This window comes from Equus quagga, chromosome 11 (genome assembly GCF_021613505.1).
Source record: "Equus quagga isolate Etosha38 chromosome 11, UCLA_HA_Equagga_1.0, whole genome shotgun sequence".
In the NCBI taxonomy this organism is placed as follows: domain Eukaryota; kingdom Metazoa; phylum Chordata; class Mammalia; order Perissodactyla; family Equidae; genus Equus; species Equus quagga.
Window position 1 is genome coordinate 70021057 of NC_060277.1, and position 72089 is coordinate 70093145.

Here is a 72089-nt window from a genome sequence, read left to right on the forward strand (position 1 = left end):
CTAACATCAGGAAAGAAAGAGATTAAACATGCAGAGGAGATCCTGGCTTTATTAGATTCTATTGTGATGTTGGAAGAAGAAGTCATGGTATATTGCCCAGACCACCAAAGGACTAAGAGTTATATAGCTAAAGGAAATAATTTGGCCAATCAGGCTGCAAAACAAGCAGCCAGAACCAAAAATCCAAATCCTAAGGCCCTAGCACTCATTCCGAGTGTGGATCTGTCCCTGTTTAAGCCTCAGTATTCATGAATGGATCTAGACAGAGCAGAAGAATAGGATGGAGATTTCATGATGACTCTCATGACTTGGGTGGTGATCAGCGCCAAACAATCAAAGAAGTCTGGATTTATAATGAACAGAGACTAGGGCTTATACTCAAGCATTTAATGGAAAGAATTATCACTCATTTACATCAAGCAACCTGTTAAGGGAGAGATGCAACCTACCACTGGCTACAAAAGTTTATTGTTGATCCACCAATGCAAAGGACTGTCTGAAAGGTAGTGCAAAAAAATACGCATTTCTAGTCAGGATTCCCCTCATCTGTCCCATCTATAATTCGAAGCAGATCATGCCCTTCATGAACAACAGGAAACAGAAGGACAGAATCATACGAACACTGTGTGGCTATGGAGGCCTAAGGCCAAATTTTCCACCCAAGAATATTCTTGTAAACCTTTAACTGATCTTAAGTTACTTTTCAGGAAAAAAAAGACAAGATGGATGATAAAACCAAGGGGACTCTCGGATCTCCAGGTAAACGAGAAGCCATGCCTGGATAGGTTGAGAGGTCAGGAGCAGATCACAGCTGAAGGAGACAGCTTGCCTGAGAAGTTATGGGCCTGGCCTGACCGACACAACTGAATTTTACCTTGTTCTTATACACACTAGTCTGCACTACCTAACTCATCTTCCTTACCTGCTTAATTTAACCCCAGAGAATATGATTCACAAATGTTGGCTTCCTCTTTGATAGAATTCCATAATGATTCATTTCCTGACTGATGAAAGCCCTCTCATTAATACTTCAATGCCTGAGTCCTTTGGTATACTGTCCCTTCGTTCTTCTCTCTATAATTGTCCTGACTTTCTTCTTCCTACAAGTCAATTGCCTCCTCCCAGAAGGACTAAAGCGTTTTCTCTGTTGATTCAAGTATGGATTATAAAATGTTTTCTATTTTTCCTTGTTATGTTCTTTTGTTAGCCCCAGCCTTGCAGGATTGGAAAGATAAATCTTTAATAAGAATTTCAGGGGCTGGCCCCGTGGATGAGTGGTTAAGTTTGCGCACTCCACTTCAGCAGCCCGGGGATTGCCGATTCAGATCCTGAGTGTAGACCTCATCAAGCCATGCTGTGGTGGCATTCCACGTGAAAGAACTAGAATGACCTACGACTAGGATATACAACTACGTACTGGGGCTTTTAGGAGGAAAAAAAAAAAGAATTTCACAGGGTCTTTCAAATCCAGGAAACTTGACTGACTGTTGGATTTGCCACCCAAAGCCCTACTCAGTACATGATCATGGTGACCTTATGGTAATAATGCTAGTAATGAATTTCTCCAGCATACCCAATTTCACTGTGACTTATGATAAAAAAAAAAAACCTTTAGAAGTAACCTAAAGGATCAGGTTAATCAACACAGAATCTCCTGTCTCCTGTTTGTTTATTACACCCTGCACAAAGCAGCCCATAATGATTTCCGGAGGGGAATGGAAGGACAAAAGGACCTATAACCACAAGAACTAGACATTTGCTGATGCACGGACTAGACATACCTGTTTACTCTATGACATTTACTATTCACTTCCTGTTTCCTTCCTTCTAGTCAAAGAAAGGTACGCTAGAACATTTTCAAGCTATATGTCCACCCAATTATGTCAAGATGTTAGTAAAAGAGATCAAGTGTTCCTTCAAGGATCACCCAATTCTCTACCAATGTCCACATTAAATTATTTTTCCTGGATGCTGCCCTGCACTGCCTCTGGCTTGACCAACTTTTGGATGAGATCCCCAAAAATGAAAGCCTAAATTTTAACAACGTGTCCAGTATCCTATGTGCTCCCTCAGGGTACATCTTTGTGAGTCCAACTGGCAGTCCTGGGCCTATAAATGCCTTGATAGCTGGCGGATAGGAGGTACTTGTCTGTTAGGATATTTAACCACTCCTTTCTCTGTTCATACTTCAAGCAAAGCCAAGCATTGGACTAGTTCTTTAAAACTCTCTACTAGAACTAAAAGATGTATATTGGATGGAGATTCAATCCAGGGAGTACCAGACAAATATTTACCTGGTTGTCAGAGAGCGATCTGCTGGATATTTCTTTGGATGAATCTATTACCTTGGTGGGGAGTTGCTGTCATGAACACATGATTAGGAATCTTTCTCCTACCTTAGGAATGATAGCCAGTGAAACACTCCAAGCCTTGGCTGCTCAACAAAAGGCATTAGATTCCTTGGTTAAAACAGTATTAGATAACTGAATTGCTCTAGATTACATACTAGCTGAACAAGGAGGTGTTTGTGCTCTAGCTAACTCCTCTTCTTGTGTCTATATTAACACCTCTTCAGAGGTTGAAACTCATGTAGAAAAACAGGCAACTTGGCTCCAACTATTGTCATCATAAGACTCTGGATTCAATCTCTTAGGATATATCTTCTCATGGATCCCTTTGGGAATAAGGTCTATATTTGAAGGGTTGCTTAAACTAGGTATCATTGTTTTGTGCTTGCTAGGATTTGCATTCCTTCTTGTCAAGTTCCCTCTTTTTTATGGATAGATAATATTCCTTTGTGTGTGTGTCTGTGTGTATATATGCCACATTTTCTTTATCTAATAATTCATTGAAGGAGACTTAGGTTGTTTCCATATCTTGGCTATTGAGAATAAAGCTTCAGTGAACTCGGGAGTGCAGATATCTCTTCAAGATAGTGATTTCATTTCCTTCAGATATATTCCCAAAAGTAAAATTGCTGGATCATACAGTAGTTCTATTTTTAATTTTTTGAGGAACTTCCATACTGTTTTCCATAGTGGCTGCACCAATTTATATTCCCACCACACTGCACGAAAGTTTCCTTTTATCCACATCTTCACCAACACTTGTTATGTCTTGTCTTTTGGATAATAGCCATCCTAACTGGTGGAGGTGATATCTCATTGGGGTTTTGATTTGTATTTCCCTGATGCTTAGTGATGTTGAGTACCTTTTCATGTACCTGCTGGCTATTTGGATGTCTTCTTTGGAAAAATGTCTATTCACATCCTTTGCTCATATTTTAAAGTGGATTATTCACTTTTTTTGTATTGTGTTATATGAGTTCTTTGTATATTTTGGATATTAACCCCTTTTTGGATATATGCTTTGCAAATATTTTCTCCCATTCCACAGACTGCTTTTTCAATTTATTGATTGCTTCCTTTGCTGTGAGGACACTTTTTAGTTTGATGTAGCTCCCTTGGCTGAGGTCGACATTGGCAAAGACTTCAGGGTTCTTTGGCGGCCGAAGTGGTAGAGGCCCTGCAGGTCGCATTGGCAGCTAGATGTATTGAAGTCCTTGGTGTGAAGGCATTCTCTTGTTCTCCTGTTTTGCCCTTTGGGGGAAACTTTAGCTAAGGGGATCCCTCTTGGCACCATGTCTGTTGCACTACACTCAGAGTGTCTTCAGATAGGGTCCTGGGATCAAGTGCACTTGCTGTGGTAGTGGTGCTGGTGTCTGAGGAACAGGCATGTGCTGATCTTTGGGGGAACTAGAGCCTGGTTTTCTGGGGCTCACTACAGTGACTTGGGCTCTGAATGGGAGAGGAAATACAGCAGTGGCTTGGGCCCAGGTGGCAGGGTGCAGTAGCAGCAGGCCCTGGAGACGGCAGGTCAAATCCTGACTCTGACCCAGGGGACAGGGAGTCCAGCAGCAGCATCTTGGCCCTTGTGATGGTGGATCAAAGCTCTGACTCAGGACTCAGGGGCTGGGGCAGAGGGCTCTGGCAGCACTCCCTGGTGATGGCAGGTCAAAGTTTCTACTTAAGACCCTGGATGCAGTCACAGAGCCATGCAGCTTCGCTTGGTGTGTCAAAAGCTGTGACTTGAGCCCAGGGGTTGGGGTGCAGAGCAGCAGCACCTCCCATTCTATAGATCAGAAGCTGCTGTGGTACTCTCAGAGTTGGCACAGTAGTGACTGGGGCTCCTGGAGGTGGGTCTCACTGCAGCAACACCTCCAGCCCCAGGGAGGAGACACAGAAGCAGGGAATCCTGGCTGCTCCATCAGCTGGGTTCAGCACTATTGAAGGCTGTGGGGGTCCTTGGTAGCACAGTCTGCAAATGTGCACAGTGTTGATGAGGCTTGCTGGGGTCCTCCTGTTCTCCTTTTCCCATGGGGTAAAATCCCTCAAGGAGATCCCTTTTGGCAGTGAGCTGCTCTGGATGACGGATGGGGTGATGCAGGTAAAATGCCCCCTACACATTTCTATGTGGCTGTCCTTGGTTTTTGAGCTCCACAGGTTTTATGCTGCTTCTTTGTTATAGTCCAGAGCTTTCCCAGAGCTATCTCCACTACTGTTTAGTTGTTTATTTACTATTTTTGTTGATTTTGGGAGGAGATGAGCATTGGGACCTCGTATCTGCCATCTTGCTGATGTCATGGCCTCCTGGGAATTGTTTTTTTAAAATATTTAATGGCTTTTTCTTCCTACTAAACTATTAACTTTTTATATATTTTTAGAAACTATATATTATGTGTATAATCCTTTGGCCACATATTTTGCAAATAATTCCAGTTTCCTAATTTCCCATTTTTTTCATCTTCGTTTTTGATGTCTTCCAACAATTGGAAGTTCAATATTTTTATGTTTTCAAATGTATCCTTTTTACTAAACTCATGGGCCATACTCTTTGTGTTATTGTTTCCCCATGATCTCTGAACAACTCCTAGAGCTCCAACTAAATGTAGCTTTCATCTATCTTTATTAATTTATTCTTAATCTTTCTTACAGTCTTCATTTTCCATCTTTTTAAATATCTGTGTGCTACATATGGATAAGTTCTTCTGGTCTATATTATTGTCCAGTAATTTTCTCTTTTGCTCTGTCTAGTTTGCTGCCAAAACTGTTTATTGAGTTTTTAAAGCTGTTATATTTTTTACTTCCGGAAGTTCAACTTATTTTCTTTTAGAGTCTTATACCAAGTCACTTTTCATAGTTTTTGTTCTACATATATTTTCAAATTTTTTTTACGACTTTAAACAGAGGAAGCATAGCTGTTTGTGTTTGTGTATCTCAGAATTGAAAGTCTTTATGGGTCTGTTTCATTGTCTCTCTTTTCTACTGGTTCTTAATCATGATGCTTTGTTTTATTGTGTGCCTGCTGTTTTGGGTTGGATTATGTCCTCCCAAAAAGATATGTTGACGTCCTAACCCCCAGTACTTCAGAATGAGACCTTATTTGGAAATAGGGTCATTGCAGATGTAATTAGTTCTGTTAGGATGAGGTCATACTGCAGTAGAGTAAACTAATCCAATATGACCAGTGCCGTTGTAAGAAGAGAGCTGTGTGAAGACACAGACGCACAGGGAGAATGCCATGTGATGAAGAAGGCAGAGATTGGGATTATTCAGTTATAAGCCAAGGAATGCCAAAGATTATTGGTAAACCACCAGAGGCTAGGAAGGGGGTGGGAAGGATTCCCTACAGATTTCAAAGGAAACATGGCCCTTCCAACACCTCGATTTCAGATTTCTAGCCTCCAGAACCATGAGACAATAAATTTCTGTTTTTTTAAGCTGCCCAGTTTGTATCACTTTGTTAGGGCAGCCCTCGGACATTAATACATCTGAGTTTCTTTGCCTGTGTGCTAGTCAGACTATGTTCTAGTGAAAAGTTATTTCTATGAATAATTTAACATCTAGGATGAAGGTATCTTTTTCTGAAGATCATTTACTTCTTTCAAAGATAATTTGTTTCTGCCTCTGATGACATATGGTGGCTGTCTTAGTCTGTTTGGACCACTAGAATATCAGAGACTGGGTGCTCATAAACGAGAAATTTATTTCTCTCAGTTCTGGAGGCTGGGAAGTCCAAGATCAAGGGGCCAGTAGATTCAGTGGGTGATGAGGGACCGCTTCCTGCTTCATTTCATAGATGGCCATCTTCTCACTGTGTCCTCACATGGCAGAAGGGGTGATGGAGCTCTCTGGAGTCCCTTTTATAAGGGCACTAATCCCATTCATGAAGGCTCCACCCCCATGACTTAATCACCTACCAAACCCCCCACCTCTTAATACCATCTCTTTGGGGGATAGGTTTTCAACATATTTATTTTGAGGAGACACAAACATTCAGTCCATAACAGGGGCACTACCTGTCCAACGCAACTTGAAACTGGGTTTTAAGGCTCACTGGTATTGATCTCTCTATTCTTACATTGGTGTAATACAAGAGTAGTTGTTTTTCTCTTTTAACCTAGAACTATTTAGGAAAGTATAGTAATTTCCTGGGTGTTATTGATGTTTAAGCTTCTGCCTTCATTTATAAATTTTTATGTATAGTCCTTTCATGGTTTTATGTTTACAAGAATGTTATTGAATGATGAAAAGCCTTAACACTCATATATTACATCTTTCAGCTAGCGATGCCAGTGTAACACTGGAGAGTCAGCTCCCAGAAGACCACCAAGTCAAGGTTATAATTCTTCTAAGTGAGAGTAAGTAGCAGATGTAACGGGAGAGCAAGAGAGTTACACTGGAGGTAGCAGCTGGAAGTAGATCTCAGGGCTAGGGACAGGGCTACTGGGGAGAGGCTGCTATTATGAGAGTTGGATGCCTTAAGCTCATCCCTGGAGCATAGTCCATGGTGCGTTTGAAGCAATATTTATCACAAACAACAGAATCTAAAAGTATACTGCTTGGGGGAGATAGGTTAATTGGAAGGGGGTGGGAGAGTAAATCACGTAGCATAATTGTTGAGATCACGTACCTTGGAATCAGACAAATGCAAGTTTGAACCCCAACTCCTCAAAGTCTTAACTATGTGGCCTGAGACAAATTACTGAATCACTATGAACTTCAATTTATTTATCCGTAAAATTGGAAGAATAAAGGTGTCTGCCTCACAGAATTGTTGTAAGACTCGAGTGGGATTTAGTGCATGTAAAGCTCACAGTATAGTGTAACATACATAACAAGCACATGATAAATGTTATCAATTATTATAATGTTAATAACAACACTGGTGGTCTCCTACTAGGAACTTTATGTGTGTTACTTCATTTAATCCTCCCAGCAATCACAAGAAGGGATATTACTCTCCTTCCACAGATGAGGAACCTGGGGTCCACAGGGGTTCAGTAGTTGCTAGTAACTGGAAGAGCAGGTCTGTCCATCTACTAGGTCCAGCAAGCTTCCCAAAGAGAGTATGCTATCACACGGGCTGGGGTGAGTAATTAACTGAGGAGGATATGAGTCTGAAGGTTGACTACCAGCCTTTCCAACTTCCTCTCTCTCATCATCTCTGTCACTAGACTCTCATCTTCTAAGGACCTGGCCCAGAAAATCATGTTAGGGGGCAACTTCCCAGGGCCCCCTGGTTGCTCCTAGCACAGCACGGGGCTTCTGCTCCTTTCTCAGGATCATTATGGGACTCCAAGGACACAGTCTCTGTGGCCCTCACTAACAAGGCTCGGGGTAGGAACGTACTTTGTTCCTGAGGATTCATTAAGAATTTGAAGTTGGAAAGCGTTTCTCTAGCTTTTGCCTCCCTTCTAGGGTTTGTTTTTTCTGCAGCCTCAGATGCAGGGCAGGTTTCTTCCTCATCCACAATCCCTTGGGACCAGACGTCTGAGAGAGCAAAACCCTCAGTCTGGGGACCCAGATTCAGTCCTGGCTCCATCTCTAGTTCCCTGGATGACTTTGGGAAAGCAAATGGCTCCCCTATGTCCTGTTAAATGAAGTTGTTATGATAACTGCCTTAATTAGCCCCAAAGATTAATATGAGAGATGGAGATAAAATGTTTGGAAAAATTCTAACTCACCACAGAGGCATGAGGCACCACTGCAGTATTTATAGGGCTTGTATTATTTACCTGTCCTTGTCTCTACCTCCTCCCTGTTCTAGGGCTAATTTCAAGGTCCCAAGAGGATAACACCACGGTGGAGAAGTCTCAGGACAGAGATGGTCCCAGCCTCTCTTTCTCTCATTTCCGCATATATAGCCCCTTACTTCTCCCCTGGAGTAGCTGACCGAGCCTGTGAAATCTCACCCGTCTACATCCCTTTCCACAAAACCTCGCAGGCCTCTGTGCCATAACAAGGTGAGTTCTTTCATGGCCCTCTCTCTGCTCCCCTGTCACAGGAAAGGGACTTCAGCTGTTACTGAGTAAGTCAAACCTCTGGTTTTACAGATGCAGCAACTGAGGTCTCAAAGGCAGAAATACGAGACTTGCTCAGGATGACACATCAAATAAGTGGAAGAGCTGAGGCTATAACCCAGAGACTGAGGTTCCTCTTCCAGGCCCTTTTACCAATTCCTTCTTTTTTTAGTTGAAGCTTGTTTTTTGATTCTGTTAGAGTGAATGAGATGAGATTCAGCATTCAACTTCCCCACCCAGAATCCAATCCTTACAGGCAGCCTGACCAGATCCCTAAAACCAACTCTAGTGCCTGAAGGACCTATTGGAATTCACAAACAGGGAGTGGTCACAGCATAGGGAGGGAAACCTGGCTGGCACTTCCAGTGCTAGGTTGAGTAAAAGCGGCGAGAGGGGGCCACCTTGTCTCATTCCTCATCTTAGAGGAAAAGCTTTCAGCTTTTTACTCTTGAATATGATGTTAGCCATGGGCTTGTCATGTATAGGCTTTATTATATTGAGAGACATTCCTACTATCCCCACATGTTGAGAGTTATTTTCATGAAAGGATGTTAAATTTTGTCTAATGTTTTTTGTGTGTCTATTGAGACACTCATATGAATTTTATACTTAATTTTGTTAATATGTGGCATTTTCACTTCCTTCCATTGTTCTGTCATGCTCCTCTTGAGCCAGTACCAAGTGCTCACATCGTTGTTATACTATGTTTGAAAGCTGGGAGACCTAGTCCATCCGCACAACTGACCATAATCTTCCTACATGCGCTTCTTGCTGGTTTTTCTATATAAGCTTGAGAACCAGCTTGTCTTTTAAAAATGTATCCTATTGGCATTATTTTTGGTTGGAAATTGACATAATTTATTGATTTTTTAGGGATAATCATATCTTAATGATTCTGAATCTCCAGTCCGAGAACACTACATATTTTTCCATCAGTTCAAATCTTACTTTGGATCCTTCAACTTTTAAAATTTTTTAATGAAATTATTTTACATTCCTTGTTAAGTTTAATCCCTGGGAAGTGAATCATCTTTGTTATTATTGTAAGCATGGGATTTTCTTCCATTATACTTCTAATTTATTTTAAAAATTTTGATTTTTATGTAAGTAAGCTATTAACATCTGTACAATAATTTTTAATCCAGCCACCTGAACTTCTATCATTTATAATAGTTTTTCTCCCCGATTCTTGGTTTTCCAGAGATACAGTCATATTATCTACAATCATATTATCACAAGTAATTATGATATATGTCTTCCTTTCCAATTTTTATATCTCAATTTCTTTTTATTGTATAATTACCTTGGCCAATATTTCCTGAACTGTGTAAAATCACAGGTGATTAGGCTGTATTCCTTGTAGTTAATGGGAATGCTTCTTGTATTTACCATCAGGAATTGAAGTAGCTCCAGGATTCATGTTAAGTGAACCTCCGTTCTTCCTATTTTTAAATAATATTTAAAATCAATAATAAGTATTTTTGGATAAAATATCCAAATATCCATTGGATAAAATATTATCTCTTGCCTTTTCAAATTTATAGAGAGAATAATGTTTTTTTCTTAATCTATTAATATAATTTAATATACTAGCATTTTTAATAATTTTAAGCCATATTTGCATTCTTGGAATAAACTCAGTTGGTGATGAAAAGTTTTTGTTTTATGTTTCTGGCTGCTGTGTCTTAACATATCATTCAGGATTTCGCATGAATATCAAAAAACGAAATTGGTCATATTTTTCTTTCTTTTTTTTGGGTACACTTCTTGTTTTGGGTGCACTTTGTTGATTTTGGGCATCAATGTTATGCTCCCTTTATAAACTTTGGGAAGCTTTCCTTCTTCACTATTCTGGTACAGTTTAAATAATGTTAGAGAAATCCGTTCCTTAAATGTTTGGCAGGTGGTGGATGTTGGTGGTGGGGGTAATGGAATGGAATAGCTCTAGCTTTTTAACAACTTTCTCTATGGTTTCTATAGTGATTAACCTGTTTCAATTTTTCATCTCTTATGGAGTAAGTTTTCATAAATTACACTTTTATCAAAGCTTACCCATTTTGTCCAATTTTTTTTCTTTTCTTTTTTTTTTTTATTGAGTTATTGATAGGTTACAATCTTGTGAAATTTCAATTGTACATTAATGTTTGTCAGTCATGTTGTAGGTGCACCACTTCACCCTTTGTGCCCACCCCCCACCCCACCTTTCTCCTGGTATCCACTAAACTGTTCTTGGTCCATAGTTTTAAATTCCTCATATGAGTGGAGTCATACACAGATTGTCTTTCTCTTGCTGGCTTATTTCACTTAACATAATTCTCTCAAGGTCCATCCATGTTATTGCAAATGGAATGATTTTGTTCTGTTTTGCAGCTGAGTAGTATTCCATTGTATATATGTACCACATCTTCTTTATCCATTCGTCTGTTGATGGGCACTTAGGTTGCTTCCACGTCTTGGCTATTGTAAACAGTGCTGCAATGAACACTGGGGTGCACAGGACTTTTGGGATTGCTGACTTCAGGCTCTTTGGATAAATACCCAGTAGTGGGATGGCTGGATCGTATGGTAGTTCTATTTTTAGTTTTTTGAGGAATCTCCATACTGTTTTCCATAGTGGCTGCACCAGTTTGCATTCCCACATGCAGTGTATGAGGGTTCCTTTTTCTCCACAACCTCTCCAACATTTGTTGCTAGTAGTTTTAGATATTCTTGTCATTCTAACAGGTGTAAGGTGATATCTTAGTGTAGTTTTGATTTGCATTTCCCTGATGATCAGCGATGATGAGCATCTTTTCATGTGCCTATTGGCCATCAGTATATCTTCTTTGGAGAAATGTCTGTTCATGTCTCCAGCCCATTTTTTGATTGGGTTGTTTGATGTTTTGTGGTTGAGTTGTGAGAGTTCTTTATATATTAAGGATATTAAGCCTTTGTCAGATATATGACTTGCAAATATTTTTCCCCAGTTAGTGGGTTGTTTTTTTGTTTCAATCCTGTTTTCATTTGCCTTGAAGAAGCTCTTTAATCTGATGAAGTCCCATTTGTTTATTCTTTCCATTGTTTCCCTGTCCAATTTTTCAATACAATTTTTGCATGGGGGGAAGTGACCTTTTAAGTAGATTTTCATCTTTTTTTTTTTTTTAAAGATTTTATTATTTCTTTTTTCTCCCCAAAGCCCCCCGGTACATAGTTGTATATTCTTCGTTGTGGGTTCTTCTAGTTGTGGTATGTGGGACGCTGCCTCAGCATGGTCTGATGAGCAGCGCCATGTCCGCGCCCAGGATTCGAACCAACGAAACACTGGGCCACCTGCAGCGGAGCGCGCAAACTTAACCACTCGGCCACGGGGCCAGCCCCCTAGATTTTCATCTTTTAATGTAATCAATTATTTTTCCCTGAGTTATGATTTTGTAGAGTTGTGTTTTCTTCCTTTTTCTTGACTGTGTTAATTTTAAATTTGTTAATCTCCTTTCCCCTTCACCCCACCCAAAAGAGATCGCTTTGAACTTGTTTATTAGCTCTGTTTTTCTCTTTTCTAATCAAGGTTTGTTTTTATCATTTCTTATCATTTTCTTTTATCATTTTCTTATGGTTCTTTTTCTAATTTCTTGATTTGATTATTTAATCAATTTTCTTTTCTTTTTGTTTTTAATATGTTTATTTAAGGCTGTGAACTTTCTTCTGAACACTCATTTAGTGGTAATCCAGATGTTTTAATGTGTATTGATTTCATGATCTTCTTTTTCCCCTCCCCTAGAGATTCTTTAGTTTTCGTTTTGATTTCTCCTTTGGTCCATCTGTTTCTTAAGGATCTTTTCAAATGTTGGGATTTATTTTTTAAAATCATTTTTCTTTAAATTGGATTGTGATCGAATATTATTGCCTGTATTAATTATTCTTTTGGAATTTGCTGTATTTCTGGCTTACATGTGCTCTTTTTGGGAGGTGAACATTTGATGGGCACTAGGGAAAGGTGTGCGTATCAGTCCGTTCTACCTCTTGAATAATTACATTGACGTCTTTTATCGCTTTGCCTTAGTCCGTCAATTTAACTCTATCGTGGACTGAAAGTCACTAAAATCCACTAACTATTGTTGTGTTTCTTTCTATTTCTCCTTGAAACCCTGCAGTTTTCACTTTATGTACCAAGGCCAGGTATTTGGAGCATTCATTTTCATAACTGTTATATCTTCTGACATCTTTATAATTACAAAGTGCTCTTATTTAATCTCATTTTTAATGCCTTTTTTGAATTCAGTTGGGTCTGATATTAAGATCATGATCCATGCTTTATTTTGTTTACTTTTGACTGGTATTTGACCCTTTCAAGCTTTCTGATGAACTTTGCTTGGGCTGCATTTTGGAATTAGCACAGAGTTGGATTTTTTAGATCCAGTCTATAATTCTTGTCTTTTTCTATGTGAGTTTAGCTCATCCAACTTTATCATTCTAAGTATGTTTGGTCCTAATTCTGTTCTATTATTTCATGTTGTACTCTTGCTTTTTGCTTTCATTGTTTTAAAATTTTTTTCACTGTAAGGTCTATGTTTGTTTTACTTTATTTGGTATGTGTGTTTACTCCAACAATTTGGAAGGCTGCTTCTAGGGTTCCCTTTATAACTACAATTTTATATGTGGTTCCAAAACTCTATGTTTTTAGACATTGTCTATTAATTTCCTAGTATAAGCAGTGATTAAATTGGTATATTTCTTTTTCTTCCTCCTTTTCTCTTCCTTCTATACCATGTGATTTATTTGATTTTATTATCTTAATCTTTTTCTTTCTAATGGTTTTTATAGTTATACCTCTGCTACACAATTTATCAGGTTTAAATGACATTTAAAAAATCAATAAATGGAAAATGTATTATTTAGCACAAGTGTGGAGATAAGGGGTGGTTAATTTAGCACCTCAGGAAAATCATCAGGGAGCCCTGGGTCTTTATGTTTTTCTGCTTACCATCCCCAACGTTCTTTTTTCTTTTTCAAATAGACTTTAGAGAAATTTTAGGTTCACAGAAAAATTGAGCAGAAGGTACAGAGATTTCCCATATAACTCTGCCCCCACATATGCATAGCCTCCTGCATTATCAACATTCCCCACCAGAGGGGTGAACTTGTTATAACTGATAAATCTACACTAACACATTTTTAGTATCCAAAGTCCGTAGTCTACATTAGGGTTCACTCTTGGTGTTGTACATGCTATGGGTTTGGACAAATTTATTATGACATGTATCCACTATTATGGTATCATACAGAGTAGTTTCATTGTCCTAAAATTCCTCTATTGAATGATATATTTTAACACTCAGCTGTGGAATATGAGGAAATCAGCACATCTATACTTCCTCCCACTTCCTCTCTCCCTTTCTGTTAATTATAACCATTCTACTTTTTCAGATTTTAAAAACATTTACATTTCATTCTATACCTATAATTTCCACAAATGTTTTAGTCTTGGTCCTACAGTTAAATACTAAAGCTAACCAGCTGTTCATATCCTGTGGTTTTCCCATTTTGTCTTTATTGGCTGAGTCTGTTTTAAAGAAAAGAAAATTCTGTTACAAAATTCTGAAGTCTGCTTTTTTCCAAGTGGCTAGTATTAACAATATTCCTTGAATTCTTGCCATGTAAAATTAACCTTATACTTGAATGATAGTCCAGATAGTTATAGCATTTTTGGATTACACTTTCTTTTCTTGCAAACATTGCAGGCACTTTTCCATCATATTCCAGTTTTGAATGTTGCTTTGAAGAAGTGAGAGACCAGTTTAATTTCTTTCTTTTAAAATTGACATTTTTTTGCCTGGCTACATATTCTTTTTTTTTTAAGCCATAGATATCCAGTAATATTACAGTGGTGTGTAATATTGCTGGCTGTATATGATTTTTCCTGGGACAAAGTGGGCCCTTTCAATCTGTAGATTCAAATGCTCTCTTCTTTCTGGATTTTTTTAAGTTAAAATTTACCGTCAAATAATTGTTCTTTCTCATTATTTCAGTCTCCTTCTTTGGCAACTCCAATTGTACATATGTTGGATCTCCTTTTTTCTGTCTCTATGTCTATCATTTTCCCTCTTTTTCCATTTCATTTTATCCTTTTAAAGTACTATTCCTGCCTCTGTCTGAATTTTTTTTCCATTGTGCTGTTTCTAGTTTTGTTTTTCTTTTTTGTCATAACTTTACATTTCTTCAACATTTTTTCGTATCTTCTTCCAGCTCATATTTTATGTCCTTCTTGCCATCTCTTACCTTAGCTCTTATATTTTTACTTTGTCCTCTTATTTTATACAGGAAAATGCTTCCTTAAGTTTTTTCAGATTATATTGAAAGGTTGATCACAATTTGCATCTGTTCCATGGCAACCTTCTTAGGTGGAGTGAATTTTATCTATTTATTTTTCTTGTTTCTTTCCTTCCTTTTGTTTATGGAATCCTTGTATAGATCCTGTGCTTGTTTGTTTTTGAATCTTTGAATGAAGTAAGTTTTTGCAAATAGCCATTTGCAGGAGACTTGTATCAGAAGAGGCTAAGGTCATGTTCCAGGCTAGCAGGAACTTACCTTATCATTCAAGGTTAGGGGTGAGCTATTTAGCTTTTCCTTATCTGTAATCAATGTAGATAGGTAACTGTAGAACTGTTGTGGGTTATTTTATTTATCTCTCACCTCCAGCTTCATGCTTTGTCTATAACCTACAAATATAATTTGCCTGTGAGATTCTTTGTTTAGTTCTTCCCTGCTTCTTGAATCCAACGCAGGATCACAGAAGGTAATGATGCCATACTACATACTCTACTCCAATTATTGCAAAAAAGGCTTTTGATTTTGTCCCTTAGTGAGTACCGCTTTCTCTGGAGAATTGTGCTTGTCTAGCTTTTTCTACAGTCATCGATTTTCTCTGCCACTCTCCTATTTGAGCTCCACTAATCTTGAAGCCTTCTCATCTAGTTTGTGGCTTAGACTTGTGCATATTTACTAGTTTCTTTGAAGATAGAATCTGTATTTTTATTCTTGTTCTGCTTCTTTTGGGAAGGGATAAATTTTGAGAAGAGAAATTTCCAAATTTACCCTGCCATGTTCAAACCAGAAGTACATTGTCTACTTATTTACATTTCCCAAGGGTTTTGTCATTCATAATCTCTGCAAACAGATTCTTCCAGCTAGGAGTGAGAGGGAGGTCCAGAGTGGTGATGTCACCTGCCCATGCACCTGAGAATGAAATAAAGCTATTGAGGAAAATGTAGTGGTAGAGTTAACAAGTGTGATATGGCCTGGGGAGTGGGAATGCCCTTACTGGAAGAAGGGGAACTTAGCAGAGGGCTCATCATATAGAAGGAAGTCTATTTCTTCTTTTTGAATAAATATATTGAGAGGAATGATTCTTTATCTCCTTGGATGTTTCCTTGCAGGAACGAATGCAGCCAGAATCTGTGATCAATGGAACAGGCATTACTGAGTTCATCCTACTGGGCTTGGTGGAGACACCAGAGCTTTGGCCAGTTGTCTTTATACTCTTCCTCTTTGCCTACATGGTCACAGTCGGGAGCAACCTCAGCATCCTGGCAGCCATCTTGGTGGAGTCCAAACTCCACACCCCCATGTACTTCTTCCTGGGGAACCTATCAGTGCTGGATGTTGGGTGCATCACCGTCACTGTTCCCTCAATGTTGGGTCGTCTCTTGTCCCACAAGCGTACAATTCCCTATGAAGCCTGCCTCACACAGCTCTTCTTCTTCCATCTCCTGGTTGGGGTGGACTGCTTCCTGTTGACAGCCATGGCCTATGACCGATTCCTGGCCATCTGCCAGCCCCTCACCTACAGCACCCGCATGAGCCAGACGGTCCAGAGGATGATGGTGGCTGTATCCTGGGCTTGTGCCTTCACCAATGCACTGACTCACACTGTAGCCGTATCCACACTCAACTTCTGTGGTCCCAGTGTGATCAATCACTTCTACTATGACCTTCCACAGCTCTTCCAGCTCTCTTGCTCCAGCACTCAACTCAACGAGCTGCTGCTCTTTGCTGTTGGTTTCATAATGGCAGGTACCCCCCGGCTCTTGTTGTCACCTCGTATGCTCATGTGGCAGCTGCAGTTCTACGAATCCGTTCAGTAGAGGGCAGGAAGAAAGCCTTCTCCACATGTGGCTCCCATCTCACTGTGGTTGCCATATTCTATGGTTCAGGTATCTTTAACTACATGCGACTAGGTTCAGCCAAGCTTTCAGACAAAGATAAAGCTTTTGGAATTTTTAACACTGTCATCAACCCCATGCTGAATCCAATCATCTACAGCCTTAGGAACCCTGATGTGCAGGGTGCCCTATGGCGGGTGCTCAGGGGCAGGTGGTCACTGGCTTGACAAGGTCTCCAGTGTCACTTTCTCCTTTTCTTTTTTTGGACTAAAGGAGAAATCCTCTGGGGCCAGAGCTAGGACAGATGGTCTGGAATTGCTTCTATCTCCCTGAGTATGAGTTTTTGTAGGGGGTAGTAGTTATTGTTTACCAAAGAAGCCCTGCCCAGTTATAGGCAATGGATGTGTAGATTCTGCTAGGCCAACCACCTTGACAAGTTATACTTCAGTCACTGTGTGCTCCCTATTCTGGGAAGAAGTGAAAGAAGCCTTGAATGCTTAAAGGTTCATGTCCCACAGGAAGTAACTCTTTGGTTGGTTATAGTCTGGGTTCCCAAAAATATCCCAGCAAACTCTATCCTGCTCGTCCTAGGTTGTCATATGATTCCCTCAACTTCAGGTATGGTTGGTCTGTTTATAAACATAGGCCTAAAGAACAGGATTATTTTATTTTTGCCATTAGCCTTCTACAAACTAAGAAAAGCAGCTCATTTCTTTCCTATCACACAAAGATCCCATTGGATCTGGAGGGGACAGAGGGGAAGCTGTATGGTCATATATTCTCTAGTCACTCGAGAGCATGATCCCTGTGTGCAGCTCATAGACCTGTTTTTAATTTTAAAACCATACGTGTTAACACATATGGTATATCTTATGTGACAAAAATGAATTTTCCTCACCCATCCTTCCTCATATGTTTCAAATCTTTTGAAAAGATAAGCATTTATAATTTGTGTATTATTCAAACATTAAAACAAAACCCCGAATACTCAGTATGAAATTCTCCTCTTAATTCTCAATCTCAGTCCCCAAACCTGCTAGCTAAGACAATCCATATCTGCCAATACAAGTCATACGGTAATGCCTCATGCTAAATTTCCTTTATTGGTAGGAGAGTGTGTCTCTAACCTAGAACATTATCTCATCTTGTTTTCTGCTTACCAGCCTTTGGTCCAGTCATGATTTAGCTCATCTTCCTTCTAGGTTCCATTTTAGGATGAATTGCCCATTCCTGGCTTCCTACTGTTCCACTGGTGTCCCCAAATAATTTCCCTTAAATTTCCCTTTGTCCTGCATGTGTGCCTTGGCTTCTCCATGATATTTTGTCGGGGTGAAGGATTCACAGGATAGGGTAAGATAGAGATGAAGAGAAAGGACTTGAAAGAGGGAAGCAAAACAAGACTGGAGGTGGACAGTTTGTGGAAAAAATGAAGATGAGGAATAGGGAGAAACAGGATAGAATTGCAATCAAAACAGGCTGAGAAGGAAGGATAGAGGTATTGGAGATGGCCATGAGTAAAGAGATAGAGTAGGCGATGAGAAAGAATGGAGGAAGTGGACAGTACACCTTGAGACTGTTAAAAACATCAGAGGGCGGAAGTGGGGTAATAAAATTAGTGGACCAGAGATGAGAGATGTGGGTTTCCTATTCTACATGGTGCAGCCATAACCAGTTCTGGCAGCCCTAATGCCACGGTGGTAGTCCATCATCTCTAAAATATTATTTTAAGTTTTGCTAAAAGTGCTAAAGAATGTACAGCTGACACATTGTCTGTTTCCGTAAACAGAAGGTGCTCCTAGAATGTCAGGGAAATGGTTTACCAGATGGGGAAAGAGGAGAAAAGGAGCGCTGGGTATTTTATCCACCTACATCTCTAAGATGTCATCGAATTTGTGACTAACCACCCAACATTCTAGCTTACTGCCTACCTGTTGGATCCTGTCTGCCATTACTGTCAAAACACAGGGAGAAGATGGCTCTTTCTGATCCCTTTGTAGACACCAGACAAACCTCAGAATCATAGGGTTTCTTTAACGACTCGATTCCTCTTTCTTTGGAATTTGTCTCTTCTTTTTCAGACCAGACTGAAAATTTCTTTGCTACTTAAAAATGTTGTCATGTATGTAGTATATCATGTTCTAAAATTTCAAACAATACAGAATGTCATCTTTGCCCTTTTATACCATTCCCACGATAATCCTATTTTTAAAAAGTAACTAGCAGTAATTGTTGGTATTTAGCTTTTCAGACAAATGAACACAGACACATCTATGTTCAAAGCAACGTATCATTTTGTAATCTGCTTTTTCCCTCTCCACATTACATGGTATAATTCTTTGCATGTCAACCAACAAACCTATCTTATCCATTTTAAACGCTGAATAATATTCCATTTTATGTATAAACTACAATTTATTTAACCAAAGCTGTATTTACCTGTATCAAGTTATTGCCTTTTTTATTGCAATTGCTAATAATACTGGGATTAATATTCTTATTCATATATCTTTCCATATTTCTGAAATTATTTTCACCGGTTAAATTCATAATGGTAATTTGTGTGTGTGTGTGTGTGTGTGTCTATGCACCCATAGTAAGGAAATGCAGAGTTAAAAGCAGGTAAATATTCTGCCCTTCTATTTGCCAAAAAATGTGTACTATTTTACAGCTTGATTAGCAGGTTATGTGGATGCTTGTTACCTCACTTGTTGACTTCACTGGGTGTTATAAATAGAACTTTTTATCTTTGATAATTAGATTAAATATTGCATTATTTTTAAATTTGAAGTACTTTGTATAACTGTGGTTGGATATATACTTTTACATATTTATTTACTATTTGTATTTATTCTTTCAAAATCGCCTGTTCATGTTTTGCCTCTTAAGGGGTAGTCTATCTTTATCTTAATGGCTGCTGGAAACTGCATGTCTTTGGATAGTATCTATTTGCCATGTATGCTGCAAATATATTTTTTATTTTCCCATTCATCTTTAACCTTGTTTAGGGTCTCTCTTGCCCAAATTAAGTTTGACATTTTTATAAGGTTTGCCTACTCTGTTTTATGTCGTGCTTTTAAAAAATGATGTTTCTGTCTAAATGCTCTATAAATATTTGTCAGTGATGTTTTTCTAGTACTTTTGCATTTCTTTTTAAGTCAAATAGTTAATATATAAAGAATTTATTTTTGTGTATGTAACTTTTTCCCTAGTTGATAAAAATTGCCCCAACACCATAAAATGTAAGTTTGATTATATATATAGTGTATGTGACATTGTATACATAATGTTATAGTGGTCAGCAAGATGGCAGAAGAGGAGCTCCTCCACTCATATTTTCCCTCAGCAACAATAATTTGGACAGAAAGTGCCTTTGTGGGAACTTTGTGATCTAGGTAGGAGATTGTGAGACCCTAGTGGAGCCCGAGACCAAGGAGGGCTGTTTGGAGAAGGCAGGCCTGTGCCCAAGTGGTAGACTTGCTGACACTAGTCATGGCTACAGACCTGGAAACAGCCATGTTCCACCATGGACTTAGCTGCAGCCATGTTTTGCCTTGGTTCTGTCACCAGCAATATCTGCCGAGGGAGATGGCATCTCCCAGCAGGAGTCATACCTGCCCATGCCCCAGTTAACAGATCTGTTAACCTTGACCCTGACTGTGGGTGCTGATATGGCCTGTGACCAGCTTCAACCCCTCTTAGCTCAAGTCCTGCCTGCCTAGGGACAAGGAAGGAGGCATGCCCATCCTTGACCCCGAAACAGGCCCTCCAATCTCAGTCCAACTGCAGACACTGAAACAGCCCTATAACTTGGCTCCAGCACCTTGAAGTCATGAGCCAGGGACACACCTGCTTGTCCAAAGACTGCCAGAAGACGCATTCTTCTGTGCCTCCAGAGGTAGACCCACTTACCTCCGTCTAACTGCCAATCTTGAAGTGGCCCTTAAACCTGGCTCCTACGTGATGAAGCCATGGGCTAGGAACAATTCTGTCCACCTAGGGACCTGGAGGCAGACATGCTTCCAGAGGTAGGCCTGCCAAACTTGTCTGACTGTGGATCTTGAAAAGATCTTATAACCGATATCCAGCTTCATTAAGACATCTCAGCAGTTTCTTGGGACCAGCTCTAGGCATGTTTGCCAGGATGTTAAATCCTGACTTGTGAAAAGAGCTCCCATGTCAATTAACTCTCCCTATTCAGACTTCCATTCTACTCGACTCCTTTGGTCCTCATGATCCACGCCTACATTTCTCCTCTATGAACTGAAGGAGCTTCCAGTTCCTGCCAAGATATATTGGCCAGTGTATTAGTTTCCTATTGCTGCTGTAACAATTTACCACAAACTTAGTGACTGAAATAACAGAAATTTATTCTCTCATGGTTTTAGAGGCCAAAAGTCCAAAATGAGTCCTCCAGGGCTAACTTCAAGATGTCAGCAGGGAAAGCTCTTTGTGGAGGCTCCAAGGAGGATCCATTCCTTGTCTCCTCCAGCTTCTAGTGGCTGCTGGCATTCCCTGGCTTGTGGCCACATCTCTCAAATCTTTGCTTCCATAGTCACATTGCTCTCTTCTCTTCTGTAACGAAAAATCCCTCAATCTCTTATGAAAACTCTTGTGATTACGTTTAGGGCCCCGTTGGATAATCCAGGATAGTCTCAGTGAAGACCCCTGACAATCACATCTACAAAGTCTTTTTTTACCACATAAAGTTGATTTCAGGGATTAGGATCCTGGTATCTTTGGGGGTCGTCATTCAGTGCACCATAGCCAGGTATAGGAATTCTTCTCAGTGAGAAAAGTATTTCCTCTTGGATCATAGATGGGATTTCCTTTCTCAGAATCTGCTGAGACCTAACTCTAGTTATTCTGGAGGCACTCAGGAGAAGAGGGGGAAATTCTTGAGGAAAACAAGAACCATCTTATGAGGCATCTGCTTCCTATGAGGTTTTTGCATGGTCTTCAGCTAAAAGGAGATGGATCTCCTCAAGCAAGGGGGTAGTGTTGCTTTTCCAGCTAAATGGTTTCGGGAGAGACTGGGGTTCAAAATTCTCATGGTCAGCCTCTCAAACATCCCCATCCCAGGACTCAAGGTCTTACTCCTTCCGTCCAGTGCCCTGGATTTAGCATAGGGGAACCAACTAAGCTACACATGCAGCCTCCCTTGTAGTTCGGCCACCCTCACAATTAGGTCCTAGGCCTGATTTTCAGCACCGCCTGCCTTGTAGCTGCAGAAGATTAATGTCTCATAAAATGTTGCCTTGGAAATTTTCTGGCTTTCACAACATACCCTGAATTTATAGTTGGCTAACCTGGGTTCAGCATTTTGTTTCTTCAAGGCTTCCAAGAAAGTTAACAAAAGCCATCCTTTAGTCTTGAAACTCCACAATTCTTATAATTACCATGATTCTCACAATATTAATGTGCTAGACCTCACGTATAACCCAGTATTTCTCCTTCTCCCCGCACCTCCTCCCAATCTACCACAAGTGAGTCTTAGTAATTATTCTGGGGGTTATCACCAACCCTACTTACCCCATCAGTTGTAAGTGGTCCAGTATCAGAATTTCATCTGGAAGATATGTTTCCTAGGGCCATTCCCAGCACTAGCTGTCTTAGTTGGGTTCCTGTCAAAGGAGAGCCTGAGACAGGTTGTGTGTAGGAGGTTTAATTTGGAAGTCATCTCAGGGAGTAAGAGGTAATTTATTCATGAGGTGGTCCCAGGGAGCAAGACCAAAGTTATGAAGAGAGTGAGACAAAGAAGGAAGAAGTATCCCTGGGGAGGGGTCATTACCAAATTCCCCACTATGGAAAGCAGAGACTTGATTATGCGAGGGCATATAGAATGACTCCCAGAATTGTCTGAAGAGATGGTGGGGCATTTATCCATTGGTTTCTATCTCCTGCTGTCAAGTTACCCTCAGCACTCTGAGCTCCACATGTGCTCAGACCTAATGAGCCCCACGTTGGTCACGACCTCAGAGGATCCCAAGGAAGTGGCTACACCATCAGCTTTCAATGAACAAAATCCTGCAGGGAATTGTCTAATCCAGTCATGACTGAAATCAGTAGAAAGGTTGAGCAAGATGTGAGTCAGAACATCGGCCATGTCTGCTACCATCTACTTCATAGGATTCTTGCAAGGACTGATGGGGATTCCAGGCTTGTAAAGGTCTTAGTACATTACCATGTATGTAACAAGCACGCCTAAATGTTATCAGCTGATATGTTGTACATTGTTGAAACTCTACTAGCAGCTTAGTGAATCTTACTTCATCAATAATCCCCACAGCAATGCTCTGTGGTAGAGGATATATTCATTTCACAGATGGGACACTGAGGCCCAAAAGGGTGCAGCAGTTTGCCCAAAGTCAAACGACTAATAGAAGACAGAAGATCAGGTCTGTCTACAGTGCTTTTCCTACTAGGCTTATTGGTGGGAAGAGAGAGAATAGTCTTTCCTGGGGACGGGGTGTTGGATGTGCAATCATTGGTGGGTGTAAGAGTCAGAGGAGTGCACTCCTCAACCTTCCCACATCTTCTGTTTATTAACCTGTGACCTTCACCAGGGCTTTCATCTTCTAAGGGTCTGGCCTTGACAATCATATTGATAGGCAGCTTCCCAGGAGTCCTTCTGGCTCAATAAAGTCTTCTACCACCACTACAAGAATCATTATAGAAACCCCAAGACACAGTCCCAGTGGTCCCACTAACAAGGCCCTGAGGGGGAAAGCACCGCATTCCTGAGGACTCATTAGGAAACTGGGTTTGAAGAAAGCTTCTCCCTCTTGCCTCTCTTCTGGTGCCTCCTCCTCATCCCCAGGTCCAAGGCAAGTCTGGAAATTAGCTTGTTTCTGCTCAAAGCCCCTGCTTAGGGCTAACATCTGGGAAAGAAAACTGCTCCTTTAGGAAACCTATATCTAGTCTCAATTACATCCCTGGCTTCCTTGGTGACTTTGAGGATATGGAGAAGTCCATAGACCTCAGGGACCCCACCATTCAGTGGAATTTATATCACTACTTGCTATAAAACCAGGGCTAGAGGTAAAGCCTTTCTTTAGAAAGTCTAAATACCAGAAAATGTAAGACATTGTTGCCATATTAATGGAGAGCTCAAGTTGTTTCCAAAAAACTTGTCTCTCTCTCTATCTGACTCCTGTTATGTGGGTGGACCAATTTCTGGGTTCCCAGGGTATAACACTGTAATGAAGATAGCTCTATGATAGAGAAGATATCAGCTTGTTTTTCCTCTAACAGCCCGTTACTTGCTTTATGGGTGGATAACTGGGTCTGCATAACTCCTCATCTCCTTTCCTGAAGAAACCTCACTGGCTTCTATGTCCTTGCCAAGGTGAGTATGCTCAGGGGTCCTTCCTCTGCTCTTACAAGACAGAGACAGGGCTCTGTTGCCATCAGCTCAAACCTGACTTTACACATGGTGCAGCTGATGCCCCTGAAGAGGGAAGATGTTTTAGGGGAAGATCTTGGGTGATAACCCAGAAGTCCTGGCTCTTTTTCTGGGCCCTTTTACCCATGCCCCTCTTTCCTGGAGGAAGTGCACTCTCTGTTACTCTTAGAAGAGGGTATGAAGGGAATTGCTGAGTCCAGTTCACTGCCTAGGACTCACTTCATCAGGCATCCTAGAACTTTCACTCCAGTCAGAGGTCTTGTTGACCCTTTTCATCACTGGAAGCATGCAGGGATGGGATGGAGTTCCAGAGTAGGGGGCTGTCATAGCTCAGCAGGAGAACTCTACACTCAGTAGGACTGTATTGCAGGAGGACTCCTCATGATGGATGTGATGTCCATCAGACACTGGATGTCTCTGGATGATTGGAAGTCATCCCAGAATCCTAGTGATTTTCAGCAACCTGCAACTCTGGCCATGTGAGGGTTGACAGTAGTCGTTGTGTTGTTGTTCTGTCCCTGGCTCTAACTCACTTGTCTGGAAGGTGTACTCCTCCTAAGGGCCTTGTTCTTTTGACTGGTTTACATGAAAATAAATAGGTCAGTGTGTGGGTTGATACATTACCTGCTAGTCCCATCAAAACCAAGGAAAGAAGTAGCCCCTGCCGCAACCTTGCACTCCGCACTTGGCCTGCCTCCTCCCCTAAGTCATACTACTCCATAAAGGTCTGGCCCAACTCCAATATGTCCAGAGAGTCTTCCATGACAACTCTAGCTCATCCTGAAGCTCCCTTTCTCTCAACTCCTGTGAACATTTTCCCATTCATTTGTTTATTTAAGAAATATTGAGTACCTTCTATGTGTGACGTATTATGGTAAGTGTTGCTGTGGAAAACTGAATCAAACATGTATCGTGTCCTCAAGTCACTTACAGAGAAGTAGGGGAGATATGCTGTATAGAGAAATGACTTAGCTAGAAGGTGAACAGTAATAAGTTCCATGAAATTATGCATGGTGGGAATGTAGGAGAGAGAGACAGAGATCTTTTTGAGATGGGCAAGTTTCTAGGAAGGATTCCTTCATCAGCCAGGATTTGAGTCAAGTCTTGAAATACTTGGACATGTGGCATTGGAGCAAAGCCATTGCAGTTAGAGAAAACAGCATGAGCAAAGAGGTAGAAAGTCCCAGGATCACAATCTAATGCTTGTGTCAAAAGGGAAAATGGAGAGTAGCTAATTGTTCTTTAATATAATATATGTAAAGAGCATTATCGACCCATTGATTTGTCAATTTGCAAAGAATTTATCTATTATCAATTTCATCAGTGATGATCAGGCCTAAGCATGACCCCACTAACCCCCATTCACCAATCATGTGATCTTAGCATTTTAAGGATATCTTACAGTTACCACATCCAACTTTTCATCCATGTGAGCTCAAGTCCTCAATGCTCATCCCCTTTTCTTAGAGTTACCGAACTCCAATTGCTCTGATTCTAGTGTGTTCTACACAAGGGAATAACAGTACTCTTAGTGAAGCTCTAGCTCAGCTTATTCCATGGGCAACAGAGAGACATTGATACTTTTTGCTCAGGAACCTATTACAAGATTTGAAAGACTTATCTCAATCTTGTCCTCCACATATGTACCTGCTTCTTTTGAGGACTTCTTCTTAGAGCTATTGGTCAATCTACTGCTCATGAGCCAAGGACAAGTAGAAAGTGACTGCGCAATGCAGGAAACTAACTGCATCTTGCAGCAACCAGCCTAAAGGTATACTTACAATGTTGATTTCAGAGGCAGGTAGTAGATACTATAAAGAAAATAAACAATTTTCAATTAATCTGTTACTCAAAGTGTAGGGTAAGGGCTTAATTAACAGGAACACTAGCTACTTATTGACCAAGGGATTTTGAATTTATACTTCAGAGTATGTCCCTCACCTTGGAGAAATTTACTTGGCTGGACTGTCTGATACCCACAATCATGATTATCTTTTCTCTGATTCTTGCTATAACTTTGCTTAATCTTCAATACTTCTAGAGGCCTTGAAATCTAGGTTATGTTTTCAAAACCTTTTTAGTTTCACTGGAAATATCATTAATTTTTCTATTTTTAAATCTGCTTATTGGTTTGAGCTGATCCCTCAGAGTAAAATGGAGAAATTCCATCTGAATCTCACCACATTCAAGAGAAAGTCTGCCTTTATCTTAATTTATTTCCCAAGCATTCTGACCCTTTAAACTAAGAGAGGATGAGAGTAATGAGGTGGTGGTAGCAGTGGACACCTCATCTGAAAGCAGAGTAGTGACACTGAGGTGATTGAGGAGGTCAGTGAGTGATGTGTGGCTTGGGGAGTGGGGAAATCATCACCTGGACAGCTGGGAACTTCCCTGGGGCTTTGAACATAGGTAGTTTACAACAATTATATTGACTAAATAAATTGAGTGGACTGATACCTCCACTCTTGTGACATTTCCTTACAGGGACTCATGGATCTGGAAGCTAGGAGAAACAGGACAGCTGTTACTGAGTTCATTCTATTGGGCCTAGTGGAAACAGAAAAGTTGCAGTCCGTGGTCTTTGTACTCTTCCTCATTGCCTACCTGGTCACAGTTGGGGGCAACCTCAGTATCCTGGCAGCCATCTTGGTGGAGCCCAAACTTCATACCCCTATGTACTTCTTCCTGGGGAACCTGTCAGCTCTGGATGTTGGATGTATCACTGTCACTGTTCCTGCAATGTTAAGTCGTCTCTTGTCCCACAAGCGTAGAATTTCCTATGAAGCCTGCCTCACACAGCTCTTCTTCTTTCACCTCCTTGCTGGGATGGATTGCTTCCTATTGACAGCCATGGCCTACGACCGATTCCTGGCCATTTGTCAACCCCTCACCTATAGCACCCACATGAGCCAGGCGGTCCAGTTGATATTGGTGGCTGTGTCCTGGGCTTTTGCCTTCACCAATGCACTGACCCACACTATTGCCCTAACTACCCTCAACTTCTGTGGTCCCAATGAGGTCAATCACTTCTATTGTGACCTCCCACAGCTCTTCCAGCTCTCCTGCTCAAGCACCCAACTCAATGAGCTGTTGCTCTTTGCTGTGGGTTTCATAATGGCAGGTGCACCTGTGGTTCTCATCATCACTTCCTACATTCACGTGGCAGCAGCAGTTCTACAGATCCATTCAGTGGAGGGCAAGAAGAAGGCCTTCTCCACATGTGGCTCCCACCTCACTGTGGTTTGCCTCTTCTTTGGGACTGGTATCTTTAACTACATGCGTCTGGGTTCAGAGGAGTCTTCAGACAAGGATAAAGGGGTTGGTGTTTTCAACACAGTTATCAACCCCATGCTGAACCCACTTATCTACAGTCTTAGAAACCCTGATGTTCAGAATGCCCTGTGGAGGGTACTTGTGGGTAAGCGCTCACTGACCTGAGAAGTGATAGGGTGCCTCCTTTTCTGATTTGAGGAAAATTTCCCGTGAAGGCAGTAACTATTCTCCTGTTGCCTGAAGAGTTGTGTGATGTGCTTGTCCCATAAGGAAACCCTCCATAATTCATTCAATTATTCATACAATAAATATTTATTAAATTGCCTCATGATCCAGACATGCTTCTAGGGCACAGGTGAAAAAAGAGACAAAAGTCTCTGCACATGTCAACTCACACTCTAATGGAGGGACAAAAAAAAATGAAATAAATAGCATCCTGTATGGAATATCACATAGTGATAAGAGCTACAAAGACAAACAAGTAAGACAGGGAGATACAAAGTCAGGGTCTGCCGGTGAAGTTGCCACATTGTTTTGATCATGCTCACTTTCCAGGTAGATTTGAAGCCTTGGAAGCCCAGGAGTTCTGGGAAGCAATGTCCTACAGGGAAGTGCTAGTTGGGTAATCACAGCCTACGTTACTGAGAATATCACTGTGAAATTTTCTTCTGGTGTGGACTTGAGATTCTCTCTAGATCAGAACGCAGAAAGCTGTTTCAAACCACTGACTCAATCCCAAGGATTATTCTATTTTACTGTTTGCCTTTCACCTCCAAGAAAATCAGTTCCTTTTCTTCACTACCACACAAGGATCCCATAGGATGTTTAGGGGACAGGTAGGGTCTAGAGAGGGAAAGAGCCCACTAAATAAAACCTACTTTAGTGCATACATGACATATCCTCAGGTCAAAAAAGGAAAGTTCCACCTCCATCCCCTGCATGTCTTTCTTTCCTGTTGAATAAGTTACCTTGCTCATATTTATGATCAAGCCTTTGAAAGAATAAATATTTATATTCCAACCGGGTCCTTAGCATTTTCAATGTAGAATGTCCAATATAACCTTCTCCTCCAAAGTCTTACTTTTCTCTCCCAAACCTCCTAGTTCAGAAAATATCCATAAATGAAGTCCTTGGGAGTGATGCCTCTTTATAAATTCATTTTATTAGTACATCAGAACAACTCTGTCCCAGAGAATTTCCACGTCTTGATGTTTATCCAGGCTTCAGCACATCCATTGCCAATTTGTATCTTTTTTCCAGCCTCCCTTGGAAGGCTACTAACCTTGTCCAGGCAATTCTACTGTCCCTCTCCTGTATCATTCCTGAAACTGTCCCATGGCTACACCTGGAGCCTGGCTTCTCTGTGATGTCTTCTTGAAGCCAAGGAACTTGAGGGAAGGGCTGAGATGAAGACAGAAGGAAAAGATATGAGAGTGGGAGATGGGTCAGGATTGGGAGTGGAGGAATGAAGAAATAATACGAGGACTTAGGGATGGATGGGATCAGAGGTGAGCAAGAGAGGTGAGAAGGAAAGGCAGAAATTAGGGAAAGGACACAAGAGAATGGGAGAGGAGAAAGGATGAGAGAATTAGGAGTATCAAACTAGATGGCTCAGGAATGCTGATGGGGTCGATGAGAAAAAGAGGAGTGAGTGAGGAGTGAGTGAGAGGTGAAAAAGAAGGATGAGGAGTGAGGAGGAAAAGAAGAATGAATATTTCTTCTTTTCATTCTCCATCAAGAATAAATATGAATGGGAGATGAGAATAAAATTCGTACTATAGAATCACTTCCTATTAGTCTGTGGCCATATAATAACTAACACCTCTGATGTTACAGTTGGGCCCCAGCCTTATTAGAAGGAAAAAAAGTTTAAGCTTTGCTGAAGGCATAATAAGGGAAAGTAGTCTGTATACTCCTCTTTTCCTTCCTCTGGCTAGGACAGGATCCTAGAAGGACAGAGAGTAGAACTGACAGGTGGGGGAGAGGGACAGAAGATGCACCTGCTAACGATTATCCATAATGCCACTGGTCCATCAAAGTCATCAGCCTCCCTGCCTTTGGGGGCAGCGCTTGTCAATACAGTCTAAAGAACAAAGAAGTATGTCTCTTTCCTGATACTCTTGGGTTTCCAGACACTTCCAGGTTAAAGAGAATAAGCTTCCCTTAAAGGGCAAAATTCTTGTGAATGAAAATCAGGAACATAGATTGCAACTACTGCTCTGTGACCTTAGAAATTTCCTTTCTATGTTTGGGCTTATTTTGAACTATACCATAAGGAACTGGGACAAGATCATCTCTCCACAGTTGTTCACTTTTAATGACCTTTGATTACAATAGTCTGGATGAACTTTTTCCTAGGGCTGAGCAAAAAACATTTTGAGAGCATCACCACCACCATTTCAACCACTCCATTTACCCCATGAGTGTTTAACACTGTCCCAATTAATCTTATCTGCTACCCCAGGAGATCCCCAGACCTTGGCCTTTCCTCCTCCTAAGCATTCATACCAAACCCTTAAGGATTTTTTCCTTGGAAATCGTTCCTGTGTCCTGTTTATCCTCCCAGACCGAAGGGCTTCTTTAACAAGTAGGCAAGCTGTATTCCCTTTGGGATTTCTGTCCTCAAATTTAAATACCTTTATTTTAAAATTATTTAGAAGTGTTATATCTGATAGCAGAAATATTCAAACAACGTTATTTTGTCAAGCAGAAAATAAAAATGCAAATGTCCCTTCACAGCACCAAAAATACCATTATTGAGAGTTACCCTCTCTTAAGGATTTTATACATATTTTTCCAGAGATTTGACACATATATGATATGCATATTTTACATCACTAGAACTATTACTGTTCTGTTTTATTTTTTATTTTTCTATGCATTATGCAATATAATCTTTTATATCAAAGGCTAAAATCATACTTTGTTTTAATGTTTGTACAGTATATCATTGTACACATAAACAATAATTTATTTAATCAACCTTCTATTTAAATAATTTGGCTTCTTTTCAATTGTTTTGCAATAACAAACAATGCTCAGATGAATATCTTTACAGAAGAATCTTTCCAGATTTCTGTAATTATTTACCTAGGGTCTATTCCTAAGAATAACTTTATCAAATTAAAGGAAATAAAAATATAAATTTTGATATAGATGTTCACACACGCATATATATTGTCCTCTTACTTTCCACAGCTTTGGCACAAACTTGTATATCCAGTAGGTTGTGGTAGTGGCTATTAACCTACATCCCTGCTATCAAGTGTTATTATAAATAAAGGTCTTTAATTTTTACCATCTGAAGATTGAGAAAGGGCAATATTTTTATTTCAATTTTTATTTTACTTAACACTGCAATTAGATATCCTTTCACATATTTATTGGCCAATTGTATTTTTCCTTTTGGAATTGCATTTTGACAATTTTCGCTCTCTTTTCCATTAGACTGTTTGTTTGTTAGGAACTCAATTGTTGTGGATATCAGCTTTCTTTCATGTAGGTTGCAAATACTTTCTCTAACTTGCCACTTGTCTTTTAATTTGATGCGTGTTTTGCCAAATAGACATGTGCCATTTTTAGGTGGTCAGATCTGTTTGCCCCTTCTTATAATGCTTTTTGACTTTGTGTCTTACTTTGAGTAGAAAAGACTTTTCCATCTGTATCAGGAAAGACAGGCCAGGCCATGTTGCGCTAACAAACAGCCCCTAAAATCTCAGTGTTTTACAACAGCAAAGGTTAATTTCATATTCACATGGCCTCAATTACTTAAGAGCTGGATCTAAGAAGAGCTGTGTTTTATATTGTTCATCTTTCTTCTTATTTTGAGGACAAGAGGAATGACTTCCAAGCTCTTTACATGTCAGAGTGGAAACCAGGAGTCTACATTTTATTTTATTTGACAATTGCTTGTGGTGAACATTTATAGTCTTTATGACTCTCTTTCCCCCTTTCTAACAGCTGCCAATTTCCATTTGGCATCGTGGCGGTTCTGCCTCCATGGCTCCAGAGTGGAGTTGTCAGCATATCTAACTGGCCTGGCCACAGTGATGGTTCTATGTGGGTGTGTGACCTGTTGCTTTAATGAGATTCTTTATACTAGCATTTCCCAGCTGAGTTTCCATGACAGAATTAAGCCATACACAAAATGATTTGAATGACTATTTTCACACCCATCTATGCCTTAGGTGACAGGTGTGCTGACTTTGGTCCTGCTTTGGACCCTGAAGCAGTCCACAGCCAGGCTCCAGCCCCTCTTAGTCACCAGTCCTGCCCACAGAGCGGCCAAACAGGAGACACACTTGTCTGAACCCTGAGGCAGGCCCTCTGACCTCAGTCTGACAGCAGATCCAGAGACCCTATAACTCAGCTCCAGACTCTCTCAGCTACAGGCTGAATTAGTTGTATTATACACACACACACACACACACACACACACACACACATATATATGATCTCATTTATAGATGAAATCTAAAAAGTCAAACTTACAGAACCAGAGAGTAGAATGATGGTTTCCAGGGGCTGAGGGGTGAGGGAAATGGGGAATGTTGGTCAAAGGGTACAAACTTTCAGTCATAAGAGGAATGAGTTCTGGGGATCTAATGCAGCAGGGTGACTATAGCTAATAATAATGTATTGCATACTTGAGAAATAAAAGCTCTGGACACAAAAAGGTAGGAATAGAGAGAGAGATAGAGGGAGAGAGAGAGAGAGATCATAGTCTTTTAATACCTAATCTCAGAAGCTATGCCCATCACTTTTACTATATTCTCTTTTGGGGATGTATAATCAACATATAACACTATATTAGTTTCAAGTGTACAATGTAATGATTTGATATTTATGTTTGTTGTGAAATGATCATCAAAAAAGTCTGTAACCATCATAGACCAATTTGTACTAGCTCTATTGTATCCATCCATCCATGAAATTGTAAGTATTGATAACAAAATATCAAAATTGTTTTGCACAGACAATGAGCAAAAACTGCATGTCTTGTAGCTGGAGTATGTGCAGAAGATGGAAACCTTGTCCTCAGATGACCTTGAGCTGCCTAGGAACCAAACGTTCCCTAACTATGGAACTCTGTGGTGAGAAAGCAGTGCAGGGAAGTGCATAAGAAGCAAGGAGTCCCTTGATTTTTAGCACACTGGACTTGGGAGACCCTTACATTCCCACCATCCAATCAACTTCCTCCAAGCTAGTGTTTTGCATAACTGCTCCCACTCCCAACCCCTTAAAAGTCTGTCCTGCTTCAGCCTGGGGAGACAGATTTGAGCTTTGCCTCCTGTCTCCTTGCTGGTTGGCCATGCAATAAAGCTCTTTCTTTTCTCAAAAGCTAAGGCCATAATATTGGCTTGTATGCATGTCAGGCAGTGGGCCATTGCTCAGTAACAACTTCTGCTAAACAAAAAGAGACCACGGTTGTGTAACTACATACTGGAGGCTCCACAGCGCCCAGTGGAGTGGTGGCCCTTATCGCTGACCCTAAGCAGCTACCTAGACTACTTTGTCTAGAGGCCTGGCTGGTTGGATTCCTGTTTCCCACTGCAGTGCTCCAGGCTCTCCAGTGCTTTCTTCACTTCTTTGAAAAGAAATTGCTTCTGGACCAAGATGTCTCTGGGTGAGTAACCTTAAGAAAGCTATTGTCTCTCTGGTTTGATCCTCTGGAAATACAAGCTTCACCTGCACTCTGGGGAATGCTGGTGGACTGAGTCCCAAATGTTGAGCCTGAACCCAGGATAATTAGAAACAGGATAAAGGGTTCACTCATGAGGTAGTCCTGATAATCCAGCTACTCCTGGAACCTCAGTTGGAATTATAACTTTATGAATCTGGTTCACGTCATATGTAGAGTTGTACTGTGTGTTAAGGTTTTGTGTGGTGGTGTTAATTTAAACTGAATTGACTCTTTGGGGACTGAGTTTCTTGACTGTAACAAACTCCCTTATCAAATTAACTTTATGAGGGTCTTCTGACTCCAAAGAAAAGAGACACTGTTCCCTCTGATCCTTTGGGACATTCCCAGGTGAGTAGGGATTTTACAGAGGTGTGGGGACATCTGCCTGTGACATGCAATGGCCTCACAAGGATCCCCCTCCCCCCAAAGAATATACTTTACTGAACCTCTTCAGAGGTTGAATTTCATATGGAAAAAATCAGACAAAAGGCAGCTTGGCTCCAACAAATGTCCTTACAAGAATCTGGATTCAATCTCTTAGGAATATCTTCTTTCAGATCTCACGAGGAATAAGGTCTGTATTTGAGGAATTGTTTAAACTAGGTATCATTGTTTTGTGCTTGCTAGGATTTGTATTCCTTCCTGTCAAGCTCTGCATTTGGTAGGTGTCTCATATCCTTAAACACATACCCCTAAAGCATACAATGACCATTCAACATAAAGGCCCAGTTCCCGGGACCCCTGAATATTTGCAATTCAGTGTGAAACAATTTCATTCCTCAAACCCAGATCTGTACGTCTAACCAGCAGGAAGTAAATAGAGCAGTGTCACCCCTAATCCCTCAAGAATGAGGAATGGACAAAGAAAAGGGGGGACTAAAACAGTCTTGGTACCCATTGACCCATTTGCCTCTCTAAAACATTTTGTAAGCTATTTTTTTTTTTCAGAGAAGAGCCAGGGAGCATGACAGGGCAATGTCACATGCACAGAACTGCCACTGGTTTGCTCCTCTGCGTCTCTCCTGGAGCCATGCATGTTCCCGTAGGAGCCCAGTGCAGAGAGCATGCGCAGAAGATGGAATCACAGAGCATGAGCAGAAGATGGAAACTTGTCCTCAGATGACCTTGAACTGTGCCAGAACCAAAAGTTCCCTAACTGAGGAACTCAATGTGATGTGAAAGCAGCATGGAAAACCCAATGAGAAGTCCCTTGATTTGTAGCACACTAGACTTGAGATATTTACACTCCCAGCATCCAATCAGATTCTGCCAAGCTAGCATTTTTTGTGACCACTCCCACTCCCAACTCCTTAAAATTCTGTCCCGATTCAGCTCAGGGAGACAGGTTTAAGCCCTGCCTACTGTTTCCCTGCTGGCCAACCCTGCAGTAAAGCTCTTTCTTCTCTCAAAATCTGGTGCCATGGTATTAGCTTCTATGTGCATTGGGCAGCGAGCCCTTGCTTGGTAACATTTCTCTCTCCCTGCCATGTGAGGACACAGAGGGAAGGTCACCTTCTACAAGCCAGAAAGAGAGTTCTCACCAGACCCTGACCATGCTGGCATCCTGATCTCAGCCTTCCAGCATCCATAACTGTAAGAAAATAAATTTCTGTTGCTTAAATCACTCAGTCTGTAGCATTTTATTATGGAGGCCTGAGCCTACTAACACAAACTGTGAGTATTTCCTCATTGGGAATTGTGTTTTTTTCTCCAAGTTCATTGTGGAATAATTGACCAATATAATTGCATATATTTAAGTGTGCAATGCGATGACTTGATATACATTGTGGAATGATTGTCAAGATCAAGATAATTAGCACATCCACCACCTCACAAAGTTAACTTTTTTTGGTGTGCAGTGAGAACCCTTAGGATATACTCTTAGCAAATTTCAAGTGTACAATACCATATTACTAACTTTAGTCATCAGGATGCACATTAGATTCTCAGATTCTAATCACCTTATAACTGAAAGTTTATACCCTATGACCTACATTTCTCTATTAATCCCTCCCCCCAGTTCCTGGCAACTGCCATTCTATTCTGTTTCTATGAAATAGGCCTTTTGTTTTTGGATTCCACATACAAGTGTTACCATACAGAATTTGTCTTTGTCTGGCTTATTTCACTGAGCATAATGCCATCAAATTCCATTCATGTTGTCACAAGCGGTAGGTATTCCTTCTATATGGATGAATAATATTCCTTTGTGTGTGTGTGTGTGTATATATATATATACATTTTCTTTATCCAACGATTCACTGAAAGACACTTAGGTTGTTTCCCTATCTTGGCTATGGTGAATAAGTCTGGAGTGAACATGGGAGTGCAGATGTCTCTTCAAGATAGTGATTTCATTTCCTTCAGATATAGTCTCAAAAGTGGAATTGCTGGATCATATGGTAGTTCTATTTTTGACTTTTTATGGAACCTCCATACTGTTCTCCATAGTGGCTGCACCAATTTACTTTCCCACCAAGATTGCACAAAAGTTTTCTTTTCTCTACTTCTTCACCAACACTTCCTATTTCTTGCCTTTTTGACAATAGCCATCCTAACAGGTGTGAGGTGATAGCTCATGGTTTTCATTTGCATTTCCCTGATGATTAGTGACGTTGAGCACCTTTTCATGTACCTGTTGGTCATTTGAATGTCTTCTTTAGAAAAATGTCTGTTCAGATCCTTTGCCCATTTTTTAAAGTGGATTATTTGCTGTTTTGTATTGTGTTGTACAAGTTCTTTATATATTTTGGAATTTAACCCCTTATTAGATATATGCTTTGCAAATATTTTCTCCTATTCCATAGGTTGCTTTTTAGTTTATTGATTGTTTCCTTTGCTCAGCAGACACCTTTTAGTTTGAAGTAGCTCCCTTGGCTGAGATTGACATTGGCATAGATTTCAGGGGGTTTTGGTGGCCAAAACTGTGGAGGCCCTGCAGGTGGCAGTGACAGCTAGAGTTATTAGGGTCCTTGATGTGAAGGCTGCTGGCATTCTCCTTCTCTCCTATTTTTCCCTTGGGGGAAAGCTCTAGCCAAGGGGATCCCTCTTGGCACCAGGTCTGGTGTGCTGCAGTCAGAGTGACAGCAGAGCTGGGGTTCTGGGATCAGGTGCACTTGCTGTGGTGATGGCGCTGTTGTCTGAGGTGCAAGCATGTGCAGATCTCCTGTGGATCTGGAGTCTGGTTTTCTGGGCTCACTGAAGTGACTCAGGCTCTGAGGAGAAGGGGAAATGCAGCAGCAATTTGGGCCCGGCTGGCAGGATGCAGCAGAAGCAAGCCCTGGAGATGGCAGGTCAAAGTCCCAACTCGTGCCCCAGGGGGCATGGATCGGAACAGCATCAGTGTGGCCCTGGTGATGGTGGCTCAAAGCCTAACTCAGGACCAAGGTGGTGGGACAGAGAGCTGCAGCAGTGCAGCCTAGTGATGGTGGGTCCATGGAAAGACTGAGGATCGAAGAGCCAGGCACAGAACAACAGCAGCAGCATGGCCTCTGTGATGGAATGTCAAAGCCCTGACTCAGGACCCAGGGGCTAGTGCACACAGGGCAGTGGCAGTGCTCCCTGGTGATGGCAGGTCAAAGCTTCTACTTAGGACTCAGGATGCAGTCACAGAGCAGTGCAGCTTGGCTTGGTGAGGGTGGGTCAAAGCTGTGACTTTGGCTCAGGGGGCAGGGTTTAGAGCAGCAGCAGCTCCCTTCCTGTAGATGAGAAGGTGCTGTGGCTTTCTCAGACAGCAGGCACAGTAGTGACTGGGGCCCCTGGAGGCAGGTCTCACTGCAGCAACAGCTCCAGCCAGGGGGAGGAGATGCATTGGCAGGGAATCCTGGCTGCTCCATCAGATGAGTGCAGCATTGGTGAAGACTGTGGGGGCCCTTGGTAGCAAAGTCTGCAAATGTTCACAGGGGTGATGAGGCTTGCTGGGGTTCTCCCACTCTCCTTTTCCCATGGGGTAAAATCCTCAAGGAGATCCCTTTTGGCACTGAGCTGCTCTGGATGAGGCATGGGGCGATGAAGGTAAAACGTTCCCTACATTTTCCATGTGGTCATTTTCGGTTTTCGAGCTCCACAGGATTTCTGCTGCTTCTTTGTTGTAGTCCTGAGCTTTCCTGGAGCTACTTCCATCAGTTTGTAGTTATTTACTTATCGTTTTTATTGTTTTTTGGGGGAGATGAGCATTGAGACCTCTTATCCTTGACATCTTGCTAATGTCATGGCCTCCTGAAATTGTTTTTTGAAGTCCTTTGCTTCTTTTTCCACTTGATTATTAATTTTTTATTGAATTATAAAAACTCTGTATGTCTTGTGGATGTGATCCTTTGGCCATATATTTTGCAAATAATTCCACACAGTTTCCCAATTTGCCAATTTTCTTTCATCTTTGTTTTTGATGTCTTCCAACAATTGAAAGTTCAATTTTGTTAGGTTTTCAAATATATCCTTTTTAATAAACTCATGGGCAATACTCTTTGTTATTGTTTTCCCATGATCTCTGAACAACTTCTAGAGCTCCAATTAAATATGATCTTAATCTACCTTTATCAATTTATGTTCAATATTTCCAACAATCTTCATTTTCCATCTTTTAAAAAATCTCTGTGCTACATTCTGGATAAGTTCTTCTAGTCTACATTCTTATCATGTAATTTTCTCCTCTGCTCTGCCCATTCTGCTGCCAAAACTAGTTGACTTTTTAAAGTTATTGTACATTTTATTTATGGAAATTCAATAGATTTTTTTAGAATCTTATTCCAAGTGTCTTTTCATAGTTTTTGTTCTAAAGTTCTAAAGTCTTTATGGGTCTGTTTTATTGTCTCTCTTTTCTACTAGTTTTTTTTTAAAGTTAATTTTTATTGAGTTTATGATAGTTTACAATCTTGTGAAATTTCAGTTGTACATTAGTGTTTGTCAGTCGTGTTGTAGGTGCACTCCTTCACCCTTTGTGCCCACTCACCATCCCCCTTTTCCCCTGGTAGCCATAATCTGTTCTCTTTGTCCACATGTTTAAATTCCTCATATAAGTGGTGTCATACAGAGATTGTCCTTCTCTATCTGGCTTATTTCACTTAACGTAATTCCCTCAAGATCCATCCATGTTGTTGTGAATGGGATGATGTTATTTTTTTTATGGCTGAGTAGTATTCCATTGTATATATATATATACCATATCTTCTTCACCCAATCATCAATTCACACACTCAACAACAAAAAATCAAACAACCTGATCAAAAAATGGGCAGGAGACATGAACAGACATTTCTCCCAAGAAGATATTTGGATGGTCAATAGGCACATGAAAAGATATTTGTCATCACTGATCATCAGGGAAATGCAAATCAAAACTACACTAAGATATCACCTTACACCCATTAGAATGGCAAAAACAACCAAAACAAAAAGTAACAAATGTTGGAGAGGTTGTGGAAAAAAAGGATCCCTCTACTAGTTTTTAATCATGATGCTTTATTTCTTTGTGTGCCTGCTGTAATGGGCTGAATTGTGTCCTCCAAAAAAGATATGCTGACATCCTAACCCCCAATACTTCAAAAAGTGACCTCATGAGGAAATAGGGTCATTGTAGATGTAATTAGTTAAGTTAGGATGAGGTCATACGGCAGTAGAGTAGGCTTCTAATCCAATATGACCAGTGTCCTTGTAAGAACACAGTCGTATGAAGACACAGACACACAGGGAAATTCCACATGATGAAGAAGGCAGAGATTGGAATTATGGGGTTTTAACGGAGAAATAGACAACAGTACAATAATATTAAGGAATTCTAATACACCACTTTCAACAATGGACAGATCATCCAGACAGACAATCACCAAAGAAACTTTGGACTTGAACTATACTTTAGACCAAGTAGACATAATAGAAATATACAGACCATTCCATCCAGCAGCAGCAGAATACACGTTATTCTCAATTGCACATGGAAAATTCTCCAGGACAGATTGTATGATTGGTCACAAGACAAGTCTTAGTAAATTTAAAATGATTGAAATCACACAAAATGTGTTTTCTGAACACAATGATATGAAACTAGAAATGAATAACAAAAGAAAAGCTGGAAAATTCACAAATATGTGGAAGGTAAATAACACACTTCTGAACAACTGAAGAATCAAATAAGGAATCCAAAGGGAAATCAAAAAAGTATTTGAAACAAACAAAAATGGAAACACAACATATCAGAATCTATGGGATGCTGCCAAAGCCATTCAACATGAGAAGTTTGTAGCAATAAACACCTACATTAAGAAAAAAATAAAGATATCAAGTAGTAACATAACTTGACACCTCATGAAACTAAAAAAGGAAAACAAATTAAGCTCAAAGTTAGCAAACGGAAGGAAATAACAAAGAGCAGAGCAGAAATAGACAAAATAGAAGAAAAAAAAAACAACAACAAAAGAAAAGGCCAATGAAAGTAAGAGCCAGTTTTTTGAAAAGACAAACGATAAAACAATAAAGATGGGGAGAAAAGGAAAAAGAAACAAATGAAAATCATTTTAATAGTATACCTATTTAACCCAATATTCCAAATTACTATTTCAACATGCAGTAAGTATTTTAAAACAATATTCAAATATTTTATAATATTTAAAACCCAGATTGTAATTTGCACTTACAATACATTTCAGTTAGTCTAGTCCATTTTAAGAGTTCTATAGCCACATGTGGCTAGAGGTTAAATATTTGGGGTAGCTCTGGGTTCAGATCCTGACACTGATTGAACAGTCATAAAAGCCCCTATATTTGGATTTTACTGACTCATGGGCAGTGACCAATGGCCTAACCATATGATCAGGTAGTAGGATGATAGAAACCTGGCTTACTAAAGGGATGCCCATATGGGGCACGGCCCTATGGAAATCACTACGGGAATTTGAGGGGTGCTTTAAAATAGAACACATTGATGCCCATCAGAAGAACTCCTTTCCAGGTTTCAAAGGTGGTTGGAATTATAAGCAGATATCCCCATGTCCATGTCCTCACTTTAGAGGGCCACCTGGATCCATGAAATGAGTGGACATGGGGTATTGCAGCAATGCAGAAATGGGCTGAATCTGGAAGTACTCCTCTTGCACCCAGTGAAGCACAAAATCCCAGTAAGAACTATTCTCTCTGCCAGCGTAAGAGACAGAGATGGAAGATGGCTATGTGGCAGATTCTCTGTGGGGAAGGCCCTGATCCTGGCTGACAAGTGAGACTGATGCTGGTAGTGCTGGGGAGCTACAAATGGGTCTTAACAGGAATAGACACTGACTCTAGACTAGGCATTGCTTACCTGATGGTAGATGCAAATGCTGAGTGCTATAAAAGAACTGGAAGAGAAGCTATTGTACCATTTTGAATGGCTGACAATTGTTTCTTCAGACCAAGGAACACACTTTTCAGCCTATAACGTCCCACAATGGGCAGAGAGATAGCTTCCTCAGAGTAGTAGTTTGAGAGAGAATTGGAATGGGCAACTAAAATATTGGTTATCTAGAATGGTGGGAGATAGGGGCTGGCCCCGTGGCCGAGTGGTTAAATTTGCGTTCTCCGCTTCTGCGGCCCAGGGTTTCACCAGTTCGGATCCAGGGCGCGAACATGTCACTGCTCACTAGGCCATGTTGAGGCAGCATCCCACATACCACAACTAGAAGGACCCACAACTAAAATATACAACTATGTACTTGGGGGATTTTGGGAGAAAAAGTAGAAACAAAAAGAAAAGAAGATTGGCAACAGTTGTTAGCTCAGGTGCCAATCTTTAAAAATAAAACAAAATGGAGGGAGATAAAGACATGTAGGGTTGGCTTACAGGCCCTCATGATTGTGTGCTCACACCCAATATGAACATGAATGAGGCTAAAGGAGTATCCCCACTGGATGGTTTTCTGCTTTTCCAGTGGATCTGGGGAATAGGATGTGGGGAACGTTGCTGGTATGACTATGCAATTCTTGCCAAGGAAGGAGTACACTGGTATAATGACCATACTTTTCTTTCTTTCTCACATTACCTTGATTTTTTTTTTCTACCTGCTTGAGGCCATGGTCACAGGACCAGTGCCCAACTACAAGGCCTGGATGCAAGGATAATTCCTATGCAAGAAACTATAACTACGTTTTTGAATCTTAAGTCAGAATTCCTAAGGCCTGATAGGGTGGATTGTATTTTGACCCCATCTGGCATAGTTGGTTGCATAGTGGTCAGGATACCTCAGTAATTCTGTACCTATGTAACCTTACCTTATTTGAATAGAAGTGGACTGAGGTGTGGGGACTTGCTAGACCAGTACTGCTGCCTGCAATCTGGACCAGCACAGTGGATTAACCTAATGTCCCTTCCAAAGGTGGAAAATTTAGAGTATAACAGGAGGAATATTGGCTAAAGGTAAGAAAATGAATAAAAGAACCAAGAGAAATCCACTCTTACATTAACACCTTGAAAGAGGCTCAGAGCAAAAGATGATATTGCCTCTTAGCTCAATTATACCAGATGCCTGAAATGGTGAGCCATATATTGCTGACACTGGTTAAGCTTTTGGACCTGATAAGAGTGAATGGAAGCCTGTAGACCTGAGTGGCTTTGCCCTGGGAGATCAAAGGTGGTTTCTTGGAGGGGGAGGATATTGGGTTGGATTTTCAAATGCATCCTAATCTGTGAGCAAAATCTCCAAAGTATGAGGTTATGAGGAGATTCTCTTGCTGAAGAGCTTCCCCAGGGCAGCCTTCATGTCCTGGTTTCTCAGACTATAGATGAAAGGATTTAACATTGGGGTCACTGCGATGTACATCACAGTTATCACAGCATCCTTTAGGCTGTAACTAGTCAGAGGGCGGAAATACATGCCCATGACTGTCCCATAATACAAAGAAACAACTGTGAGGTGGGAACCACAGGTAGAGAAGGCTTTGAACACACCTTTGGTGGATGGAACCCGTAAGACAGTGGAAAAGACTCGAACATAGGAGATGATGATGCATAGTAATGGCAAGGAGAAAACCCCAACCCCTAGGTACATCATCTTCACATTGAAGCTGATCTCGGAACAGGACAGCTTGAACAAAGAGGCCATGTCGCAATAGAAGTTGACCACTCTCTGGTTTCCACAGAAGGACAGTTGAGCTGTGAGTAGAGTGTGTGGGAGAGCATTGGCATTTCCAACCACCCAGGACCCAACAACTAGTAGGACACAGAACAGTGGGCTCATAATTGTTGTGTAATGAAGTGGGCGGCTGATGGCCACAGCACGATCATATGCCATTGCTGCCAAGATATAGCTATCTATGTTAGCCATGCCAATCATAAAATACATCTGTGTTAGGCATCCTTCAAAGGAGATGGCTTTGGTGTCCAAGAGATGGTTGGTAAGCATCTTAGGGAGTGTTACAGAGGAGAAGCAGATGTCAACAAAGGAGAGGTTGGCAAGGAGAAAATACATGGGGTTGTGAAGGCGAATGTCAGAGCGAATGGCCAAGATGATGAGCAGATTACCAATCAATGTGATGGGGTAAGTGAACAGGAAAAGGATGAAGAAGAAATCTTCCTGTTCCTGTTGACCAGTAACTCCTAGGAGGATGAAATCCATGTTAGAGGACTGGTTGTCTTCTCTCATGGACCCTTCAGCAGAAAAGGGGAGAATAAAGCAGAATTATTAGTGAAATGTTATGTGTAATGATCATCCTAAACCACCACTTTGACTAGCGAGGCAGCTGTGTCTATACCTGGATTTACTAAATCTAGAGATAATTAATACATCACTGTTGTTCAGTGGAACTAATTGACAATTAACCCTGGACACTCATGTTTTACAAGTGACAATCTTGAATCACAGATGCCCCACCTCCCCAACCCCAGAACCATCACCCAAACTCCTGTAGTTTAATCATTTAATGAATAAAGTTCATTTTCTGTGTGGTAAAAACTTTGTTAGGCATCATAGAAAAATCATAAATATGTGAACAATATAGTTTATTCATATATGACATAGTCTCTGCTCTCAAGGACCTCAGAACTTAATGGAGAAGCCTGAATCACACACTAATTTTATTACATGTGAAAAGGAAAGGACAGTATTTTGGGGTCTTGGAAAATACACTCTAGTGCAAAGGATGGTCAGTACAAGGAGAACCTTGGATAATTTAAATGGTCCCACTGACCAAACTCAGAATAAGCCCAGAGCCAGGAGATAACAAGCATCTACGCTGGTATTAGAAGACTGTAAATCACAAAGACCATTGGGGTTAGTTTGTAGCAATACGAGATCAGTGTTTAAAGTAGACATTCACCACCTTCTGGATAAGTTTTGTCTCTATTCAAAACTATTAAATATACGTAATCATAATGTTTTTCTCTAACATCTCACCCAAATCCGCTCTTCAACCTTGTCTTCCCTTTCTTTATTCTTTCCTTTGGTGACTCATCCAACTGTATCATGACTTCAACTGCTTCTTAGTGGACTCTCAGGTCTGTATCTGTAGGCTTGATCTGGTTTCTCATATTTCCACATTCAGTCATCTTGGCAACATGTCTGGCCTCATACTCTGCTTATCCCACCTAAGTAGACTGTTATCTTTTTTGAAGAAGAGAACCATATCTTGTTTATTTTTACCTCGCTTACAGAAATTATTGGGAATATTGTTCATTTTTTGCACTAGTAAGTTTGAACTCAACAGTTTGAGCATACCCATGTTTATTTCATGGGTTCCCCACATGTGGGATGCTACCAGGTACTATCACTCATGTTATCCCTCACCTCCACATGTGATCTTATTGATTCTTAATTTTGAATAATTCATACATAAGTTTTGTACTTATTGTCTCAGTGCTTTATCTTTGACTACCATCACTTTCTGCCTGAAATATTGTAAGGTTCTCTTAACTGTTTTGCTATTGGTTCCCTCCTTTCATCCACCTTGACTCTGAAGCATACTAATTGTGGCAGAGACTACTAGCATCTCACTCAAATCCACTTTGATCTCTTCTTCCTGGACACGCAACTAGACTACATTTCCCAGGCTCCCTTGTACTGAGGTTTGGTCATGAGACTGAGTTCTAGCCAATCCATCCATGTGTTGCAATTCTGGGCTTCTTCCAAATTCACTTTCCCCCTGGGCAAGGAGGATGCAAATGGCCAGGAGGTTAAATGGGGTGATGGAGTCACACAGTGGAATGAGCCTGTGTCCTTAGTTCTCTACAACCAGGAGGCCACCAGCACCAAGGACACTCACTAGAACTGTTACATCAGAGAGAAATAAACTTTACTCTGTTTATACACTTGCACATTTTACATTTATTTGTTACTGGGGTCCAAGATATCCTAAGCAATTCACTAATTTTTCTAAAGAGACCTCTACTCAATAATTCAATCTATAATGAGTTTAACCACTAATTCTCAGTGTCTCCTACAGTACTGTTGAGAATGATATGCTAACACGGGGGAAACAGGTAAAATTATCTTTTCCCTAAATATGATGTGCTTCATCTCTGCACCTAAATGAATTTGGTTTTCTCTCTTAAATGCCCTTTCCCATATCATATATACATAGAATCATAATGTCTCAGAGTGAGAGGGGTTCAGTAGAACTGGAGGGCTCACAGACCATGGTTAGCTCATATGGTAGAGATACATAATATTTTAGAGGTGGGGCTCTTGGCAACATGGCAGACTCAGCTGATGTTGACAGGTCCCATTACTATTAAAACACATAGAAAGTCTATATAAATTGTTAAAGAAAAAGAAAAAACATGTGACAAACCTAAAAGAAAGAAATGGTGTTATGTAGGAATGAGAAAGATAAAGAAAACTCAAGAGCAAGTGTTGTAGCCCAGAGCTGATGCTATGGTTGCTCCCAGGAGATGTGGCCACAGATCCACAGGAAGCAGGGAGTTTATATTTAGTCTTCTGCATAAAGCACTTGAAGCCTTGTCTTATTGTGAAAAGAGCACTAGAAGAAATTTTTTCCATATAATAATTGAAAAGGAAAAATCAAAACAAATAGAATTCAAGAATACGATTGTCTCCAAAATGATTGTCTCCAAAGGAATTCCAAGAAACTCTTTAGAAGTAAGAGGTTTCAGCAAGTTTGTCTGATATAAGCCATTGTTAAAAAAATCAATACTGTTGTTATATCTAAGTAAAAATAAATTGTAAAATATAATTTAAGGAATACTTCCTATTCCCTATTGCAAGAGAAATTTAAGGAATCTAGAAATAATTCTAACAAATGAGGTCCAAGACTATTCAAAAATTATGAAACTTTACTGAATGACGAAAGGAATACCTACAAAATATGGAGATAAGGAAAGTTAATGGAGACTCAATGTTGTAAAAATGTCAATTCTTCTCTAATTAATCTATGAATTCATTCCAATCTCAATCAAAACACCATAGGTTTCTTTTAAACATGTAACTTAGTAAACAGATCCAAAAATTTAATAGAAGAACAAAGAACCAAGAAGAGTTAAGACTATTTGAATTAAAAGACAAAGGAGAGAGGAATGGTCCCATAAAGTACGAAAATGATTTACTCTGGTCCTTCATACAATGGCTTAGTACTGTCATAGGGACTGACAAACACATCTATGTAACAGACTAGAGAGCCTAGAAACAGATCAAGTGTTTATCATAAATTGGTACATGACCTGGGCTGTTTTAGAAACAGGCAGGGAACAGTAGGATTGACTGTTTGGTAAAGAGTACTGGGACAATTGGATACCCATACATAAAAATAATTCCTAATGACTTAATTGTGAAAAGCAAAGCTTTGGAAACTTTAGAACAAAATATGTTTATGATATTAGGGTAGGAAGTAATTTCTTAATCTAGCACAAAATGGACACACACGAGAAAATGTAAAATTTGACTACGTGAAAAATAAAACATTTCCATGAGACAGACACCATAAAGGAAGGAGAAAAACAAGTCATGGACTGGAAGAGGTACATGCTGTGCACATAATCAATAAATGATTCGTGTTCAGAATACAGAAGAGTCTTACACACTAATGAGAAAAAAACCAAAAACCCAGTAGGAAATAATGGCAGCAGGCTTGAATAGACAAGTCATAGAAGAAGAAGCTAGTGTGGCCAGTAACCAAAAGAAAAGATGCTCAACAAGTTAAAACAAAATTCAGTTTAACATCCATTGCCTTGGAGTAAGTGTAAAGTCTGACAATTTCAAGTGTAGGGAAAAAATAGAAAAATTAGTATGATCATTTGGAGAACAATTATCCAATATCTAGGCAAGCTGCAAATTCTTGCGCCTCTAACTGACTCAGCAATTCCACTTCTTGATTGGACCCTAGAGAAACTCTGACACGTGTTCCAGAAGACATTCAAAGTATGTATATTGTCATATATACATGACAATATATAGAAATGGATAAGTTATTTGTGACATTTTCTTATTAATGAATTCTGCAACAGTTAAAATGAATGAATTCAGATGGAAAAATCTTCTAAAATCTTAACGTGATGGAAAAACCCAAGTTGCTGTACGATGTATGGTGTAAATGTATATGTAAATTTTAGCACATAAAACAATACACGCGTATGTAGTAAAAGTATCCATCCTGAAAGGGAGCACGTTATTCATTCTAGAATAGCTTTTATCTCTGTGGTGAGAGACATAATATTTCCTCAACATTCTCCCCTGCGTATCGTACCATACACGTACTTCCATCTGTCTGTTTTCTCCAAAGAGTCAGAAGAAAAGTGTCCATGCACCCAATATTCTGTCATCCTCATTCTTTTTTGTTTCTCCAGCTATATTGCTCCACCGTTCTTTCAGTTGCAGTGTTTTCTACCTCCAATATCTACCTCAAGAACCCATTGACTTGGGGGTCGGTTGGGTGGTGTAGTGGTTAAGTTTGTGTGCTCCATTTCTGCGGGCCGGGGTCCATGGTTTGGATCTGAGGCATGGACCTACACATTGCTCATCAAGTCATGCTGTGGTGGCATCCCACATACAAAAAACAGAGTAAGATTGGCACAGATGTTAGCTCAGCAACTATCTTCCTCAAGCAAAAAGAGGAAGATTGGCAACAGACATCAGCTCAAGGCCAATCTTCCTCACCAAAAAAAAAAAAAAAAAAGAGGAAAGCATGGTCTGACTAGTAAACATATTGTAGTCTCTTTAGTCATTCAATGAATGTTTCTCAGTCTTGTCACTCTAGCCACCACCTCATTTCTGTAATGAATTTTTTTTTTTGCTTTTCGCAGGGAAAGATTCACCCTGAGCTAACATCTGTGGCCAATCTTGCTTTTTTCCTCTCTGAAGCCCTAGTACACGGTTGTATATCCTCATTGTAAGTCCTTCTAGTTCTTCTATGTGAACCACCACCACAGCATGGCAACTAATAGATGGGTGGTGTGGTTCCATGCCCGGGAACTGAATGCATGCTGCCAAAGTGGGAGTGCCAAACTTTGACTACTAGGCCATCAGGGTTGGCTCCCTGACTTAATTTCTTATTTATATTCTTCCTTTCTCAGGCAGCCTTCTTTAAAGAGAAGTCTGTTTATGGAAACCAATAGTATATTTGTAATATTTTAAACACTCACTGTCTAGCATCCCCTAACAGGTGAAGTTCAAGTTCCTTATCATGAAGAAAATCTCAAAGACAAGTTATCCATACGTTTGAGGAAAACTTCAGGCAAAGAGGAGTTATATACCTTTATTTGGAGCACAGGATAAAAGCAGGAAGATTCAGTCAGGAAAAAAGTTTTGGTTAGTGTTTTGGAGGATTTTGAAGCAATGCAAGAACTTTGTTCTGTATTCATTGGGAACTAAGAATCAAGATGGTGGATGTGGTTTGCACTAACTCTTTCTCGTAATAGACATACACAATCTTTTAAAAATGTAAATATAGATATTTGGACATATAAATAAAGTGACTGATCAACAGGGCAACATTTTTGAGTGACAATCTGGTATGTGTACAACCACATGGTGATAAAATAAAAGAGTCAAAGAATGTAAGAAAAGTAGCACCAGAAAGATAAGATGTTGATGTAATCAATGTGGCAATTAAAGAAACAAGGAACCAGGTGAAGGCAGTTTCTGAGCACAGGCACTTGAGGATAGAAATCCATACTGCAACATGTAGTAGGTCATCATGGGGAGGGAGGGTTTCTGCAGAAAACCTGGAGGGGGAGGTGAAAGAAACTTGTACTCCCAGGAAGAGGAGCAGGAGGTGCATCATCGTGAATGCTAGAGGCAAAGTGAGAGGGTTGATTTCACTGGGAAGATGCCAGGAGTCCAGGCAATGCTTCGTGCTAAAATACTCTTTCTGGGAAGTGTTTGTGCTCTGAGAATTCCATAACATGAGAGTAACAGTGCTGAGGACAAATTTTCAGGGACACATGAGGCCAAATGCCTCCCCTTGGCTTCAAGGGTAGCAGACAAGGCCTAACATTGTCCTCTAAGTGCTTTGAGTCTCCCTGATAGTTGAGCCCATCAGTGCTCTGACAACGAAATAACAGAATATTCTGAAGGGGCTTGCTAGCATGCCTGTTGAATGTAGGAGTACAGGTGGGTTTCTAGCTCCTCTCTGACAATGGGTTTGTGTGAGTGCACAAAGACATATACATACCACACACGCATACCACACACACACACACACACACAATACACAACACACTCAACTTCAAGAGTTAGAGAGAGCTCTGACTTGAGAGATACAAATCAGAACTCCCCCTACCCCATCCCCTTTTCATGGAGAGAACTCAAAGATAGCCATCTGTCAAAAGGGGAGTGTTCTCTCCCTCTCTCTCTACTTGATTTTGAGATCTTGGGTTCTGGATTCAGGCCAAGGTGTGAGTCCTAGTTTTCCCACTGTGTGGGACTTTAGAGAATTCAATTCATCAGTTTTTCATCTGATAAAATGACAAAATAATTCTGCTTACCTCTTGGGGGGTGTTGTGAGGGTCAAAGAAAATAATGCAGGTAGTGCAGTTGCTGGCTGTCTATCAGTTGATGTCAATGTCATAAAGACTCTCTTCTCCAACATCCACAGTCCCTCCCTGGGGAGACAGCTCAGATGCTGTCAAAAAGGGTTCTGGTCCTGTGGCCCTCACACCTCTTCCACAAGTGGGAAGTGTACAACCAGCTGGGCTAGCATCTGTTAGCTCAGTTAGCATCCCTTTTTGGAGGCAGGCATGCCAGAGAAAGTGCCAGGAGTAGTCCAGGAGAGTGAGTCTCTGGTCCTCTGCTCCAGAGGCAGAGGAGATAGAACTTGGATGATTTGGAAAGAGGAGCCCTGAGTTTTCCAACATGCAGGAGAAGAAGTAGAATGAGCTTTACTTTATGGAGCCTGAGGATGAAAACTCTAGTTTCTTTCTCAAGGCAGCAGGATGGATCATAGGATAGAGAAAATTGTGAACTATTCCCTAGGTTATAAAGTCTCTTGAAATACGAATCCCTTGGGTCTTCATCCCGCCATACTCAGAGTAATTGTTGAGACTGATTAGACACTCCCACAGCTGTTCCCTGAGGGGACACAGTGGTTCTCAAGAGTAATCTTTCTCAGAGTTCTCGAAGTGAGGATAGATGAGATGGTTACCGAGAGAGTGTGTCTCCAGGGTCCAAGTCCTGGGCTGACTTATTCTAGCCTCTTTGTTGGGATGTGGGCCCCTGTCCTCTGCTGTTTGGCACAAACTAGAATCACTCCATGAGATACAAGGACTGGGCTACAATTGAGCTCCTAGTCTTTATTCTAGGCTATGATGAAGCCTTTCTTGTGTTAAATGTGCAACGAAGAGTTATATTTCACCTTTTGTCTATGATGTGTCTTGAGGAGGGTTATGCTGGAAGTTAAACTTTCTTTTTTCTAGTATCTTGAGAGTATCTGAATTTTTTAGATTCTTAGAGAAGGAAAGAGCCTAGATATTATCATGTGTCACCTTATAACAGCCCTGATTAATGTTCATTATGCCATGACTTAGCACCTCCTGTGGCAGAGAGGTCACTACCTTTCTGTAGAGGACCATGGTGAAGACTGAGCTTGGGCTGGGTTTCAGTTGAGGCCCTGCTTCTTACTGGCTGTAACTGACTTTGGACAGTTATTTAACAAACTTACTCATTTCTGTAATTGGAATAACAACAGCAACAATCACAACACCCCAATAAAGCCGTTATGAGGAACAAATGAATTAATATCTGAAAAGTTCTTAAACCAGAGCCTGGCACACAGTTAACACTTAGTCAGTGTTAACTGTTATTTTGCTACCTCTCCACCAGTACCTTTACTACCTAGAGTATTACCTATTGACTGCTTATTTTGTGACTAGTCGTGTAATTGTTGGACAACTTTCCAAAACCTTCTTCAGATTCTGTACATGATAGATGTTGGAACATTTATTGAATTGCATTTTCCTTTAGACACATTTCAGGTTGCACCATGCTGTTTGCTCTGTTGTTACCTGCCCTGTCATCAGATCATGCACCAGTGTCCAGGACATGGGCTCCCCAGACGGGGATAAGATAACATCTCATGATCAAGATTTTCTTCCTAGTAATCACATTTTCTTCTATATGTCCTTCTCAGAATCTCTTCCTACTTCCATGTTTTATCTTGGGTACCCATTAGGGGCGAGGATTGTGCAATGCCGTCAAAGGGAACCACGAAGAAAATCATGTTTTAACCTCAAACATTGCAAATATATCTGTGTGTACTGACTACAGCTTTCAGTAGTCTATGAAATGAATCTCTGATCTTCCATGCCCTAGAGAGAAAATCCTGTGGATGGTGAGAGAGGCTAATTTTAACTGTCTGTTAGAAAATTCCAGGCTTTGTGAAATTTCTTCTAGTTTAAGACACTTAAAAACGTTTGTCTAGGGCATATATTTGCAGAGTAAGAGAAGAGAAACAACACCTTAAGTACTTGGAAGAAAAACGTATATTTGAAAGTAATTTAAGGAAGTGAACAGACAATTTTTGAAAAATTGTTTCATGTTCTTAAGACATTTAAAATAGAGCATCCAACAGAAACAAATTTAGATGAAAATGAAATTGACATAGAAACAGTAGGCAGAAGTGAATAAGGAGCAGAACAGATTATTTTAATTGGTATTTCAGGCTGAACTGACAATTCAGAAAATAAATTGGTAACTTTTGGGTCAGAAGTTGTCTTGTCTCTTCAGGCTGCTATAACACAGACTGGGTAGCTTATAAACAACATAAATTTATTTTTCACAGTTCTGGATGCTTGAGAAGTCCAGGATCATGGCACTGGCAAATTTGGTATTTGGTGAGGGCTTCTTGGTTCATAGAAGGCACTTTTCCCTGTGTCCTCACATGGCAGAAGGGGCAAGGGAGCTTTGTGAGGTCTCTTTTACAAGAACACTAATCCCATTCCTGAGGGCTCCACCCTCATGAAATAAACACCTCCCAAAAGTCTCACCTCCTAATTCCATCACCTTCGGCATTAGGATGTCAACGTATGACATTTGGGGGAAAACAAATATTTAGACTGTAGGAGAAGTCCCTCCTCGAGGAAGAGGACAAGAAATTTAAAACAACAAAGGAGAGCAGGAATGTAGGGTGTTGGAGAGAACATGGAGGCCCAACTTAAGAATTAGTAGTTCCACCAAAAGCAATAACAAGTAGAACAAAAGCAGCAATTGAAGTTGAAAAAAAAGGTAATATTATGGAGAATCAGAAACCAGAGCACAATTTGGGGCCGGTGCCATGCCAAGTGGTTGAGTTCACACGCTCTGCTCTGGCAGCCCAGGGTTTCTTCGGTTTGGATCCTGGGTGCGGACATGGCACTGCTCCTCAGGCCACGATGAGGCGGCGTCCCACATAGCACAACCAGAAGGATCTACAACTAAAATATACAACTGTGTACTGGGGGACACTGGGGAGAAGAAGAAGAAGAAGAAAAGAAGATTGGCAACAAATGTTAGCTCAGGTGCTAACCTTAAAACAACAACCACAACCGCAACAACAAAACAAACAAAAAACCCAGAACATAATCAAAAGCTATGCCATATTCTGGATGACACAAGTGAAAATATACTTAGATGTATCTTATTGATATTTTGGTATTTTATTACAGGAATAACATTTTTATGAATAAAAATTTCAATAACAGAGAATAACAGATTACCTAAAAGGAGATAGGCAATCAACTTAGCTTCTGGTTTTTCTCAACAAAACACCAATGCCAGAAAATACTGAAGGATATCAAAGTATTCAGAGAACAGTTTCATAACGCAAAATTCTTTACTCAGGTAGGTTATCTCTGGTTATTTTTAGGTTATTTTCTGTCGAAAATTAGCTGTCCATATATGTGTGGATTTATTTCTTGGCTCTCAATTCTATTTCATTGATCTGTGTGTCTGTTTTAGTGTCAGTGTGACAATGTTTTAGTTACTATAACTTTGTAGTATATTTTGAAGTCAGAGAGTGTGATACCTCCAGCTTTGGTCTTTTTTCTCAGGATTCCTTTGGCTATTCGGGGTCTTTTGTTGTCCCATATAAATTTTCGGATTCTTTGTTCTATTTCTGTGAAAAATGTTGTTGGAACTTTGGTAGGGATTGCATTGAATCTGTAGATTGCTTTAGGAAGTATGGACATTTTAACTAGGTTAATTCTTCCAATCCAAGAGCATGGAATATCTTTCCACTTCTTTGTGTCTTCTTGGATTTCTCTCAACAATGTTTTATAGTTTTTGGTGTACAGATCTTTCACCTCTTTCGTTAAGTTTACTCCTAGGTATTTTATTCTTTTTTGTTGCAATTGTAAATGGGATTGTATTCTTAATTTCTATTTCTGCTACCTCATTTTTAGTGTATAGAAATGCAACTGATTTTTGTATGTTAACTTTATATCCTGCAGCTTGACTATATTCATTTCTTATTTCTAAAAGCTTTTTAGCACATTCTTTAGGGTTTTCTATATATAAAATTGTATCGTCTGCAAATAGTGACAGTTTCATTTCTTCCTTTCCAATTTAGATCCCTTTTATTTCTTTTTCTTGCCTGATTGCTCTGGTTAGGACTTCCAATACTATGTTAAATAAGAGTGATGAAAGTGGGCATCCTTGTCTGTTTCCTGTTCTTGGAGGGATAGCTTTCAGTTTTTCTCCACTAAGAATGATATTTGCTGTGGGTTTGTCATATATGGCGGTTTATTATGCTGAGGTATTTTCCTTCTATACCCATTTTCTTTAGAGTTTTTATTATAAATGGATGCTCTATCTTGTCAAATACTTTCTCTGCATCTATTGAGATGATCATGTGATTTTTATTCTTCATTTTGTTAATGTGGTGTATCACGATTGATTTGCACATGTTGAACCACCCCTGCATCCCTGGAATAAATCCCACTTGATCATGGTGTATGATCTTTTTAATGCACTGTTGTATTCGGTTTGCTAATATTTTGTTGAGGATTTTTGCATTGACGTTCATCAATGAATTTGGCCTGTAATTTTCTTTTTTTGTGTTGTCCTTGTTTGGTTTTGGTATCAGGATAATGTTGGCTTCGTAGAATGAGTGAGGAAGCTTCCCCTACTCTTCAATTTTTGGGAAGAGTTTGAGAAGGATAGGTATTAAGTCTTGTTTGAATGTTTGGTAGAATTAACCAGGGAAGCCATCTGGTCCTGGACTTTTATTTCTTGGGATGTTTTTGATTACTGTTTTGATATCCTTATTGATGATTGGTCTATACAAATTCTCTACCTCTTCTTGATTCAGTTTTGGAAGGTTGTATGATTCTAAGAATTTATCCATTTCTTCTAGATTGTCCAATTTGTTGGCATATAGCTTTCCATAGTATTCTCTTATAATCATTTGTATTTCTTAAGTGTCCATTGTAATTTCTCCTCTTCCATTTCTGATTTTGTTTGGGTCTTCTTTCTTTTTTTATTGGTGATTTTAGCTAAAGGATTGTCAATTTTCTTTATCTTTTCAAAGAACTGGCTCTTGGTTTCATTGATTTTTTTTCTGTTTTTTTTTTTTTTAAGTCTCTATTTCATTTATTTCTGCTCTGATTTTTATTCTTTCCTTCCTTCTTCTGACTTTGGGCTTTGTTTCTTCTTCTTTTTCCTCTTCCTTTAGATGCAATGTTCGATTGTTCATTTGACATTTTCCAGGTTTGAGGTAGGCCTGAATTTCTATAAACTTCCCTCTTAGAACCTCTTTTGCTGCAACCCATAGATTTTGGCATGTCACATTTTCATTTTCATTTGTCTCCAGGTATTTTTTGGTTTCTCCTTTGATTTCTTAATCGACTCCATCGTTGTTCAATAGCATTTTGTTTAATCTCCACGTATTTGTGGCTTTTTAGATTTCTTTCTGTAGGTGATTTCTAGTTTTATACCATTGTGGTCAGAAAAGATGCTTGGTATTATTTCAATCTCCTTAAGTTTATTGAGACTTGCTTTGTGGCCTAATATGGATCAATCCTGGAGAATGTTCCACGTGCATTTGGAAAGAATGTGTGCTCTGTGGTTTTTGGATGGAATGTTCTATATATATCTACTAAGTCCATCTGGTCTAATGCGTCATTTAAGGCCAATGTTTCCTTATTGATCTTCTGTTTGGATGATCTATCCTTTCGTGTAAATGGAGCATTAAACTCCCCTACTATTATTGTGTTACTGTCTATTTCTTCTCTTCTGTCTGTTAATAATTGCTTTATATATTTAGGTACTCCTACGTTCAGTGTGTAGATAATTACAAGTGTTATATCCTCTTGTTAGATTGTTCCCTTTATCATTATGTATTGTACTTCTTTGTCTCTCATTACTGTTTTTGTTTTAAAGTTTATTTTGTCTGATATAAGTATTGCTATCCCATCTTACTTTTCTTTGACATTTGAAGTAGTATCTTTTTCCATCCTTTCACTGTAAGTTTATGTATGTCTTTAGGTCTGCAGTGTGTCTCTTGTATGCAGCACATGCATGGGTCTTGTTTTTATTTTTTTTATCCAATCAGCCACCTTATGCCTTTTGATTGGAGCATTTGCTCCCTTGACATTTAAAGTAGCTATTGACAAATGTGTATTTATTGCCATTTTGTTATTTTTTCTCTGGATATTTTAGTAGTTCTTCTCTGTTCCTTTTTTCTTCTCTTGCTCTCTTCTCTTGTGGTTTGATGGCTTTCTTCAGTAATATGTTTCATTTCCTTTCTCTTATATATTTGTTTTTTATTATAGGTTTCTGTTTCAGGATTATCATCAGGTTCATATATAATATTCTACATACATAGCAATCTATATGGAGTTGATAGTCTCTTTAGTTTGACCTCTTTCTAAAAACTCTACTCTTTTAGTCCCCTTCTCCCACATTTTATGTTTTTGAAATCATATGTAATCTCTTATTTTTTGTGTGTCTATCCATTACACTCTTATTATTGAAATAGCTAATTTTAGTACTTTTGTCTTTTATCCATCATATTTTCTTCATAGGTGGTTGATCTGCTACCTTTACTGTATTTTTGCCTTTACCAATGATTTTATTGCCTTTTTTTTTTTAGATTTTTCTTATTCCTATTTGTGGTCTTCTCTTTCCCACTGAAATAAGTCCCTTCAGCATTCCTTGTAGAACTGATTTCTTGGTGATAAACTCCTCTAATTTTTGCTTGTCTGGGAAATTATCTCTCCTTCCATTCTGAATGATAACCTTGCTGGATAGAGTATTCTTGCCTATAGGTTTTTCCCTTTTAGCACTTAAAATATATTCTACCACTCTCTTCTAGCCTGTAGGACTTCAGCTGAGAAGTCAGCTGATAGCCTTATGGGCTTTTCTTTGTGCATCACTTGTTGCTTTCTCTTGCAGCTTTTAGTATTCTGTCTTTATCTTTAACTTTGAACATTTTAATTATGATGTGTCTTGATGTGGGCCTCTTCGGGTTTATCTTGGTTGGTGCTCTCTGTACTTCCTGTTCTTGGATGTCTGCTTCTTTCCTGAGGTTAGGAAAGTTTTCAGCTATTATTTCTTCAAATAGATTCTCTGCCCCTTTGTCTCTCTCTTCTCCTTCTGGGACACCTATAATATGAATGTTAGTGTGTTTGACATTGTCTCAGATTTACCAGGTGTATGGTAGATGGGTAATGTCCAGTATGATTATGTATAATCATTATCAGATTACATTTCAGAGACTAATATTTTCATACATTCATTCTGCTTTCCACCAATATTCATTGGATGCAATTTATATGACCAAAACTGTGAAAGGTACAGTGATATGTTAAGACAGCTCCTGTGTTAAGAGGTTTGTATGCACACTAGGGGTGATTAAACATAACAGTCCAGTAAAAATGACATTTGAATAGTGATTTATAGCCTGCCAAGTATGAACCATTGTGATCCTCAGACTTTATGAAAGTAGCTGAGCAAGATATTGTTATTCCTAATATGTAGATGTAGAAGCTGAGCCTCATTCCTACCCAACTTTACTCTGATAGTCAGCACAGTAGTTGGGACATGAACCCAATATTGTGCACTGCCATTCTGCCCAAAGGAGTAGAAATTAGTACAAAGAAATAGTTTCAATAACATGCCTCATAAATTGCTACAAATTTCTGAGAAGAGGAATTTCTAGCTGGAAAGATCAAAGGAGTGGAAGGATATTGGGGATGGATTTCCAAGTGAATCCTAATTGGTGACTGAAGTCTCCAATGTATGACCTCACATTGGTTATGAGGAAATTCTCTTGCTGAAGAGTTTCCCCAGGGCAGATTTCATGTCCCGACTTCTGAGACTATAGATGAAAGGATTTAACATTGGTGTCATTGCCATGTACATCACTGTTATTACAGCATCCTTTAGGCTGTAACTAGTCAGAGGGTGGAAATACATGCCCATGATCGTCCCATTGTACAAAGAAACAACTGTGAGGTGGGAACCACAGGTAGAGAAGGCTTTGAGCACACCTTTGGTGGATGGAACCTGTAACACCGTGGAAAACACATGGACATAGGAGATGACAATGCATAGTAATGGCACGGAGAAAACACCAATCCCTAGATACATTATCTTCACATTGAAGTGGATGTTAGAACAAGACAGCTTGAGCAAAGAGGCAATGTCACAGTAGAAGTTTGCCACTTTCTGGCTTCCACAGAAGGACAGACCAACTGTGAACAGAGTGTGTGGGAGACCATTGGCATTTCCAAACACCCAAAACCCAACAACTAGCAGGACACAAGACCGTGGGCTCATAATTGTTGTGTAATGAAGTGGGCAACTGATGGCCACAGCATGATCATATGCCATTGCTGCCAAGATATAGTTGTATGTGTTGTCCAAGGCTATTATCAAATGCAATTGCCTTAGGCATCCCCGAAAGGAGACGGCCTTGGTGCCCAAAAGATGGTTGGTCAGCATCTTAGGGAGTGTTACAGAGGAGAAGATGTCAACAAAGGAGAGGTTGGCCAGGAAACAATACATGTGGTTGTGGAGGCAAATGTCAGAGTGACTGGCCAGATGGTGAGCAGGTTTCCAATCAATGTGATGGGATAAACAAACAGGAAGAGGATGAAGAAGAAATCTTCCTGCTCTTGCTGACCTGTGATTCCCAGGAGGATGAAATCTAAGGTAGAGGATTTGTTTTCTTCCCTCATGACTCCTTTGTTAAGAAAAAGCAGAGGAATCCAGAATTATCAGCAAAGTTACTGTGCATAACAGTCTTCCTTGTCCACTGGTTTGGCTCCAGTGATCAACCATTTCTACAAATGAGCTTACTAAATTTGAAGAAAGCCAACATTCTGGGGAAATATCCTTGTTGATCAGTGTGACTAACTGACAGTTAGCCCTGGACACTCATGTTTAAGAAGCTAGCAGTCTGTCAATCAGAGATGCCCGTCCTTTCCCATCCCCTCACTACCAGTGAAACACCTAGAATTTAATCAATTTACAAATACTTAATACTCATATTGTATGTGCTAGATACTTTGTTAGGCTTGTGTGAAAATCACAAATATGTGGAAAATACAATTTATTAATCAATTTATTCAACATGTAAGGCATAGTCTCTGCTCTTGGGTCCTTACAACTTAATGGAGAAGCCAGAATCACGCACTGATTTTATTACATATGATAAAGAAAGGACAGCATTTGGGGTCTTTGACAAAATACTTCAGTGGGAAGTGTGTTAGTACAAGGACCAGCGCAAAAATTAGGAATTGTTCCAATGACCAAACTCATAGTGATCCCGTTGCCAAGGAAGTAACTGGCATCTATGCTCATCTCAGAAGATTATAAATCACAAGGACCACTGGGTTTATGTCCTAACATAAGGAAGCCTAGTGAATTTCCTCCCCAAGTGTCCCATTTTCAAAGAAGATTTTCATCACCTCCTTTGATAGGCTTTATCTCTTTGGAAAACTCTCTAACAGAAAATTACAAAGCTTTTCTCTTTGATCTTCTCTTTCCTTTCTTTATTATTTCTTTTGGTGGCTCATCCAACTCATTGTTGATTCAACTACTGCTTAGTAAACTCTCAGGTCTATATCTGCAGATTCGGTTTTTCTTTCTTATATGTCTATGTTCAGTTATCCTGCGAACAAGTCTGTCCAAACTCCATACTCTGCACATCCAACTCAAGTAGTTTGCAAGCTTTTTTGAGGAGGAAAACCATACTCTGCTTATTTTTATCCTCCCCCCCCAGAGGGGTCATTGTGAAATACTGTTCATTGTATGAACCAATAAATTTTCACTCAATATTTCTTGGGTTAAATCAAGGTTTATTTTTTAGGCTCCCCAGATGTGGAATGCTCACAGGGGTATTCACTCAGTTTATCCTTCACTTCTACATCTCATCTTTTGATTCTTCATTTAAAATACATCTTACATAACTCAACTTTTCTAGTTATTGTCTCAAGAACTTTAGCTTTGACCATCATTATCTCCATGAAATATTGTAATGCTCCCTTAACTGCTTGACTACAGATTCCTTCCTCTTTGATCCACTTGCACTCTGAGGCATACTGCTGGTGGCAAAGACTACCAGCTGCTCATCCAAGTACAATCTCTTCTTCCTGGACATACAATTAGACTACATTTCTCAGGCTCCCTTGCACTGAGGTGTGGTCATGTGACTGAGTTCTAGCCAATCCACCTATGTATTCCAGTTGTAGGCTTTCTCCACACTCTTTTCCCCCTTGTGTCAGCTGAATGGAAATGGCCAGGAGGCTGAATGGGATGGTGGATTCATATGGTGGCATGAGCCTGTGTTCCTACTTCTCCATATCCAGAAGAGCCACCATCCACTAAGAAGACACCCACTGGGACTGTTACATAAGAGAGAAATAAACTTTTATCCTGTTTAAAGCATTACACATTTTGTCATGTCTTTGTTACTGTAGTCCAAGATATCCTAAGAAATTCACTAATTTTTCTAAAGATATTTGTACTCAATAATTAATTCAATCTATAATTAACTCAATTACCAATTCTCAATGTCTCCTATAGTACACGTGTATTATATGCTGGGCACAGAGGATGTGGTTCTAATTATATTTCCCCTAAATATGATGTGCTTTTTCATCTCTGTACCTAAAGAAATTTTTTTTTCTCTTTTGAAATGTCTTATCTTATCTTTACACAGAATCACAATATCTCAGGGTTGGGAGTGTTCAACAAAGGGCTGAGAGACTATGGTTAGTTCATTTGGTGTGGAAATGTAATATTTTAGAGATGGACTTCTCAGCAACATGGTTGAATAAGCTAATGTTAACAGATCTGATTCCAATTAAAATACATAGAAATTTTAGATAAATTTAAAAATCAATAAAAAAATACACATAGCCAAAACTAAAGAAAGAAATAGGAATACATAGGTATCAGAAACAAAATGAAGACTCAGAGCAAGAGTTGTAAGTCATAGTAGATGCTGTTGTGCTCCCTTGGGGTTTCCACCTAAAAATATGGCCCTTAAGGCTGGGGCCTGGTGTGTTAATTCCGTTTTGAAACAGAACATGTGCCACAGATCTGCATGAAGTAGAGAGCTAATTTGAGTTCCCTGTATGAAACACTTGAAGTGTTGATCTACTTGTGAAATAACAGAAAAATTTTTTTTGCTATATTAGATTTGGAAAAGAAAGAACAAAAGGATAAAATTCACAGAAAATTTGATTGTCTACAAAGAAAGCCTAAGGAAATTTCTAGATCAATCAAGGATTCCTAAGGGAATGTCTAGAGATATTAGGAAGTTAGTTTGATATAAGCCAATATTGGAAACAATCAATACTGTTCTTATACTTAAAAAATAATAAAATATGGGGCCGGCTCCGTGGCCAAGTGGTTAAGTTTGTGTGCTCCGCTCAGCGGCCCAGGGTTCAGATCCTGAGCACGGACATGGCACTGCTTGTCAGGCTACATTGAGGCGGCGTCCCACATCCCACAACTAGAAGGACCTGCAACTAAGATATACAACTGTGTACGGGGGGGGGTTGGGGAGATAAAGCAGAAAAACAAACAAACAAACAAACAAAAAACCCAAAAAAGATTGGCATCAGCTGCTAGCCCAGGTGCCAATCCTTAAAAAAAAGAGTAATAAAATAGAAAATATAATTTTTAAAAACCCTCTCCACTCACAATAACAGTAGAAAATCTTAAGGAATCTAGAGATAATTCTAACAAAAGAGGTTGAACTGATTTCAAAAATTTCAAAACTATACTTAAGGACAAAAAAATAATATCCAAAAAAATGGAGAGAGAAGCAATGTTAATGGCAAGAACCAACATAGTAAAAATGCCAATTCTCCTCCAATTAATGTATGAGTTCGATGCAATCCCAATCAAAATTACACAGGTTTCTTTAAAACACAGAATTCAGCATTCAGAAGAATAAGGAGCCACAAAGGACTAAGACAATTTGATGACAGAGAATAAGGAGGAGGGAATTGCTCCATCAGATAGCAAGTGATTTACCATGGTAATTCAAACAGTAGAGTGGTACTGGTACAGGGAAAGAAAAATAGATCCATGTACCAGACTAGACAGTCAGACACAGAACAAGCATTTATTAGAAGTTGGTATATAACATGAGTTAGTTTGGAAATGCACAGAGAAAGGATGGCCTGACCATTTTGTAAAGAGTGTTGGAATAATGGCCTACCCATATATGGAAAATAATAGTTAAAAATAGTTCTTAAAGAAATAATTTTGAAAAGCAAAACTTCAAAAAATTGAGAGGAATATATAAACATATCAAATCAACACATTGTACTCCTTACACTTATACAATGTTAAATGTCAATTGTATCTCAGTAAGATTGGAAAAAACTTTAGAGAAGAATATGTTTATGATAGGGAAAGAATGGATTTAATAAACCAGGCACAAAACACACAAACATAAGAAAAATATATTAAACTTAGACTACTTTAAATTTAAAACATTCGTATGAAAAGGGCACTAAAAAGAAAGGGGAAAGACAAGTCATGGATTGGAAAGAAGTATTTGCTGCACACACCATCAATAAAGGATTAGTATTCAGAATACACAAGAGTCCTACACACTAGTAAGAAAGAGACCAAAAACCCAGTAGGAAATAACGGGCAGCAGGCTTGAATAGGCAAATCATAGAGGAGAAAGCTGGTCCAGCCAATAAACAAAAGGAAAGATGTTCAACTAAATTAAAACAAAATTTAATCTAACATTCTTCACCTTGGAGCAAGCAAAATTATAAAAGTTTGACAATTTCAAGTGTTGAGAATAAATGGGAAAATTAGTATTCTCATCTGAAGAACACTTAGCCCATCTCTAGGAAAGCTGGAGTTCCTCTACCTATGACCCAGCAATGCCACTTCCAGATTAGGCCCTGGAGAAACTCTGGCTTATGTGTTCATGAGGACCTTCACAGGTATGCGTACTGTCCTATAGGAAACTTGGAAGTGGCCTACCCATGGAGGAATGAATAGGTAAATTGTGCCAATATCTTATTAATGAATGCTGTATAAAAGTAATGAATTCATTGGACAAATTTTTAGAAAGTAATAGGATGGAAAAAAGCAAGTTACTGGAAGACATACTATTATCACACAATATATATAAATTTTAATACATAAAATAATACATGTGTATGTGGAAAAGTATAAACTTTGGGAGTATACTACCAACTCCAGAATATTGGTTATTTCTGGAGTAAGAGGAGGAAAAATGATTTTGAATGGGAACAGAGAGTTTCAAGCATATCTGTAAAATTTATTTGTTTAAAAAATTTTGAGCAAATGTTACATTTGTTAAATTCAGGTGATGAGTTTTTGTTATGTCTTTGTCATTTTGATATTTTAACAAATTCATAATAAATAAAATTTGTTTAAAATAAAGATTTCAAAGATTTGGTGATAACTGGGTCCAGAGGGTGGCCATGGAACGAGGTGGCTCAAGTCCATTTTCACTGAATGTAGGAGAGAAGGTGTGTTGCTTGTGAACAGGTTGAGAATAAATGGGAGTTTACACTGGAAAGAAGGAGCCAGGGGCCATGTAGCATGCTTAGAGTAAAGGTTACAATGAAAAAAGATTCAGATGAGAGGAAGCAGAGTATTAAGTAAATGCAAGTAGGGATGGATTTTGACACTATTTTGCTATGTTATTTGACTGTCTGACGCTACCCCTCCCTGCTCATTCATTTTGTGTACACCTGCTCTTTGAACCAATGGTGATCTCCAGCCTCTCACCCGCTCTATGGTAGCCAGCCCAGTTCTGAAACTTTCATCTCTCACCAGCATATACCCCATGGCCATGCACCCTTTCAAAAGACTTCAACCCAAGACAACATGTATATACTTTTACTTCCCTCTTCCTGGGTAGCCAAGGGATAGTGGAGAAATCACACAAAAGAAGGAAATTAGCCTGGAAAAGAAGTTTGGGGTTAGATTGTGGAGCATTTTGAGCCAACATAAGGCCTGTACACTTTATTCATTACGTAACAAAAATTAATACAGTGGATGTGGATTGCACTACCCTTTCTGGTAATAAGGATATGAAACCTTTTATTTAATACAAGCACAGGTATTTGGGCATATAAAATGACTGATGGAAGACAATGTATTGAATGGCAATCTGCTGCAAGGATAACCACAAGTCAATTAAAAAAATGAATTAAATGTGTACAAGAAGAAGCTGCACCTGAAAAGGAGGAATGATTGGTATAATCATTGTGAGAAATAAAGACATAGGGATCCAGAGGAGAGAAGCTTCTAAGAACAGGGACTTTAGGATCCGCAGTGTTAGATGTTAAGGTGTCATCATGGAGAGAGATGATTTCCACTGAAATCTTGAAGAGAAAGCTGAAAGAACCAGATGCCCCCAGGGGGAGGAGCCTGGAGACACATCAGCATGGATGCTAGAGGCCAAGTAAGCTGGAGTTCCAAGCAACACTGGGCTGCTAATTTCCATTTTCCCAGGAAGTGTTTGTGCTCTGAGATATCCATCACATAAGTGTGACTGTGCTGAGGACGGTTATTCAGGGACACAGAGGCCAAATGCTTCCCCTTGGCATCAGAGGTAGCAGACAAGGCCAAAGAAATATCCCCTAAGTGCCTTGACCCAATAGTGCTTTGACAACGAAATAACATAATTTTCTGAAGGGGCCTATATAACATAATATACTGAATGTGGGAGTATAAGGTGGGTTTGTAGCTCCTCTGTAAGGCAATAGACTTCTGTGAATGCATGTGCACACACACATACGCACACACACAATATTACTTAGGGAGGAGGAGAGCTCAGGACTGAGATAATGAAATCAAAACTACCCTTTTCTCATCCTGTTTGCATGGACAAGAACCCAAGGATAACCACTGTCAGAAGGGGGAGGAGTTCTCTCTCTCTCTCTCTCTCTCTCTCTCTCATCATGCAATCTTGATTCCTTAGGTTCTGGATTCTGACCAAGGTTTGTGTCCTAGTTTTGCCACTACATCTCTGTGAGACTAGGTAATTCAATTGACCATTTTTTCATCTGATAAAATGACATAATTCTACTTACCTCTTGGGGGTTTTGTGAGGGTCAAAGGAGGTAATACAGTTGTGTTCTTGTTGGCTATCTATCCCTTGATGGCACTCTCATAGTCTCTTCTCCAACATTCAAAGCCCCTGCCTGAGGAGTCAGCTCAGATGCTGTCAAAAAGGTTTCTGGTCCTGTGGACTTCACTCCTCATCCATAAATGGGAAGTTTGCAGCCTTCTGGTCTAGTACCTGTTAACATCTCTTTTTGGAGGCAGGCATGCTGCAGAAAGTGCCAGGAGCAGTCCTGGAGAGTGAGTCTCTGGTCCTCTGTTCCTGAGGCAGAGGAGATAGAACTTGAGTGGTTTGGAAAGAGGATTTTCCCAACATGGAGCAGAAGAAGTGGAAAGATCTGTCCTGGATGGGGCCTGAAGACGAGCACTCTAGTTTCTTCCTCAAGGAAGCAGGATGGGTCACAGGATAGAAAAAATTGTGCATTATTCAGCAGGCTATAAAGTCTCTTGAAAGAAGACTACCCTATGTCTTCCTCTGGCCATAGTCAGAGTAATTGTTGAGACTCATTACACAGTCCTACAGCTGTGCCCTGAGGGGACACAGTGGCTCTCAAGAGTAATTGTTCTCAGAGTTCTTTTTTTGTAAGGAAAGATGGGCAAAAGCATTTCTGAGACAGTGTGTCTCCAGGGTCCAAGTCCTGGGCTGGTTGTCTAGCCTCTTTGTAAGAACGTGGGCCCCTCTCCTCTGCTATTCAGCACAAATTGGAACCAGCCCTTGAGATACAAGCTCCTGGTCTTTATTCTAGGCTATGCTGAAGCCTTTCTGGTGCTAAATGTGCAAAGAGAAAGAATTATATTTCACCTTTTGTCTATGACTTATCTTGAGGAAGGTGGAAGTTAAACTTCCTCTTTTCTAGTATTTTGGTAGTAAGTCTCCAAATTTTTAGATTCTTAGAAAAAGAAAGGGCCCAGATGTTATCTAGTCCACTTCATCTATGTGTCACATTTTTAACAGGTCTGATTAGTGGTCATTATCCTATGACTTGGCACCTCCTGTAGCAAAGAGGTCACTATGATTCTCTAGAAGACCATAGTGAAGACTGTCAACTTGGGCTGGGTTTCAGCCCAGGCTTTGGCTCTTACTGACTTTAACTGATCTTTACAGTTATTTAATATACTTACTTATCTCTATAACTGGAATAACAACAGCAACAATCACAACATCCCAGTAAAGTAGTTCTGAAGAACTAATGAATTAACATCTCAAAAGTTCTTAAACAAGAGCCTGGCACATAGTTACCACTTAGTCAATGTTAACTGTTATTTTAACGTCTCTATACCATGACCTTATTATCTAGAATACTACCTATTAACTACCTATTTTACTACCAGTCATGTAATTGTTGGACAACTCTTCAAAATCGTCAGATTCTGCATACTGTAGATGTTGAAACATTTGTTGAATTACATTTTCCTTTAGACACATTTCAAGTTGCACCATGCTATTTGCTGTGTTGTTACCTGCCCTGTCATCAGATCATGCGCCAGTATCCAGGACATAGGCTCCTGAGACATGGATAAGGTGACATCTCGTGATGGGTTTTTTCTTCCTAGTAATCACATTCTTCTCTTTATGTCCTTGTCAGAATCTCTTCCTACTTCCGCGTTTTATTTTCTGGGTACCCATTAGTGGCAAGGAATTGTGCAATGGCATCAAGGAGAATTACAAAGAAAATGATGCTTTAACCCCAAATATTGCAAATATTTCTCTGTATAGTGACCGCAGCTTTCATTGGTTTATGAAAAGAATCTCTGACCTTCCATGCACTAAAGAGAAAACCCTGTGGGTAGTAAGGGAGGCTAAATTTAATTGTCTATTAGAAAATTCCAGGCTTGGTTAAATCTCTTCTTGTTTAAAGACATTTTTTAAAAAATGAATCATTTATAATATATATATACAGAGTAAGAGAAAGTTAGCAACACCTTAAGTACTTGGAAGAAAAAATTATACTTGGAAGAAATTTAAGAAAAGGAACAAATTTTTTTAAAAAATTATTTTTTCTATGTTTAATGCATTAAAAACAAGAGAGAGCATAAAAGAAAAACAAATTTAGATAGAAATAAAATTATCCTGGAAAAAACAGACATAAATGAATAAGGAGCAGAAAAAAATATTTTCATTGGCATTTTAGGCAGAATTGCCATTTCAGAAGGTAAATTAGTAATGTGCAGAATAGGCTTCAGAAGTCCTTCAAGAGGGAAGACTAAAAGGACAGAATTTGGAGAGTGACATCACCAATATTGTGGAATAAGAGTTTTATTCCATAATCTCCTCCCCCGAACATTGATTCTGATAACCACTCATGGATGAGAGGTCCTTTGTGGGAGTCTGGGAGTCCAGCAGAGAGGTTCCAGCACATTCGGAGCAAAAAAAAATCTGAGAATGGATGTATTGAAGAGGGTAAGATGAATAGTCTCACTTTACCTGCACCATCTCCTCCCCAAGGTAGCACAGCTTAGTGAGATAAGAGATACTCTTACCCCATGATTTCTCCCATAGGGAAAAGTGAGAACACAGTAAGTAAGCATCTGGCTTCCCTAGCCATTCACGATGCTGCTGAAGAGGCTCACTTCTTTCTTGACCCACCTAGAATACTGAGGTGATTGGCATGGCTGAGGTGTTGATAGAGGCTGGGAGCACAGGAACCAGGGCTCAGAACTCATCAAAGGGTCACTAATCTTACTAAACACTTTGTGGACTCCATTAGGAAGCCCACCCATGAGATGCTTAGAATGACTCCCTGTGGTCCCCACCACTGGTCTGTGGGCATCTTCAAAGCTGTGTGCCTCACCCTCTCCCCTGTGGCCAACTCCCTGCATACCACCCTATGGATGGTGAGTGTGAACATTTACAGATAGCTTGCAAGCATGTGCAAAGAGCCAACTGATCTCTGCAGGACTCAGAGAAAGCACACACTTCAGGGCACCTAAGGAAAACAAAGGGGAGACTCTCAGCACCTGACCCAGCTTTGCAAGATTGGGAGAAGGCATATAATCTTAATAATTCATTCCCACAAGGGAACAAGGGTGTGGAGGGGGTGCATACATACAAAATGTCTGAAAGACCATAAGAATTGCTAGCAGACTGAAAGGTGAAGGTATTTCTATCTCAAAACCAGTCAGTAAAGACTGGAAGAGGTGACTGCTTCTTCAAATGTGAAGATAGCAACTCAAGAATTCAAGGACACAGAAAATCAAGGAAGCATGCCATCAGTAAAAGAATGCCATAATTTCCTACCAACTGACCACAGAGAAACGGAGACCTATGAATTTCCTGGAAAAGAATTCAAAATAGTTGTTTTAAGAAACCCAGCAAGCTATAAGAGAATACAGATAGAAAACTCAATGAAATTAGGAACATGATATGTGAACAAAACAAGAAGTTCAACAAAGAGACAGAAACCATCAAAAAGAACCAAACAGAAATTCTGGAGCTAAAGTATACAAAGAATGAAATGAAAAATGCAGTAGACTTGCCTTAGAACAAATGCTATAGGAAGTTCTTCAAGTTGAAATGAAAGGACACTAATTAGTAACATGAAAATATATGAAAGTACAAAAATCACTGGTAAAGGTAAGTATATATGCAAATTCAGAATACTTTAATACTGTAATGGTGGTGTGTAAATCATTTTAATTCTAGTAAAGCTTAGAATACAAAAGTATTAAAAATAAGTATAGCTACACTGATTTCTTAGTGGATGCTCAATATCAAAAGATATAACTTGTGACATTAAAAACATAAAATGTTGGGTGGAGGAAAAAGTGTAGAGTTTCTGTATGCAATCAAAGTTAAACTGTTAGCTTAAAATAGACCATTATAAATATGAGATGTTTTATGTAAGCCTCATGATAACCACATAGCAAAAGACAAAACAGAAAATAGAAAGGAATCAAAGCACACCATTGCAAAAAAGTCATCAAATCACAAAGGAAGACAGTAAGAATGAAGAAAGGAACAAAGCAACTACAGAACAGCCAGAAAACAATCATAAAATGACAAAATCATCCCTTACCTATCAATAACTACTTTAAATATAAATGAGTTAAATTATCTTACCAAAAGACATAGAGTGGCTTAATGGATAATAATAATAATAACAATAATAATAATAATAAAAGACCCAACTATATGCTGTCTACAAGAGACTCACTTCTGCTGTAAGGACATACATGGGCTGAAAGTAAAGAGATTGAAAAAGATATTGCATCCAAATGGAACCCAAAAGAGCAAGAAGAGCTATAATTATATCAGACAAAATGGACTTTAAGTAAAAAATTATAATAAAGGACCAAAAAGGTTGCTATATAATTATTAAGTGTTCAATTCATTAAGAAGATAAATATATATGTACCTAACACTGGATTACCTAAATATATCATGGAGTAAGTATAGAGTAAGTAAGTATTAACAGATCTAATGACAGCAATACAACGATAGTAGGGGACTTTGGTTGCTCAGTACCTAAAATGGATAGATGATTGAGACAGAAAATCAATAAAGACAGATTTCATTTGAACTAATTTTTGTCTGAATGGGCCTAACATACATATATAGAACATTCTACTCAACAGCAGCAGAATACACATTCTTCTCAAGTGCACCTGCAACATCCTGCAGAAAATATTGTATGTTAGGTCACAATATAAATTTTAACAAGTTTAAGAAGATTGAAATAATAAGAAGAACCTTTTCTGACCATGTAGTATAAAAGTAGATATCATTAACAGGAGGAAAGAGAGAAAATAGGGAAGGCATGATTTTAGGGAAGAAATACTTCCTCTGCTTTGATTTTTGCCAAAGCCCATGGCCCAATGCTACATCATTTAATAATTCCCAAGACTTCCTGGGAAACCAGAGGCACGAATGGAGTGTGATAGCTATAATTTATACTACTGTCATTCTCTTTGTGGAATTCCTTGGCTTACTCTTCAGTGGCACTGGATACATTTGGATAGATTGAGTGATGGTGATAAGAATGGGAACTGAGACTAGGAGGATCACTTCTCTTTCTTGCTTTAAAGTTTGATAACTTCTATGCCAATGTTTCTCACTTCTGTCCTATAGCTCAGCTATTATCATGGCTGGAATGCCCTTTCTGCTTGTAAAAACCCTAGCCATGTACTTTGCTGGTGCACACATCCTGACTTACTTAGATATCTCTCCCCATTATTTTATATCTCCTCTATGGGCCAGCTTTTGAGTCAGGTGAATGCAAGGGCATGAAGACAACTGGGTTCATCTCCTTCTTTCTAATTGAAACACATCGAATAAGTCACTTCTCCTTTTGGAGATTTGGTTTCCTTATCTGTAAAAGAGGGTTAATATTATCTGTGCTGTTGGGCTATTTTGAAAATTAAAAGAGACAATAATACGTGTGATATAGTAAAAGCACATATGCACACACATGTATATTTGATATTCATTGAAGCATCTACTTTCTCTGAAACTGTATGACACATTTGGATCTTCCCTTGTAGCACTCATCACTTTCTTCCTTGTGTTGGCTATTGTTTCATTTTTTTCAAAAACAAATATTTATGTGCCCACTCTATAGTATTACAACAACACACTGAAAATACACTGTGCTGTGTTCTTTGACTGATAGAAAACTGAGAGAGACACAGAGCTTGACTTGCAGGAACATCAAGTCAAGATTGCACAAGTTTCTTCCTCCCCCACTAGAATCCTGCCTCTCCATTATGACCCCCTTTCTCAAAATTTAGTCATTCTACAGAGTCTCTTAGATGATTTTATCTATATTTCCAAACTTATCAACTCCACTGTGATTCATGCTCTGTTAGTTTTGCTTCAAATTTTTGTTATCTTCATTGTACAATTTATTGAATCCTTCCACGAGAGTGTCCCACATGAACACTTTCTTCCCAAAAGGGAACTAAATTTTTAAAAATTACTTTCTCTTCAATATTTTCATTAAAGGTATCCTTTACTATCATAAAAGTTACTACCTTCTGTTGTTTTTATTTCCACATTATTTTGGTATCTAGAGTCTTTTGTCTATATCTTGACTCTCTTTTCCTTAGATTGCTCTGAGATGCCTAATGAAACTCTAGTCTCACCACTCCCCACTCCTTCCTCCAGCTCTCTCTCTCTATCCAATCCTTGATTAAAGAAAACAGTTCCATTTGCAACATCATGGATGGACCTGGAGGGTGTGATGTTAAACGAAATAAGACAGAGACAGGAAGACAAATACTGCATGATTTCACTCATATACGGAAGATAATAAATACATGGGTAAAGAGCACAGATTAGTGATTACCAGAGGGAAAGGGGATTGGGGGGTGGGTAAAAGGGACAAAGGGGCACATTTGTATGATGATGGATAAAAATTAGACTACTAGGGGTGAGCACATGAAGTGTACTCAGGAACTGATAAACAATAATGTGTATCAAAAATTACACAATGTTATAACCATAATAATCCCAACAAAATTACGTAAAAATAAATAAAATAAAATAAAATTAGGTTTGAATAGTAAAAACAAAAAAGAAAAAGAAAAATTCTCATCATTGCTTCATGCAGAACTCCTTCTTGCTTACCTATCTACATCTGTCTATCTACCTGTCATTTACCTATTTATCTATTCATAAAGGAAAATATTATAAACACCCATTGATCCACTACCCAACATGAAAATTAGGACTTTAGTAGCAACCTGTATCAACAACATGGTATCTCACTTCCATTCCGTTGACTCTCACCTCTTGAATATCCTCTCATCCTGAATCCCATACTCATCTTTCTCTTGCTTTTGTTTTTAACGCAGTTTATTTTATTGCATCTATGCTTATTCCCAGAAAGTGTATTTTTTGGCTGTTTTAATTGTTTATAACCTACCGAAAGGTTATCAATAATAATCTTTTTCAATTTATATATTTTCAGTTTATATTATTATGGTAAGAGCAACTAAATTATAGCATGACTCTGTGGGCCATTCAGAAAATAAATAATTTCTCTACTGGCTGGAGTGACTGATCCCAATTAGAAATTCATGGTGTTGATACTACACAACGGGGTACCAGGAGATCCATGTCTACAACAATGTGAGATACATTTGTATTTCCATGCCCAGTTGAAAAGATTAGAAACTACATCAACCACAAAAAAAAGGCAGCACTATTGAGGACACAGACACTCAGGAATGAAAGTCTGAGTAACCTCAGCAGGAGGGGACTCATGTAGCAGCAGTTTAGCGGCTCCTCTCAGAGATCTGAACATCAGATCTCAGGGTCATCATCTTCTGAGCAACTAGGTTCTGGTAACATCAACTTTCCATTTAGTTCCCCCACACCTAGTGGAAGTAACTTCTTCCTGCAGTTAATAACTTTGGGATACATCAGAATCCATCGTTTTTATTCACTTTCAGAATACACCTATGTGTCTAATTCCTTGTTTTAAATTTTCTTTTTTGGGGCCAGCTCCATGGCTGAGTGGTTAAGTTTGGGCGTTCCGCTTCAGAGGCCCAGGGTTTTGCCTGTTTGGATCCTGGGTGCAGACCTAGTACCACTCATCAAGTCATGCTGCCATGCTGTCCCACATAACAGAGCCAGAAGGACGTACAACTAGAATATACAACTACGTATTGGGGGGCTTTGGGGAGAAGAAGAAAAAAAGAAAGATTGCCACAGATCAGTTGCCAATCTTTAAAAAAAATCTTCTTTGTTTAAAAATAATGGGTATGATTTCTGTTTCCTGAACAGATCCAAATGGCTTTATGACATGCCAGGTACAGGATGGCTTGGAAATAACATTGAATCTGATCACATCTAATCATGATCAGATTATATTTATTCATTTACATTCATTCATTCCGTCTCCACCAATTGCTGTTGGATGCACTTTAATGATCAACATTAGAAGTACAGTGATGTGTTAAGATAGCTCTTTCCCTCAAGGGTTACAAGCATGGTAGGGATGATTAAACATAGTAGTTCAAAAAAATTGACATTTGATTAGTGATTTATAACCTTCAAAGCATGAACTACTGTGATACTCAAACCCCACGACAGAGAAAACACAGATATTCTTTCCATTAATAGATGTGGAAGCCAAGGTTCAGCCCTTCTCAACTTTACTCTGCTAGTTGTTAGCATAGCTGAGACAGGGACCTAATATTCCTGTGTTGCCACTCTGCCAAAAGGGGTAATAACATCTACAAAGTGATAATACCAATGGGATGTCTTGTCAAACTATTGCAAGATTTCTGAGAAGAGGAATTTAGTGACTGGAAAGAACAAAAG

The 72089-nt window shown here is 39.5% G+C and overlaps 3 protein-coding genes and 1 pseudogene across 3 annotated transcripts; 2 read left to right on the forward strand and 2 right to left on the reverse strand.

The window, feature by feature from the left end:
- The first annotated feature begins 15768 nt into the window (after window positions 1-15768).
- LOC124247634 (olfactory receptor 3A1-like) lies at window positions 15769-16727 on the forward strand. The gene is given in 2 exon segments (XM_046677127.1): window positions 15769-16417; window positions 16420-16727. Coding segments are annotated over 2 exon segments (945 nt in total). The 5' UTR covers window positions 15769-15780.
- Window positions 16728-26380: 9653 nt separating this feature from the next.
- On the forward strand, window positions 26381-27340 carry LOC124247671 (olfactory receptor 3A2-like). The gene has a single exon (XM_046677187.1). It carries the CDS (start codon window positions 26393-26395, stop codon window positions 27338-27340), a length of 948 nt encoding a protein of 315 aa, XP_046533143.1. The 5' UTR covers window positions 26381-26392.
- Window positions 27341-41536: 14196 nt separating this feature from the next.
- LOC124247857 (olfactory receptor 1A1-like) lies at window positions 41537-42466 on the reverse strand. Its single transcript, XM_046677637.1, has one exon. The coding sequence runs from the start codon at window positions 42464-42466 to the stop codon at window positions 41537-41539; it is 930 nt and encodes a 309-aa protein (XP_046533593.1).
- A 14031-nt stretch (window positions 42467-56497) lies between these two features.
- On the reverse strand, window positions 56498-57423 carry LOC124247846 (olfactory receptor 1A1-like; annotated as a pseudogene).
- Between the last annotated feature and the right edge of the window lie 14666 nt (window positions 57424-72089).

Bases quoted from the DNA above. Each gene is read 5' to 3' on its own strand.
- LOC124247671 (XM_046677187.1), top strand. From the start codon at position 26,393: ATGGATCTGGAAGCTAGGAGAAACAGGACAGCTGTTACTGAGTTCATT.
- LOC124247857 (XM_046677637.1), bottom strand. From the start codon at position 42,466: ATGAGAGAAGACAACCAGTCCTCTAACATGGATTTCATCCTCCTAGGA.